This window comes from Procambarus clarkii, chromosome 71 (assembly GCF_040958095.1).
Source record: "Procambarus clarkii isolate CNS0578487 chromosome 71, FALCON_Pclarkii_2.0, whole genome shotgun sequence".
Classification (NCBI taxonomy): domain Eukaryota; kingdom Metazoa; phylum Arthropoda; class Malacostraca; order Decapoda; family Cambaridae; genus Procambarus; species Procambarus clarkii.
The window spans coordinates 17,617,450-17,688,144 of record NC_091220.1 but is presented as its reverse complement, the minus strand read 5'-3'; the positions used below and the strand labels follow the sequence as shown (position 1 = coordinate 17,688,144).

Genomic DNA, 70,695 nt, shown 5'->3' with positions numbered 1-70,695 from the left:
AGAGAGAGAGAGAGAGAGCCAGAGAGAGAGAGAGAGAGAGAGAGAGAGAGAGAGAGAGAGAGAGAGAGAGAGCCAGAGAGAGAGAGAGAGAGAGAGAGAGAGAGAGAGAGAGAGAGCCAGAGAGAGAGAGAGAGAGAGAGAGAGAGAGAGAGAGAGAGAGAGAGAGAGAGAGAGAGAGACAGAGAGAGACAGAGAGACAGAGAGAGAGCCAGAGAGAGCTAGAGAGAGAGAGCCAGAGAGAGAGAGAGAGAGAGAGAGAGAGAGAGAGAGAGAGAGAGAGAGAGAGAGAGACAGAGAGACAGAGAGAGAGAGAGAGAGCTAGAGAGAGAGAGCCAGAGAGAGAGAGAGAGAGAGCCAGAGAGAGAGAGAGAGAGAGAGAGATATGTATGCCCCACATCCAAACAAGTTTACCAAGAATCAGAAAATGAAAGTTAGGAGTGGATGGATCTACTTGTCTGTATGGAGGGTCGAGGCCCAACTGGTTGGGTCACGATGCCGCCCGTGGAGGAGGTGGAGGAAGTTGTTGTACCGCACCTCACGCTTCACATCACTGCCACACGTAAAACACATCGCCTCATTACCTGCCCATATGACCCGTAACCACTCTTTGAAAACTCATCAACGATACTTACTTTCCCAAACACACAACCTTATTTACTTATTTATATGTGAACAGTTTATGGCAATACTGGTTGTTAGAGTCATGGGTAACTACTGTTTACAGTGAAAGTGGTCGTTTGGTGCTGTAAGTGGAGTCTTAAGGAGCTTGTTCCACCATCTTGATCTTCAGTCTTCCCGCTGTTCGTATCCCCTGGATCATTATGTGACGAGGGCGTCTGCTTAATTTATTATTTTCTTCAGTGGAAGCCAAGGTTCCTGAGCTGGTTTGTTTCCCTATTGAGGTTAAGGCCTATCAACCTCTGGAGGGTGTGGAGGTTAAGGCCTATCAACCTCTGGAGGGTGTAGAGGTTAAGGCCTATCAACCTCTGGAGGGTGGTTGAGGTTAAGGCCTATCAACCTCTGGAGGGTGTAGAGGTTAAGGCCTATCAACCTCTGGAGGGTGTAGAGGTTAAGGCCTATCAACCTCTGGAGGGTTGAGGTTAAGGCCTATCAACCTCTGGAGGGTGTAGAGGTTAAGGCCTATCAACCTCTGGAGGGTTGAGGTTAAGGCCTATCAACCTCTGGAGGGTGTGGAGGTTAAGGCCTATCAACCTCTGGAGGGTTGAGGTTAAGGCCTATCAACCTCTGGAGGGTTGAGGTTAAGGCCTATCAACCTCTGGAGGGTTGAGGTTAAGGCCTATCAACCTCTGGAGGGTGTGGAGGTTAAGGCCTATCAACCTCTGGAGGGTTGAGGTTAAGGCCTATCAACCCCTGGAGGGTGTAGAGGTTAAGGCCTATCAACCTCTGGAGGGTTGAGGTTAAGGCCTATCAACCCCTGGAGGGTTGAGGTTAAGGCCTATCAACCCCTGGAGGGTGTAGAGGTTAAGGCCTATCAACCTCTGGAGGGTTGAGGTTAAGGCCTATCAACCTCTGGAGGGTTGAGGTTAAGGCCTATCAACCCCTGGAGGGTGTAGAGGTTAAGGCCTATCAACCTCTGGAGGGTTGAGGTTAAGGCCTATCAACCTCTGGAGGGTTGAGGTTAAGGCCTATCAACCTCTGGAGGGTGTGGAGGTTAAGGCCTATCAACCTCTGGAGGGTTGAGGTTAAGGCCTATCAACCTCTGGAGGGTTGAGGTTAAGGCCTATCAACCTCTGGAGGGTTGAGGTTAAGGCCTATCAACCTCTGGAGGGTTGAGGTTAAGGCCTATCAACCTCTGGAGGGTGTGGAGGTTAAGGCCTATCAACCTCTGGAGGGTTGAGGTTAAGGCCTATCAACCTCTGGAGGGTGGTTGAGGTTAAGGCCTATCAACCTCTGGAGGGTGGTTGAGGTTAAGGCCTATCAACCTCTGGAGGGTGTTGAGGTTAAGGCCTATCAACCTCTGGAGGGTGGTTGAGGTTAAGGCCTATCAACCTCTGGAGGGTGTAGAGGTTAAGGCCTATCAACCTCTGGAGGGTGTAGAGGTTAAGGCCTATCAACCTCTGGAGGGTGGTTGAGGTTAAGGCCTATCAACCTCTGGAGGGTGGTTGAGGTTAAGGCCTATCAACCTCTGGAGGGTGTAGAGGTTAAGGCCTATCAACCTCTGGAGGGTGTAGAGGTTAAGGCCTATCAACCTCTGGAGGGTGTAGAGGTTAAGGCCTATCAACCTCTGGAGGGTGTAGAGGTTAAGGCCTATCAACCTCTGGAGGGTGGTTGAGGTTAAGGCCTATCAACCTCTGGAGGGTGTAGAGGTTAAGGCCTATCAACCTCTGGAGGGTGTAGAGGTTAAGGCCTATCAACCCCTGGAGGGTGTAGAGGTTAAGGCCTATCAACCTCTGGAGGGTGTAGAGGTTAAGGCCTATCAACCCCTGGAGGATGTAGAGGTTAAGGCCTATCAACCTCTGGAGGGTGTAGAGGTTAAGGCCTATCAACCTCTGGAGGGTGTAGAGGTTAAGGCCTATCAACCCCTGGAGGGTGTTGAGGTTAAGGCCTATCAACCCCTGGAGGGTGTGTAGGTGTATATACACAGTAAACTGAGACACCTGTCAGTATTAGTACATCAGTGAATAAGTTTACACTTGTCTGATGACTTGAAGGTGGAGTGGTTCTTGTGTTGACGAGCACTCACAGGTGTTGTGGTGGTCGAGTGTATGTTCAAGTGACACTTTGATGGACACACTTGGGTGTGAAGTGTGTGGGGTGGGGTGTAGTGGCCCAGGGGGGCACGCTGGTGGTACACCAGATACTCTACACTCTACACGGCTCTCACTGTATTATGGTAATGTATTCAACAGGGTTTTGTAACATTAAGTCACGGACACTGTGTTTAGCGATTTGGAAGATGGTTACCTTCTTGAGGTTATCTTGATGATTTCGGGGCTTTAGTGTCCCCGCGGCCCGGTCCTCGACCAGGCCTCCACCCCCAGGAAGCAGCCCGTGACAGCTGACTAACTCCCAGGTACCTATTTACTGCTAGGTAACAGGGGCATTTAGGGTGAAAGAAACTTTGCCCATTTGTTTCTGCCTCGTGCGGGAATCGAACCCGCGCCACAGAATTAGGAGTCCTGCGCGCTATCCACCAGGCTACGAGGCCCCCTGGAGGGTGGTAGAGGGTGGTGGTTGTAGAAGAGGGTAGTGGTAGAGGGTGGTGGTGGTAGAGGGTAGTGGTAGAAGAGGGTAGTGGTAGAGGGTGGTGGTTGTAGAAGAGGGTAGTGGTAGAGGGTGGTGGTAGTAGAGGATAGTGGTAGAGAATGGTGGTTGTGGTGGTGGTGGCTGGTTCTCCCACGTCTTACAAGATCAGTGACCTGTTGAAGCTTACGCCTACTGTGCCGCTAAGATGCTCTCTCTCTCTCTCCCTCCTACACATTCCTGGCCGCTCTGGTCCAGGTTGACGACCCCACAACACTTAGACGACACACAAGTTAATATTGTGATAATAATTAACACTGGGATGTGTACACGATGTTCCAACATGAGAGACAACAGTTTGGTGTGAAGAGCCACAGCCCCGGGGCACACCTGCTGGTCCACTACCCTCCCTCCCTTCCTCACCCTGGTGCTGACACACCTGCTGGTCCACTACCCTCCCTCCCCTCCCTCACCCTGGTGCTGACACACCTGCTGGTCCACTACCCTCCCTCACCCTGGTGCTGACACACCTGCTGGTCCACTACCCTCCCTCACCCTGGTGCTGACACACCTGCTGGTCCACTACCCTCCCTCACCCTGGTGCTGACACACCTGCTGGTCCACTACCCTCCCTCACCCTGGTGCTGACACACCTGCTGGTCCACTACCCTCCCTCACCCTGGTGCTGACACACCTGCTGGTCCACTACCCTCCCTCACCCTGGTGCTGACACACCTGCTGGTCCACTACCCTCCCTCCCTCCCTCCCTCACCCTGGTGCTGACACACCTGCTGGTCCACTACCCTCCCTCCCCCTGCTACTGACACACCTGCTGGTCCACTACCCTCCCTTCCTCACACTGGTGCTGACACACCTGCTGGTCCACTACCCTCCCTCCCACTGCTACTGACACACCTGCTGGTCCACTACCCTCCCTCCCTCCCCCTGGTGCTGACACACCTGCTGGTCCACTACCCTCCCTTCCTCACCCTGGTGCTGACACACCTGCTGGTCCACTACCCTCCCTCCCTCACCCTGCTACTGACACACCTGCTGGCCCACTACCTTCCCTCCCCCTGCTACTGACACACCTGCTGGTCCACTACCCTCCCTCCCTCCCTCACCCTGGTGCTGACACACCTGCTGGTCCACTACCCTCCCTCCCTCCCCCTGCTACTGACACACCTGCTGGCCCACTACCTTCCCTCCCCCTGCTACTGACACACCTGCTGGTCCACTACCCTCCCTCCCTCCCTCACCCTGGTGCTGACACACCTGCTGGTCCACTACCCTCCCTCACCCTGGTGCTGACACACCTGCTGGTCCACTACCCTCCCTCACACTGGTGCTGACACACCTGCTGGTCCACTACCCTCCCTCACCCTGGTGCTGACACACCTGCTGGTCCACTACCCTCCCTCACCCTGGTGCTGACACACCTGCTGGTCCACTACCCTCCCTCACCCTGGTGCTGACACACCTGCTGGTCCACTACCCTCCCTCACCCTGGTGCTGACACACCTGCTGGTCCACTACCCTCCCTCACCCTGGTGCTGACACACCTGCTGGTCCACTACCCTCCCTCACTCTGGTGCTGACACACCTGCTGGTCCACTACCCTCCCTCACCCTGGTGCTGACACACCTGCTGGTCCACTACCCTCCCTCCCTCCCCCTGCTACTGACACACCTGCTGGCCCACTACCTTCCCTCCCCCTGCTACTGACACACCTGCTGGTCCACTACCCTCCCTCCCTCCCTCACCCTGGTGCTGACACACCTGCTGGTCCACTACCCGCCCTCCCTCCCCCTGCTACTGACACACCTGCTGGTCCACTACCCTCCCTCCCTCCCCCTGCTACTGACACACCTGCTGGCCCACTACCTTCCCTCCCCCTGCTACTGACACACCTGCTGGTCCACTACCTTCCCTCCCCCTGCTACTGACACACCTGCTGGTCCACTACCCTCCCTTCCTCACCCTGGTGCTGACACACCTGCTGGTCCACTACCCTCCCTCCCTCCCCCTGCTACTGACACACCTGCTGGTCCACTACCCTCCCTCCCTCCCCCTGCTACTGACACACCTGCTGGTCCACTACCTTCCCTCCCCCTGCTACTGACACACCTGCTGGTCCACTACCCTCCCTCCCTCCCTCACCCTGGTGCTGACACACCTGCTGGTCCACTACCCTCCCTCCCTCCCCCTGCTACTGACACACCTGCTGGCCCACTACCTTCCCTCCCCCTGCTACTGACACACCTGCTGGCCCACTACACTTCCCTCCCCCTGCTACTGACACACCTGCAGGTATCACTTTCCCCTTGTGTCAGTGTCTCCATTCCTTGTGTGGTTGCGGTGTGGGCGTGGGCGGGCAGGGGCCGCCTGGGGCTGACACCTGACGCCCACACCTGGTTCAATGACCCGGGCACCCCCCCCCCCACCCCCTCTTCCCTCTTCACTCTTCCTGGGAGTGTTTCTGGCAGGTGTGTGGCGTGGTGGGAGGGGGGGGGGGACACACCCCCTCTACAATATGGCCGCAGTCTTGGGCATCTCTTTATCTTAAGATACAGCAAGGCGGACTGCCCGCCTGGTGTCAGCAAGGCGGACAGCCCGACTGCTATCACAGTTCTCATTATACACCTATGTATACAACCCCCCCCCCTCCCCCTCGCCCCCATACCCCTCCTCCAAAGACAGGAAGACCAGCCAGAGTGCAGCCAGTTAGGACCTCTTACACCCAGAGACACTCTGCCACACCCACAAGACAATAAGTGTGAGGCGACCCTTGAGGACCACCATAGCCTGGGTACAGTGGTGAGTACTGACCAACGCCGCCACTCTCATGGTCTCTGGTGGGGCCGGATGTCTCAGACCTCCCGGCAGTGTACCCTGGAGGATTAGGGTCGGCGTACCCCACAAGAACCCTAGAGGGGTCTTCCTTGCGCAAGAGCCCTAAAGGAGCCTTCCTTGCGCAAGAGCCCTAAAGTGGTCTTCCTTGCGCAAGAGCCCTAAAGGGGTCTTCCTTGCGCAAGAGCCCTAAAGGAGTCTTCCTTGCGCAAGAGCCCTAAAGGGGTCTTCCTTGCGCAAGAGCCCTAAAGGGGTCTTCCTTGCGCAAGAGCCCTAAAGGAGTCTTCCTTGCGCAAGAGCCCTAAAGGGGTCTTCCTTGCGCGAGAGCCCTAAAGGAGTCTTCCTTGCGCAAGAGCCCTAAAGGGGTTTCCTTGCGCAAGAACCCGCGTCCCGCAGGTGTGTGGCAGCGGGTACACTCTGAGAGCCCCGGGACGGCAGCGGGTCACGAACGGTTGACGTCATTGTCTGCGGGGCGGTGGGCAGCGGTCCGCCGTCAGCATATGGCGCTCTGAGCCCCGCTGTCAGCACTCTCTCTCACTGTGAGGAGAACCTGATGGAGAGTTTGGTTCATGGTGAGGGTGTAGAGCATCCCCTGAAGGTTCCCTGTCTCTCCCTTGTCTCTGTCACAAGACCTTGTGGTGACCTTTGTGGATGACAGACGATGAGGTCACGGTATCTTGGGGTGAGACAGGTGGGCCGGGAGTGAGAGTGGGCGTGACCAGACGGGTGGGCCGGGAGTGAGAGTGGGCGTGACCTCTCCCTCCCAAGTGCAACACAACACTGACATGTGACTACCAGTACGAGGCCGCCCACGCCACCATACCGGTACCTCAGGACCCCAAGCCACACACCCTCAAGGTGGCCCTCTGCACCACCAGGGGCCCCCCTACACCACCGGTGGCCCCCTACACCACCGGGGGCAACTGTCGGTCACTGGTGTCGACGCGTGTGTGCGTGTCACCTGAGTGCCGCGGCGGCCACCCACACATGACAGCAACTGTTCCTATGTTCTGTCACCCGAGAACTTCCGTCCTGCTGGGCCACCTGCCGGGCCACCTGCTGGTCCACCTGCCGGGCCACCTGTCGGGCCACCTGCCGGGCCACCTGCTGGTCCTCCTGCTGGTCCACCTGCCGGGCCACCTGCTGGTCCACCTGGCGGGCCACCTGTATGGCGCTCTCAGGGGCAGGCGTGACCATCTGCGTCACCAACAACAGTACTAAACGCCAGTAGAAGCTTGTCCCTCAGTGTACTCTCCAGCAATATGGCGCGCGACAGCCTAGTATCCTGGCCGGGGGAGGATTGACTAGGCGAGGGTCCTTAGCTGTTGGCGCCATTCCCTGCGACAGTAACTGGGCACCTTGTTGTTGAGAGAGAGTCGTGTTCCAGGGTAAACTAGTGGGTGAGCCATGAGCCATGGGGGGGGGGGGGAGGGACAACTCTCAGCATGGTAACAGGAGTCAGCAGGCTCCTGTAACTCACCTGTGCGTCAAAAAAACAATTGAGGTATGAAAAAAGGGAGAGTAGTGAGGACTCACTCAGTTGTGAGGTGAACACTCATCTCTCTGCCTCGTCTGTTGGCCTGTTTGTGTGTGTTGTGGGGGCGGGGGTGTCGTAGTGTTTGATGAGGGGGGGGGGGCCTGGGGTTAGGGGTTAGGGGAAGGGGGCTGGGGAAGGGGGCTGGGAAACACTTTGAAAGCCAAGCACGGGGATCAACATGGGAAGTGTTTAAACATCTTCAGGTCACTAGCCCCACTTTTTTATGACTTACTCAACCTTCTCATGAACGATGGTGTCGCACACTACACACTCTCCTCCTCCTCCAGAAGGCTGAACATTACAACTGAGAAGAGGGGACATATACGCAGGAAGGATACATGAGAGGTGAATGACAATGCCTAAGACAAGAACAAGAGGAAACTGCACAAGACCCACTGACTAATTCATGTCAGTTCCAGGAACCGACGATACTAATGACATAACTGTATTAATGATCTAACTCAAATAGTTTTGTTTAATTTGGCAATTAAAAATAAACCCAAATTGTACAAATATTATTAATGTTCATATTGTACGGCTTTGTAATTTGTATTAAAGCCGATTCAATAGTGTTTCTATTGAAAATGTTTTTAGTTATTGAAGAAAAACTCTCCCAATTAAATTGTTGAAAATTATCTCACTTCGTTGTTAAACAATATATATATATATATATATATATATATATATATATATATATATATATATATATATATATATATATATATATATATATATATATATATATGCAATTGACGATCACAAAACACTGATCATTTTATGCGGAAAATCCACAGAGAAATATGAAATGAGGTGAACGTTTCGGCTTTGTTAAAGCCTTTGTCAACACCAGACTGACTAAGGAGAAGGGAGAAGGGGGGAAGATATATAGGCCGACACCTGACCACCCCATCCCAAGGGTTGGTCAGGTGTAATTAACCAAAAACAGGTATAGCTTAGCTTAGAATGGTCAAAGAGGATTAAGTGGTCAGAGAATAAGGATGAAAGATTAAAGAAAAGCCTCATGAACACACAATATATATTCATATATTGTGTGTTCATGAGGCTTTTCTTTAATCTTTCATCCTTATTCTCTGACCACTTAATCCTCTTTGACCATTCTAAGCTAAGCTATACCTGTTTTTGGTTAATTACACCTGACCAACCCTTGGGATGGGGTGGTCAGGTGTCGGCCTATATATCTTCCCCCCTTCTCCCTTCTCCTTAGTCAGTCTGGTGTTGACAAAGGCTTTAACAAAGCCGAAACGTTCACCTCATTTCATATTTCTCTGTGGATTTTCCGCATATATATATATATATATATATATATATATATATATATATATATATATATATATATATATATATATATATATATATATATATATATATATATATATATATATATATGTGTGTGTGTACACGTTCGCTAGGGCAGAGGCCACGACCCGGGCAAGCCACCTCACGCGTCTTAAACCATCTTGGGTTACTCCTTAAACATTCTGGAAGCTTCAGTGGAGGTTTTTTTGCTTCACTAATGACTTCATAGTCAACATGTCAGCAGAAGGTGGTGAAGACGTCTGAGGTAGTTGTGTGTACTGCCAACCCCGACCTTACCTAACCTTCAGTACTGGTCTCTGGTTCCCAGCTGGACCTGACGCCTCCTCCTGTGACAAGTGTGAGATGTTAGTGTTACTGCTACACTGTACCACTCCACCCTGCTGTTCCAGTGTTACCACAACACTGGTACCACTCCACACTGTGTTCCAGTGTTACTACAACACTGTACCATTCCACACTGTGTTACAGTGTTACCACAACACTGTACCACTCCACACTGCGTTCCAGTGTTACTACAACACTGTACCATTCCACACTGTGTTACAGTATTACCACAACACTGGTACCACTCCACCCCTGCGTGACAGTGTTACCACAACACTGTACCACTCCACCCTGTGTTACAGTGTTACCACAACACTGGTACCACTCTACACTGTGTTACAGTGTTACCAAGAAGGGTGGAAGGTGACCTTGGGTGGAGGGATACTCTGGCCTCCTGGCTGTAATCTCCAGGTATTAACGCGCCATAATGTACCGCTGACGATGATCTGTGCACGCCCACTGCGCACGCCCACTGCGCACGCTCACTGCGCACGCTCACTGCGCACGCCTTGACTCTCACATAAAAAACAATTACTTGCAAGTTATGATAAGCAAGAAAACTAATCCCCGCGCCCTATTATCAACAGGATCTGGGCGCGGCTCCTGTGAAATTGGTGAAGTTATGAATATGATTTCCTCAAAGATGTTAAGTTATGGGAGTTTTTTTTTGCTTAAGTTAGGTGGGGGAGTGTTGGGGGGGGGGGGAGTTATTACAGGATGCAGGTAGTGTGGTCGGCTGGTCCTGGCTCCTGCTAATTGGCTGGTTCTGGTAGACTGGTTTCTAACGACACACAATGTTGCTGACTCATAAACACACACTCACCAGTATGTCTGTGGTTGGTCACTAGGTTAGTGGTTGGTCACTTGGTTAGTGGTTGGTCACTTGGTTAGTGGTTGGTTACTAGGCTAGTGGTTGGTCACTAGGCTAGTGGTTGGTCACTTGGTTAGTGGTTGGTCACTTGGTTAGTGGTTGGTCACTTGGTTAGTGGTTGGTTACTAGGCTAGTGGTTGGTCACTTGGTTAGTGGTTGGTCACTAGGTTAGTGGTTGGTCACTTGGTTAGTGGTTGGTTACTAGGCTAGTGGTTGGTCACTTGGTTAGTGGTTGGTTACTAGGCTAGTGGTTGGTCACTAGGCTAGTGGTTGGTCACTTGGTTAGTGGTTGGTCACTTGGTTAGTGGTTGGTCACTTGGTTAGTGGTTGGTTACTAGGCTAGTGGTTGGTCACTTGGTTAGTGGTTGGTCACTAGGTTAGTGGTTGGTCACTAGGCTAGTGGTTGGTCACTAGGCTAGTGGTTGGTCACTAGGCTAGTGGTTGGTCACTTGGTTAGTGGTTGGTTACTAGGCTAGTGGTTGGTCACTTGGTTAGTGGTTGGTCACTTGGTTAGTGGTTGGTCACTTGGTTAGTGGTTGGTTACTAGGCTAGTGGTTGGTCACTTGGTTAGTGGTTGGTTACTAGGCTAGTGGTTGGTCACTTGGTTAGTGGTTGGTTACTAGGCTAGTGGTTGGTCACTAGGTTAGTGGTTGGTTACTAGGCTAGTGGTTGGTCACTTGGTTAGTGGTTGGTCACTAGGTTAGTGGTTGGTCACTAGGCTAGTGGTTGGTCACTTGGTTAGTGGTTGGTCACTTGGTTAGTGGTTGGTCACTTGGTTAGTGGTTGGTTACTAGGCTAGTGGTTGGTCACTTGGTTAGTGGTTGGTCACTAGGCTAGTGGTTGGTCACTAGGTTAGTGGTTGGTCACTAGGTTAGTGGTTGGTCACTAGGCTAGTGGTTGGTCACTTGGTTAGTGGTTGGTCACTAGGTTAGTGGTTGGTCACTAGGCTAGTGGTTGGTCACCATGCTACTGATTAATCACCATGCTAGTGGTTACCGTAATAACTCGTTATTGACACAAAATCCATCACCTAATTAACTTAAGGGCCATCTCTAGTAGCATCGAGGATCTTATCCTTTACGGCTTCGGCGGGTAGGCGGTTCCACGGGTTAATAACCCTATGGGCGAAACAGCATGTGTTCTCAGTCCTACACTGTGGCTTGTTGAGCTTGAAACCGTGGCTCCTTGTAAGTGTACACTTACAAGGAGCCACACCTGACCTTCTGATGACCTTAATCCACACCTGACCTTCTGAAGAGGTGGTGTGGATTAATATCTTGCAGGTTGTTCAGTACTTTAAAAGGCCTCTTGAGAGATGAGCCTTGTCATGTCTGGTTTGGGGGTGTTGTTAGCCACCTGTGGCTCTCACCTGTCCTTGGTGAGTGAGCTGACTCACTTCTGGAATGATTTGTGGAGCTGTGATTAACTTTTTTCAAGGCTGTGATGTCCTTTTAGAAGTTGGGGTCCCCCATGCTTGGTTACAGTACAACCCGTTCTCGCACTTTCGTATAGTCAATATTGACTAATTAAATATGTGCATATGTGACACACTAAACATACTAGTTTACCTTGAAAAGCTTAATAAAAAAACACCGACCTTACCTAACCTTCTTAGTATGTTAAGATAAGCATCTTATTGCTTCGTAATTACAATTACTACTTAACCTATCATAGGTATAGGTTTAAGGCGGGTTTAGGGCGTGCTTTAGGGGGGTTTAGGGCGTGCATAAGATTATTACTTAACCTATTAAAGGTATAGGTTAAGTAATAATTGTAATTACGAAGCAATAAGATGCTTATCTTAACATACTAAGAAGGTTAGGTGAGGTCGGTGTTTTCTATGAAGCTTTTCAAGGTAAACTAGTATGTTTAGTATGTCACATATGCACGTATTTAATAAGTCAATATTGACTGTAAGAAAGTGCGAGAACGGGTTGTACTGTAGCCACACAGTACAGTATAAGTATACATCCAGTATAGTCATTTACGGAACACCTTAGGCACTCTGGGACACGTCTTGAACCCCCAAGTGCCAAAGGGTGATGTGTGGGGTGGAGATAATGACAACCCACTCTCCCTACGTCGCGTCTTGACCCCCATTGACAGCTAATATTTTAGTGTAGAGACATTAGACCATGTTTACTAAGTTACTTATGCCTCTGTTGCCCCTTAACGGGCGGCTGTAATTTACGCTAATCCACAGGAATTTGTAATGTGTATGTAATGTGTGTGTTGTTGTATGGGTTGTATAAGTGTGTATTATGTATGTTGCAGATATTGACGAGTGCCTGGTACCGGAGCTGGCTGATAAGTGCGCAGAGGATGCGGAGTGTTGTAACTTGCCTGCGCACTACACCTGTAAGTGCAAGGATGGCTTCACCGGCGACGGCTACAACACTTGTTCAGGTGAGTCCCTCACGCACACGCGCGAGCACATGCACGCATACACTCACACACACACACACACACCACCACACACCACACACACACACACACCACACACACACACACACACACACACACACACACACACACACACACACACACACACACACACACACACACACACACACACACACACACACACAACGACAACCAACCGCTAAAAAAAACGGGGTCCAAGAGCTGGAGCTCAATCTTGCAGACACAAACAGTAAACACACACGCACGCACACACGCAAAGTTTGACGATAAAGGTATAAAGAGTGGACACTAGAAGAGGCGATAAAGGCGAGAGGTGAAGGGCGCGCCAGCACGGCAGGATGGAGTCTCGCAGCGCTGACAGGATGCGAACCACAGAACAAAAAATGTCCCAATAACTTGCCACTGAAATCCCCTCCCAACATGTGTAGTGTAGCGAGGATAGGAAGACCTTAAGGTCCTTGGTGCTGACGCTACATCAGACCTTAAGGTCCTTGGTGGTGACACCAAACCAGACCTTAAGGTCCTTGGTGGTGACACTACACCAGACCTTAAGGTCCTTGGTGCTGACGCTACATCAGACCTTAAGGTCCTTGGTGCTGACGCTACATCAGACCTTAAGGTCCTTGGTGCTGACGCTACATCAGACCTTAAGGTCCTTGGTGCTGACGCTACATCAGACCTTAAGGTCCTTGGTGCTGACGCTACATCAGACCTTAAGGTCCTTGGTGCTGAGGGTGACAGGTGTGGTGCAGGTGTTGGGGGGAGGGTTTAGGGTGTGCATGAGGATCTGTGGTCCAGACCAGTGGATGGATGGGTGACCTCTGGCCATGGTGGTGGCTGGAGGAATGTGGCAAAGTGTGCCACCAGGCAGACTGTGGCACTCGGCTGGGGGTGCGATAGGCCACCAGTGTGCCCCCTCCTCCCCCCCCAACACGTGTGTGAGAGCTCCTGGTAGAAAGTTGCCCCCTCTCCTCCACCCCCACCCCCTCACCCCCCTCTACAGCTATGCCACCAGCCTCCTACTTGTCCTCATATCCCAGCTCCTTGTCCTCATACCCCAGCTCCTTGTCCTCATACCCCAGCTCCTTGTCCTCATACCCCAGCTCCTTGTCCTCATACCCCAGCTCCTTGTCCTCATATCCCAGCTCCTTGTCCTCATACCCCAGCTCCTTGTCCTCATACCCCAGCTCCTTGTCCTCATACCCCAGCTCCTTGTCCTCATACCCCAGCTCCTTGTCCTCATACCCCAGCTCCTTGTCCTCATATCCCAGCTCCTTTTCTTCTTATCCCAGCTCCTTGTCCTCATATCCCAGCTCCTTGTCCTCATACCCCAGCTCCTTGTCCTCATACCCCAGCTCCTTGTCCTCATATCTTAATGGAGTACTGGACTCCAGGGCCGCCGTATCTGGAGAGTGGGACGCAAGGCAGGCACTCCCAGGCGGCTCCAGGCTGTATCGTACTGTATTATGGGTATATTCCTTTATTGGACCTGACCAGACCCGCCGCCATCTTCAGTTGTGTACAGGTGGCCTAGTTGACTGGCACTTGTCAGAGGCATAGTGGTGCCGCCCGCGCCACGCCTGCCACCACACACCCAACTGGTGGCAATATTGCAAGTAGGAAGAGAGACAGAGAGACAGAAAGAGAAAGAGAGAAACAGAGAGAGCGAGTGAGAGAGACAGAGAGAGAGAGAGTAGGGAATGACTATTTCTTTAGAATGTGACGATAAAGCCGATTATCTTTTAACTGATTACAAAAGCCAGGGTGTGGGTTAAGCTTGTGTGTGGACATAGAGGATTACCAAAGCCGGTAGCACGGGGTCACCAAAGGTCACGGAGGACCGCCACAGGTCCCGTACATGTGCACACGCACAACATACACACACGCACATAATAACACATTATTAACACACACAACACGCAAAAGTTAGTCCTGAGCATTTGAAGTAAACAAGAAATTGTGAGTATTAGTATCCTGCTGTGTTGTATGGTGAGGCAGAAGGTCCTCCTCTTGACTTACCACAACGTACAAAATACGGGCTACTAAAACACACCAACCCAAGCCACCCACCTAACCCTAACCAGCCTACAAAGAAAACGTGGATATATTTCTGAGCCGCTACATAGTACACCTTATTATGTACGTTGGGGAATATAGCGTACACAGTGAGGCGCATTAGTTAAGAGGACGGGGTGATTAGGGAGCCGGTCGGCCGAGCGGACAGCACGCTGGACTTGTGATCCTGTGGTCCTGGGTTCGATCCCAGGCGCCGGCGAGAAACAATGGGCAGAGTTTCTTTCACCCTATGCCCCTGTTACCTAGCAGTAAAATAGGTACCTGGGTGTTAGTCAGCTGTCACGGGCTGCTTCCTGGGGGTGGAGGCCTGGTCGAGGACCGGGCCGCGGGGACACTAAAAAGCCCCGAAATCATCTCAAAATAACCTCAAGATAAGATCTCAAGATAAGATCTCAAGATAACCTCAAGATGGTCGTCGGTGACACTAATGGTGTTGATGTGTTGCAGACATCAACGAGTGCGAGTCTCCAGGAGCGTGCGGCCACAACGCCATCTGCTCCAATCTCCACGGCAACTACACCTGCACCTGCCCTGACGGCTTCATCGGCAACCCCTACACTGGCGTGAGTATCTCCACACCACTCACTCTCTCACTTGATCAACTCTAGCAGCTCTAAATGTGGATCATTTCTTACTCTAGTTGAGCTCTCCTGTGTGTTCTCGGGAAAGATATTTTCTTTCTGTCTCGTTGAAATTTACCATTCTTGTTGTTGTTTGGTGGTGATAATACCCCCTGAGGGCTCCATCATCTCTTCCCATCACCAGCCTCTAACCTTTCCCCTTTCCAGATCTACTGAGTCTCTCAGAGCAACTGTCTCATTGTCTTTCATCATCTCCTACATTATATTTCTCAGTTGTGAGCCTCATCGTGTCTCACAGGGAGCATCGTCAACCATTCTTGTCTCTGTGACATCTCACACAGCATCCCTGGCATCTGTGGCAGCATCCCTAATATCTATGAACTTTCTCTCCATTCATAAGTGTCCAACCACTTGGGCTGGACGGTAGAGCGACGGTCTCGCTTCATGAAGGTCGACGTTCAATCCCCGACCGTCCAAGTGGTTGGACACCATTCCTTACCCTCCGTCCCATCCCAAATCCTTATCCTGACCCCTTCCCAGTGCTATATAGCCGTAATGGCTTTGCGCTTTCCCCCTGATAGTTCCTTCCATTCATAAGTGATGTCATTCTTCCCATTAATCAGTGGCAGCATCCCATCAATCTCCGAGGCCGGTTTTACATGTGTTAGTGGCAGCTCATCCCTCAGATGCAGCTTCCCTGTCATACTCCGGCACTCCTGCCTCGTCAGAGTGCCAGCTCACCTGTGCCACGCAGGCCTCTCATATCTTGCCCTTGCAGTGTGCGGACCTGGACGAGTGCCAGCGAGCGGACACCTGTGGACCAAGTGCCAAGTGCCACAACAGAGAAGGCGGACATGAGTGTGAATGTCCCCCAGGGTTCCAGGGTGACCCTTACTCCCGCGCTGGCTGTCAGGTGAGTGTGGGGAGGAGGTGAGTGGGGGGGGGGGAAGTGAGTGGGGAGGGGAAGGTGAGGGGCGGGAGGGGGGGGGGGCGTCAGGGCTGAGGGCGGGGGGGAGGGAAATGGACAGAGGTAAATATGTTTGTTGAGAGAGAGAGAGAGAGAGAGAGAGAGAGAGAGAGAGAGAGGGAGCGTTTATTCCAATTGATACATATACTAAACGGGTATTTAGGAGTAGGTTTCAGATGAGCTAAGGTAGGATAACAACTCTCGCTTGCAGTTTCACCAGGTACGTTATTTGACAGCCCTATTGAACCCTAGTCTTAGTTTAAAAGGAAGAGAGAGAAGGAGGTCAGCAACAGAGACCAAACTAGCAATATCTTACACACAATATTCTCAGAGCAGTGGTGGTCCTATATTACAACTCCACAAGCAAGGCTTGTCTCACGCGCTAACGAGTCAACCACTCATTACAGGACATCAACGAGTGCGAGACGCGGCCGTGCGCCGCCAACGCCGTCTGTGTGCACGGCATCAACAACTTCACGTGCGCCTGTCCCCCTGGCTTCCTCGGGGACCCGTACAGCACCCACGGGGCGTGCATAGGTAATGGGGCGTGGAGCTCTGATCACTGTATTGTAATACCTTCACGGGTCCTCAGCTGGACATTTCACCTTTAAGGCAACTCTTCCTTAAATATCGCCTCATGTGACCATTGACCTAATGGCTCTTAGCAACATGATTCAAATAGAATCCTTTTATATTTAGCGTAAAAGTCTTAGTTGTCAATTACCCCTCGTGGCGATGTTTATGGTCTAGTTACTTGTTGTGGTCCGCCGGTTGTGTGGTGGGTCTCGCTGGCCCGCCTGCTGCTGCTGGTGCTGCTACTGCTGCAGCAGCAGGCTGTCTGGCGCCCAGTGTTGGTGCTGCCTCCCCTACACCAACACAGCCAGAGGGCGGAGCATTCCATGGTCTCTTCCTCACCCTGTGTGGTTAGTGACTGTGTTAGTGAGGGGCGGGTGTAGCGAGACCTAAACATTCCACATGGCGGGTGTCTGGGGTCACCTGGGGTCATATATCTATACTCCCATTGTATTAATCACTAATGCTTACTAGTGTCAGGTGTGTGAGATAACCCTAGTTAATGATGTAGTGCCTAGGGATTGACTAATCTTACTAGTGTCAGGTGTGTGAGATAACCCTTGTTAATGAAGCAGTGAGGGAAGGCCAGGTGTGGCCAGGTGGAGACTAATCTTACGCTGCTTTACTAACAAGATATAAACGAGTGTGTGGACCCAGCCTCCGAGAGCGAGGGCCAGGACCAGGAGCTAGAGTCCACCACCTCACACATCCTGGAAGTGACGGCCGTGGACGCCATGATGGCCACCCTGCTGCCTGGCCTCCTGCAGGACTCCAATTGGACCTTCCCCTGCGGGTCGTCGGCGACCTGCATGAACACCCAGGGGTCGTATGAGTGCCGGTGCCCCCAGGGGTTCACAGGGGACCCCCTGGACGAGTGCACGGACATCAATGAGTGCGGTCACGCCACCACCTGCGCCTCACATGCCAAGTGCCTCAACATTCCCGGCTCCTACAAGTGCTTCTGTCCCAGCGGTTTCACCGGAGACGGGAAGATCTCCTGCAGCAGTTAGTACACCGCCCGTCTCATTCTTCACCGTCCCTGGAGGACCTGTCCCGGACAACCCTTCCTTCACCGTCCCTGGAGGACCTGTCCCGGACTACCATTCCTTCACCGTCCCTGGAGGACCTGTCCCGGACTACCATTCCTTCACCGTCCCTGGAGGACCTGTCCCGGACAACCCTTCCTTCACCGTCCCTGGAGGACCTGTCCCGGACTACCATTCCTTCACCGTCCCTGGAGGACCTGTCCCGGACAACCCTTCCTTCACCGTCCCTGGAGGACCTGTCCCGGACTACCATTCCTTCACCGTCCCTGGAGGACCTGTCCCGGACAACCCTTCCTTCACCGTCCCTGGAGGACCTGTCCCGGACTACCATTCCTTCACCGTCCCTGGAGGACCTGTCCCGGACAACCCTTCCTTCACCGTCCCTGGAGGACCTGTCCCGGACTACCTTCCCTTCACCGTCCCTGGAGGACCTGTCCCGGACAACCCTTCCTTCACCGTCCCTGGAGGACCTGTCCCGGACAACCCTTCCTTCACCGTCCCTGGAGGACCTGTCCCGGACAACCCTTCCTTCACCGTCCCTGGAAGACCTGTCCCGGACTACCATTCCTTCACCGTCCCTGGAGGACCTGTCCCGGACTACCATTCCTTCACCGTCCCTGGAGGACCTGTCCCGGACAACCCTTCCTTCACCGTCCCTGGAGGACCTGTCCCGGACTACCATTCCTTCACCGTCCCTGGAGGACCTGTCCCGGACAACCCTTCCTTCACCGTCCCTGGAGGACCTGTCCCGGACTACCATTCCTTCACCGTCCCTGGAGGACCTGTCCCGGACAACCCTTCCTTCACCGTCCCTGGAGGACCTGTCCCGGACTACCATTCCTTCACCGTCCCTGGAGGACCTGTCCCGGACAACCCTTCCTTCACCGTCCCTGGAGGACCTGTCCCGGACAACCCTTCCTTCACCGTCCCTGGAGGACCTGTCCCGGACTATTATTCCTTCACCGTCCCTGGAGGACCTGTCCCGGACAACCCTTCCTTCACCGTCCCTGGAGGACCTGTCCCGGACTACCATTCCTTCACCGTCCCTGGAGGACCTGTCCCGGACAACCCTTCCTTCACCGTCCCTGGAGGACCTGTCCCGGACTACCATTCCTTCACCGTCCCTGGAGGACCTGTCCCGGACAACCCTTCCTTCACCGTCCCTGGAGGACCTGTCCCGGACAACCCTTCCTTCACCGTCCCTGGAGGACCTGTCCCGGACTACCATTCCTTCACCGTCCCTGGAGGACCTGTCCCGGACAACCCTTCCTTCACCGTCCCTGGAGGACCTGTCCCGGACTACCATTCCTTCACCGTCCCTGGAGGACCTGTCCCGGACAACCCTTCCTTCACCGTCCCTGGAGGACCTGTCCCGGACTACCATTCCTTCACCGTCCCTGGAGGACCTGTCCCGGACAACCCTTCCTTCACCGTCCCTGGAGGACCTGTCCCGGACTACCATTCCTTCACCGTCCCTGGAGGACAAAAACGAACACTTCTTTCTTCGCTGTCATATTTAGTGTGTTTGACTTCGACTTGAGTTGAAAATTTTCCGCCAACAACAGCTCACGCTGCCCCGCCCCGCCCCGCCCCGCCCCGCCCCGCCCCGCCCCGCCCCGCCCCGCCCCGCCCCGCCCCGCCCCGCCCCGCCCCGCGCCGCCCCGCCCCGCCCCGCCCCGCCCCGCCCCGCCCCGCCCCGCCCCGCCCCGCCCCGCCCCGCCCCGCCCCGCGCCGCCCCGCCCCGCCCCGCCCCGCCCAGCCCCGCGCCCACCACTGTACAGGTGTCGTAGATGTGCTGACACACTCTAGTGTGCGCCCCTGCCTGTGTTGTGGGGTGTGAGAGTCGTGTGTGCGGCTCGCGCAACCCGTTCTCGCACTTGCTCACAGTCAATATTGGCTTATTTAATAAGTGCATATGTGACATACTAGTTGATTGTGAATATTTTAGTTTACCTTGAAAAGCTTCATAGAAAACACTGACCTTACCTAACCTTCTTAGTATGTTAAGATAAGCATCTTATTGCTTCGTAATTACAATTATTACTTAACCTATACCGTTGATAGGTTAAGTAATAATTGTAAATAAGAAGCAATAAGATGCTTATCTTAACATACTAAGAAGGTTAGGTGAGGTCGGTGTTTTCTATGAAGCTTTTCAAGGTAAACTAAAATATTCACAATCAATTAGTATGTCACATATGCACTTATTAAATAAGCCAATATTGACTAAAAGCAAGTGCGAGAACGGGTTGGGCTGCTGCCTCTCCCTCCCCCCGGCCCTCTCTCACCGCCCCCCCCCCCCCCCCACAGTTCCGCTCATCAACATTTTATCTAATTTATTTTGCAAAGTGTCTAACTTATGTCTGGCTAACGTTCCAGGTTAACATATTTCATATTCACTTCCCAGATTAATTATCAGATTGATCGATCAACTAGAAATATCTGACTTGACGCTACATATATGACATGTTAAATTCCATATTCCACATGAGACTTTTAGAGTCATTTATTCACGAGGGAACATATAAAAGGCAGCGCCCCCCAGGTTAATAATACAGGTAGACCATAACACAACAGGTGTATGGGTCAAAATTCCTACAATAATTACTCATAATGTAATGGTGAAGGTGTAGTATCCCTTGGGAATACCAGCGTTCTCACTAGCCACAACACTGAGGTCACGTTGAGCACCACAGGTCACACTCTCCTTACACTCAAGCCTGTGTTTCCCTGAGAGGAATGCTTGTGACCTGACTGTGTCTCTGTAGGCCTTTACTTCTCTCTGGGGCTGGGCGCCCTAAGCCCAGCATCTACACCTCCTAGGTAGTTACTGCGACGACTGTCAACCTCTCCTGTTTCCTCGTGGTATTTCCTGTTGAAGCTGCTTACTGGAGTGGCCTCAAGGAGCTCCTTTGGGAGTCAGGAACATTCTTGTGGGTTAGTCTGATACCTAGAGCTTTGTGCACCTTGTGTGTTCTCTTGTCTCCTGTGTGCTGGTGTGTCCCGTTAATGCTCCAGCACTTTGACGTAATGACTGTGGACTGAAGCTTTCGTAGTTTCTTTGTAATATACAGACGAATACACACACACACACACACACACACACACACACACACACACACACACACACACACACACACACACACACACACACACACACCACACACCACACACCACACACACACACACACACACACACACACACACACACACACACACACACACACACACACACACACACATACTTCTTGCCTAGCATCTGTCCATGTGATCCATCTCCCTACCTGACCTTGACAACTCTCACTACCCAATTATTGTTCTACAATGCCAGTGGTCACAGTCAGCCCAAGGTGCCTTGTGGCTCTGGGGTGGCACAGTGCCAAGTAACTAGGTTGTACCTTTTTTTTTGTAGAGAGCAAATGGCTAAGTCCGTGGTATTACTTAATTTTTTAACATAAGGTTATAACTGGCTTGATAACGGCTTCAGGTTAATATCCTATTAATGTTGTAGATCTGTTATAACTTGGGTTCTCAGCACTGTTGTGGTGTCTATGGGTAAGTTAACAGGAGTAGAGATAGGCAGTGTGGGCTATTAACACGCTCCTGTTAACGGTAACGCTGATCATAGATTAACATTCTTGCAATAGTATTAACACTTACCATTAACTACATCTAGAGTCCAAATATATTAGTGTATGTGGTCAGGTTTGAGCTTCACCCAAGTTTAGATTACTGTAACGGGATGGTTACTACTGCGTCCCGTGGTGGTGGTGGTGGACGACGTCTCCAGCGTCTGTGACGTCTCACCAGACGTCGCGTGACGAGGGCTGAGATTGTTCTCAGAGCAGCAACAGTTATAACACAGCGCTGAGATTGGTCCTGAGAGGGATTTTAAGGCTAGCAAGACACTGGGCTTTACTTGCTCGTCGCCTCATTCATGCCGAGTGTTATTTGGTCACTAATCTTGATTTGATTTGTTTTAAACTTTAATGAATCAATCTCAATAAGACATAAAGCAAGGCTAGAAGATGACTTCAGTGGAAGTGTGCCAATGTTGCGTCAGAGTGCCTCAGATTAGTGTCAGAGTGCCACCGAGGTAGCGTTTTTCTCCTGTTAATGGGCTCTAAATTAGTCTAAAGAGATGTGCAGGTAAAGTGGAGGCACAGTGCCACATACAGTGCCAGTATTGTAGGAGGGTTACATAGTGTTGCTGTACACAGTGAGTGCCAGAGTGCCATGAATCTAATGCCTCGTTTCTTTTTGCCTCCTGCCTGTGGCACAGATGTGGACGAGTGCCTGACGGAGCCATGCGGTGCCAACGCCCTCTGCCTAGACAGTGTGGGCAGCTACTCCTGTCAGTGTCTACAGGACTATACGGGAGACCCCTACACAGGCTGTGTGGGTAAGTCCATACCCAGTACTCTAGTACCCACCTCCACCCACTCATGCACTCCACCCATCCATCCACCCACACACACCCACTCATGCACTCCACCCATCCACACACACACACACACACACACACACACACACACACACACACACACACACACACACACACACACACACACACACACACACACACACACACACACTCCTACACCCATCCACCCACCCACCCACACACACTCCTACACCCACACACACACACACCTACACACACACACACACACACACACACACACACACACACACACACACACACACACACACACACACAAAGAGCCAGAGCTCAACCCCCGCAAGCACAATTAGGTGAGTACACACACACACACACTCACACACACACACTCACGCACTCCTACACCCATCCACCCACCCACCCACCCACCCACACACACACACTCCTACACCCACACACACACACACCTACACCCACACACACACACACCTACACCCACCCACACACACACACACACACCTACACCTACACACACACACACACATATAAACACGGGCCAGAGTGTTGCACTCAAAGTGTGGGTATTGACTCATGACCACTGTTGCAGATATCGACGAGTGTTCCGCCTACAACCGCCCTTGTGGCATCAATGCCGTCTGCCAGAACGCACAGCCTGGCTTCACCTGCTTGTGTCCCCAAGGGTTCAGTCCCAGCCCCACGCCCCACGTCGCCTGTGAGCAGGTGAGTTTCCCCTGTAGCATCCTGAGGTCCTTCTTCAAGTGTGTGGAGTGTAAAGGTCACCGTGGAAGTCAAGGTCAGGAAGCACTGGTCAAGATTGATTGTGTTGTATTTTCTTCCGACTGTTGTGTCTGGCATGACGTGAAGCGGCCCATTCCCCAATTCACATCTCTTTATTCATTCCTGTATTCATTCCAGGCGGACGTAAACATCTTGTGTGGGACCAACTTCGACTGTGTGAATAACGCTGAGTGCATAGAGGGTCAGTGCTTCTGCCGCGATGGCTTCCAGGCTGTGGGTGCCGAGTGCCGGGACGTGGACGAGTGCCAGCTCTCCCCCTGTGGCACCAACGCCCAGTGCCAGAATGTTCCCGGCGGCTACCAGTGTACTTGTAACTTCGGCTTCGTGGGCAACCCGCCCGAGACTGTTTGTAAAGGTTAGTGTGATCTGTGACCAGGTAGCTCACACCTGTGACCAGGTAGCTCACACCTGTGGCCAGGTAGCTCACACCTGTGGCCAGGTAGCTGACACACCTGTGACTAGGTAGGTCACACCTGTGACTAGGTAGCTCACACCTGTGGCCAGGTAACTCACACACCTGTGACCAGGTAGGTCACACGGAGCTACCTGGTAATGCTTTCTGATCAAATATATGTAACATACAGTAGAGTACAGCTTATATACAGATAGTTATAATCTACATAACTTGTACCATGAGTCATTTCTTTAGTGTGAGAGTTAGGCAGCTTGTGTTAGAGAGGTATACTTGAGGGCCCCGAGTATGATGCACGAGTACTAGCATGATGCTTATTACTAACACTTCACAAGTGCTTAGAGTGATGTTGTGACTCTCAAGTGGCGGTCCCTACTACCAGAACACCACCCGTATCCCGTCCCCAGTACCTCATGTCTCCTTATCCCTCTATCCTCACGTCAATCCCTCATCCGTTACCTCTCAATCCTACATCCATTGAGTCTTGTATCTCTGATCCTTCATCAGTGGCCTCTTGCCTCCTGAATTCTAGACCTTTCGCCCTATAACCCTTTAGACCATTGAAGTCCTTAAATCCTTAAGCCCTTGAGTATTTAATCCCCCCTTGGGCCCTGAAAGTGACTCTTAAGAGTGCCCGGAACAGACGTGGACGAGTGCCAGGCCTCGGTGTTCCCGTGTGGGGAGAGTGCCAAGTGTGTCAACACGTTGGGGTCCTTCCACTGCGCGTGCCCCTACCCCCTGCTGGGGGACGCTCGCCTCCACTGCTCCCGTACGTCCCCCCAACACACACAACAGTATTGTTACATCACCGTAACTTCACCGTGTTCACCACCTCCCTTTGGAGCACTTGTTCCACCTCTCACTCCGCACCCTTATCTTGCTCTTCGTCTCCGGACCACCTCTCGGGGTGTCCCTAACAACACCCCGGTATTTAAGCCATTCTGGCACGTTTATTAAATGTGGCAGCACGTGATGGGTGCCAGGCGACGGCACCTGGCACCGGGTGAGTGCCTGCTCACTCTCCCCACCACCGGGTGAGTGCCTGCTCACTCTCCCCACCACCACCTTCCACGTACTTCTTCATATGGGTATATACTATCATGCACTGATCGTCTCGCCTGTGACTTACCTGGCACAACTCTAGCGTTACATCAGCTCTTCTCATTAACGCAATGTTTGCTTGCGCAGGTGTAACTACTGCACGAGGACACCTGTAGTGTGTAGTACTCTGTTCGGTAGTGTGAAGCAGCAGTTGAGCAGGAGGCGAGAGGTGGGCCACGGCCTCGCCTGGTCCACTTCCTGGCATGCCTCTCTGGGCCCCTTCATCACCTTTGGTGTTTTGCACATAGTTTATCTGCACATGTTGGCACTCTTGGCTTCAGGTGTTTGTGCTATATTAAGCACTTTCTTATCAGGATGCATATATAATAGTTATTGGTTTGTTAGTAACTAGATGTTCTAATTGTCTTAACAACTGCATCTTATACCAACTATATAAGTATCTGTTACAATAGTAACTTCTTGTTTTACACTAATCCATTCCTTGAAAGCTGCAGTTCTACCTTTATTAGTAGTTTGTCATACTAACTACTAGAATAATGCTACGTTAGTGTCTGTCATAGTAAGTAGCAGCCGCCAGAATAGGTCAAGTGGTGGATCATGCGGTGTGACTGTCCCCACTCGCCCCAGGACCTTCGCCTCACCTCCACCATGTTACCTTCCACAGCGCCGTGTGAGGGTGTCGAGTGTGGCGCCAACGCCTTCTGCAAGGCTGACGGTGTGGAGGCCAGCTGCATGTGTAACCCAGGCTGGACCTACGACCCCGCCAACATCGCTGCCGGCTGTGTTGGTGAGTCTCCCTCACCCTTCCCACACCTCATGTGCCTTTTTTTAAGCATCACACGGTTTTTGTCATGTAATTTAGTAACTTTGTGTTAATATATATATTGTGTACTCACCTAGTTGTGTTTGCCGGGGTTGAGCTTTAGCTCTTTAGTCCCGCCTCTCAACCGTCAATCAACAGCTGTACAGGTTCCTGAGCCTATTGGGCTCTATCATATCTACACTTGAAACTGTGTATGGAGTCAGCCTCCACCACATCACTGCCTAATGCATTTCATTTGTCTAGATGTGGTAGCGGCATCATGTTAGCTGGTATGCACTTGTGTGTGTGTGAACTATAGCTCACCTTCCCGCCACTGGCGCTCCTGGCACAGCTGTACTGCTACAGACAATAACGTTGTCTTGTGTTGTTTCAGACGTGGACGAGTGCTCGGCGGGCCATCGACCATCAGGCCAGTGTGGAGACAATGCTCTCTGTACCAACACCCTCGGGTCCTTCACCTGCCAGTGTCCAGCAGGGTTCTCTGGCAACCCCAACACCAAGTGTCTAGGTAAGGACCCCACTCTTCCTCCTCCTCTTCGGTAAAGCCCCCACGCCTCCCCCTCCTCTTCGGTAAGGCCCCCACGGATCCCCCTCCTCTTCCTCCCCCCTTCCTCAGTCACACACTAAAGATGAGGTTCATTCGTTTTGGCAATGTTGGCAAACCGCATCAGGTAAGTCAAAATGAAGTGTTAACAGGTACCAACCTGTCCTCTTAAAAAGAACGTCGCTTTTGGCCGTTTGCCCGTATGGCCGAATATGGACGTAATTTGAAAATGAAAATAGATTTGGGATTTTTTTTTTCAACAACAGTAAGTTAAGGGTCCTCTGATAGATTTGGTGGGCAGGAAATTCTCATAAACTTTCAAAACGTTATGAAAAACGTTAATGGAAAGTTGCCTCTTCTAAGCTTGCCGAGTAGGTGGGACGACTCAAACAGAAAACGGAATAATACGTCACTTTTGTGAGTCGATTTCATTTCAAATTACGTCCAAATTTGGCCATAGTGCGCATACGAGCCAAAAGTGACGTTATTTTTAAGAGGATGAGTTGCAACAACCAACGCATGCTGAGCTTTGCTGATAACTGCTTATTGTGTCTGTAACAACCCCACTTTAACTACCACAACCTTCCCCCCCCCCCCACACACACACAATACCCATCATAACCCCCCCACACACACAGTAACCACCCACAGGACAACACTATGCTACCCGCCCTACTAACCTGCCCCAGTGCGTCACATTGGTGGTGGTATGAGCGGACGCCTGTGTCACCAAGGGCAGACCTGCCTGGTCATGCCCGGTGCCTGGCGTCCGAGTGGGCCACGTGACCTGGTGGCCACAGGGGCCTCGCATGGACCTCCTCAACGCTCACTCACACGAAATCATTGTTCATAAACACCTTTTAAAACTAAAATTGGTTTGTGAAGTTGACTGAACGTGATTATTGCTGAGTATTGGAGTGGTGGAGTTGTCATGACAGTATGGGCCAGCTTGGACACATGGCAGTATGGGCCAGCTTGGACACATGGCAGTATGGGCCAGCTTGGACACATGGCAGTATTGGCCAGTTTGGACACATGGCAGTATGGCCAGCTTGGACACATGGCAGTATGGCCAGCTTGGACACATGGCAGTATGGCCAGGCCACTCATATTTGATACATTTACCAGTTAATGCATGACCAGTGACCTGAGCTTAGAGTACCATTGAGCAGTATTCAGTAGATTTAACTAATAACTCCCACCATAAAGAGCATGAAGCATTCTATATTATTATTAATTAGCATTAACCATAGTTAGCCCCCAAATAACCATAATTATACAATATTAACCCAACTAAAATGTATTAACTTGCATGGAGCATCACTCGCCAGCTGACTAACCGTATGCCGTTTTCTGTGGTGTGTGTGTGTGTGTTGTGGGGGTGTGAGCAGATGTCAACGAGTGTCTGGGGCAGCCGTTCCCCTGTGGCAAGAATGCCAAGTGTACCAACACCAGAGGCAACTACACCTGCTCCTGCCCCAAACCTCTCAGCGGGAACCCTCTCCTCGAATGCGGTTAGTACCATTGCCACAGTGGGTACATTGCCACAGTGGGTACATTGCCACAGTGGGTATGAATCTCTCCTCAACTCATGCCTCTTAAAAATAACGTCACTTTTGGCTTAGTATGCGCACTATGGCCAAATTTGGACGTAATTTGAAATGAAATCGACTCACAAAAGTGACGTACTGTTCCGTTTTCTGTTTGAGTCGTCCGCCCCTCCTCGGACAGCTTAGAAGAGGAACTTTCACTCTCCTGCTGGACTCTACTGCTAAGCTTCCTGTTCGATTTCAGATTTCATGTATATTCTGTATTGTCACCTTTTCCCTTCTTGGCGTCCGGGAGTTACTAGAGACTTGACAAGGACCCCGTCAGGACTCGGGCCAGATTCACGAAGCAGGTACGCAAGCACTAACGAATCCTGTACATCTTTTCTCAATCTTTGGCGGCTTTATTTACAATTATTATACAGTTAATGAACTCCAAAGCACCAGGAGGCTGTTTATAACAATAACAGTTGATTGGGAGGTTTTCATACTTGTAAACTGTTTAATAAATGTAACCAAAGTGATCAAAGATTGAGGAAAGATGTACACGTTCGTAAGTACTCGCGTAACTGCTTCGTGAATCTGGCCCCAGTGCTGCTGACTCCTCTTCACCTGGGGCCAGATTCACGAAAGCACTTACGCAAGTACTTACGAACATGTACATCTTTCCTCAATCTCTGACGGCTTTGGTTACATTTATTAAACAGTTTACAAGCATGAAAACATTCCCATTCAACTGTTGTTATTGAAATAAACATCTTCCTGGCGTTTCGGAGCTCATTAACTGTTTAATAAGTGGAAACAAAGCCGCCAAAGATTGAGAAAAGATGTACAGGTTCGTAAGTGCTTTGCGTAAGTGCTTCGTGAATCTGGCCACTGGTCTCTGACTCAGTCACCGTGACTGCCTGACTGGTCATTGCGGTCTTATTAACTGTGCCTTTTCATCATTTTTGTGCATGTTGTACCACGTCCTTATGTTGGCACACACACATAAATCACACTAAAGTGATGTATATCATTGAGAACATCCATTAGGGCTGTGAGGTGGACGCGAACCTGTTGACAACCTGTTGAACCGACCACTAGACTAAGTTAGGTCTAGTGGTAGAGTATGCAGCTTTCAACGCTGTGGTGGAAGGTTCGTGTCACCTCAAAGCCCTAGTGGATAATCTCTATATATAATGTATATATAATTTATCTACCCGACTGGGACCTGTGAGTAAGTAATGTTTGGTTGGCACTGCAGATGTGGATGAGTGTAGCCGTGCAGGATCGTGTGGTGTGGGCGCCGTGTGTACCAACACTGTGGGGTCGTACACATGCTCCTGCCCACCCAACACAGTGGCCGACCCGGACCCCTTCACCCAGTGTCTGGATATAATGAAGTGTGCCCAAGACGATGACTGCCCCGGCAACGCGCTCTGCCTCGTCAGCCAGTGCATGTGTCCGGAGCCCAATATTGGCGACGATTGTAGACGTGAGTATCTTTGGTATCCCCAGCAGCCTCCTGCGAGTGGGCTGGGATGTGCTATGGTTGGGTAGTAACTACTAGACATTTGTGAGTGATATTTAAGTCTGATGGTCAATGTTAGACTGTTGTGCGAGACATAATTGACGGGGGGAAAATTCTGGAGAGTTGAAAGGAAACAAACTCTTTGTGAACTTAACATCTTTGTCTGCCCCCAGATCCGTGTGAGGACGTGCGCTGTGGACCCAACGCCGGGTGTAAACTGATCAATGGTCAACCCAAGTGTATGTGCGACCAGGGGTACTCTGGAAACCCCATTGGTGTATTTGGATGTACAGATATCGATGAGTGTGTCAATAACCCCTGTGGTGATGGCGCCATCTGCCGCAACGAGCCAGGAAAGTTTACGTGTGAGTGTCCGACAGGGTTCAAGGGTGACCCAGCCAGAGAGGGATGTGTGGAGGTCAAGTCCCCTGGATGTGGCCCCACGCAGCCTTGCCCATCTGGAGAACAGTGCGTCACTGACGAGGCTTCCAAGGAAAATGTATGCGTATGTCGCCGTGGCTACATTAGGGACAATGACAATGGACGATGCCGCGACGTCAACGAGTGTATCGAGAACCACCTTAACACTCCCATCTGTGGCCTCAATGCGAACTGTAAGAACCTACCAGGCTCCTATGACTGCCAGTGTCCCCCGGGCTTTGTCGGCAACCCATTCAGTAACTGTGAAAGTAAGTATTGTAGGTCACGGGCACATGTTGCCAATGCCTATATTTGTTATGAATTTCTATGTATATTGTTAAATATTTCCCATTTAATGCAGTAGTAAGGAATTGTAATGACATTTTGTTTTGACAGAGTGCAGCACACTGGAGTGCACATGCTTGCCTCCATACCGCATCGTGCAAGGTAGCTGTGTGTTGGCCAACTGCTCCCTGGGCAACCCGTGTCCTGCTGGGGCCGAGTGTGTCACCATCCAGGGAGGACTGAGCTACTGCGCATGCCCCGCTGGCTACACCACCCTGCCCGACGGTTCCTGCCATGATGTGGATGAGTGTGCGACGCGTCGGCCCGACGGTCGCCCTCCCTGTGGCCTGGGAGCCGAGTGCTACAATCAGAAGGGTAGTTATGAATGTCGCTGCGCTCCTGGCTCTTCCGGTGATCCCTACACTGCCGGATGTTCTGTGGCTGTGCTCCAGTGTTCCAGTGATGCAGAGTGTAGCATTAACGAGAGATGTGTCCAGCCAGGCAAGTGTGTCTGTCCTCCACCTTACTTTGTTGACAACCATGATGAAAACAAGTGCAAAAGTCCCTGCGAGGCCTTCTCTTGTGGCATCAACAGCAAGTGCACACCTTCAGATCCGCCCCAGTGTCTGTGTCTGCCAGGTTTCCTCGATGGAGGACCTGCTGGCTGTATTGACATCGACGAGTGCCGCGAGAACCCCTGTGGCCACAGCGCAATCTGCATGAATGAAATTGGTACCTACAAATGTGAATGTCCTCCAGGAACCGTCGGTGACCCATTCGTGGGCTCCTGTACTGGAACTCAGACAACGGACTGTGTGAGCGACAGTGATTGCCCAGGAGACCTTGCGTGCACAGACACTGGTGCTTGTGTGAACCCTTGTGATGCTCTTCCCTGTGGTGCCAACGCTTACTGTGAGGCTGAGGAGCATGCTGCTTGGTGCCGCTGTCATCCAGGCTATGCTGAAGGGCCCAACGGTGATTGTGTGTCCATGTGTGAAGGTTTCCTCTGCGGCCCCAACTCCCAGTGTATTGTGGCACGTGACGGCCCCACTTGTAAGTGTGAAACTGGCTACAACGGCAACCCGTTCCCTGGTGGCGGGTGTCTCACCGACCAGTGCTCGCCCGCTTCTCCGTGCCAGGACCCACAGCTGTGTGTTAATGGCAGGTGCAAGGAGCGCTGTGAGGGCGTTGTTTGCGGTGTCGGCGCCAAGTGCGACAAGAACACTAACAAGTGTGTGTGTCTGCCTTTCTTCCTGGGCGACCCAGATCTCCTCTGTGTCCCACGTAAGTACATCAGCAATCCATTATTTTGTTAATGCTCATATATAATATTAACCAAAGTTACACTGATTACATTTTTTACTATAGAAAGCACTTTGGTCCATGTATGATTGTGTGTGTATTTTGCAGCTGTGACGCCACCACTGTGTACTCCTGGCTGTGGCACCTATGCCCACTGTGAGTACGGACAGCCCAACAGGTGCATCTGTAACACCGGCTACAGTGGCAATCCATATGAGTCTTGTGAGTCCGAGGAACAGAAGGTCGACTGCTCAACTACAAAGTGTGGCAAACTTGCTGAGTGTAGGCAGGGTGTCAATCGCGTCGACTGTGTATGCCCCGTTGGCTTCCAGGGTAACCCTTATGTGGAGTGTGCCGATGTCGACGAGTGTATCGGTAACGCTTGTGGTATGAACGCTGTCTGCCTGAACACGGAGGGCAGCTTCGACTGCCGTTGTCAGGAAGGCTTTTTCGGCAACCCCTTCCAAATGTGCATGCCACGTGATCATACTCCATCCACGGAACCCTGCCAAGACACCCCAGAGGGCTGTGAAGGTGTTCCTTGCGTCGGAATCTCATGTGGTCCCAATGCTGCCTGTGATCAGGATAAGTGTGCCTGTCTCGTCGGCTTCACTGGCGATCCTGACGACCTCACTGTAGGCTGTCAACTATCTGGGTGCCGTAATGACCTGGACTGTGACGACGACGAGATATGCTTCTCCCTCAACAGGCGTCGCACATGTGTAGGTGCCTGCAACAAAGTAGAGTGTGGACCCAATGCTATCTGTGTGGCGCAAGCCCACCGGTCCTCCTGCCTCTGTAAGGAGAACTACGCTGGCAACCCCAGCGACCCGGTGTCTGGGTGCCAGTCAATTGACCGCGAGAGCCACTGTACGGAGGACGACGACTGCAGCGATGGGCAGGTGTGTCAGGTGGACCTGCAAGGCCTACGTGGGTGTGTTGACCCCTGCCTTTCACACACCTGCGGCCAGAACGAGTTGTGTTACGTGCAGAATGGACGGCCCCTGTGTCGCTGTCAAGATGGCTACCTCCGCAACCCCTCCACCAACCGCTGTCAGAGTAAGTGTTCCAGACATGTTCCTTAACCTGTGTTTGATGGCAGAAACTATAGCCACCTGTCTCTCCTAATGGTGCTTACTGCAGTAACTATACCACTTCTTCCTCTGAGTCTTCACTGTTGTATTAACATAAGTGTTCATTTTGTAGCAGTACTCCACACCTGCCAGTGTTCAGTACTCTAGAAGTACTCCACACCTGCCAGTGTTCAGTACTGTACAAGTACTCCACACCTGCCAGTGTTCAGTACTCTAGAAGTACTCCATACCTGCCAGTGTTCAGTACTCTAGAAGTACTCCACACCTGCCAGTGTTCAGTACTGTACAAGTACTCCACACCTGCCAGTGTTCAGTCCTGTACAAGTACTCCATACCTGCCAGTGTTCAGTACTCTAGAAGTACTCCATACCTGCCAGTGTTCAGTACTGTACAAGTACTCCATACCTGCCAGTGTTCAGTCCTGTACAAGTACTCCATACCTGCCAGTGTTCAGTCCTGTACAAGTACTCCACACCTGCCAGTGTTCAGTACTGTACAAGTACTCCACACCTGCCAGTGTTCAGTACTCTAGAAGTACTCCACACCTGCCAGTGTTCAGTACTCTAGAAGTACTCCACACCTGCCAGTGTTCAGTACTGTACAAGTACTCCACACCTGCCAGTGTTCAGTACTGTACAAGTACTCCACACCTGGCAGTGTTCAGTAGTCTAGAAGTACTCCACACCTGGCAGTGTTCAGTACTGTACAAGTACTCCACACCTGCCAGTGTTCAGTCCTGTACAAGTACTCCACACCTGCCAGTGTTCAGTACTGTACAAGTACTCCATACCTGCCAGTGTTCAGTACTCGTACTGTACAAGTATTCCACACCTGCCAGTGTTCAGTACTCTAGAAGTACTCCACACCTGCCAGTGTTCAGTACTGTACAAGTACTCCACACCTGCCAGTGTTCAGTCCTGTACAAGTACTCCACACCTGGCAGTGTTCAGTCCTGTACCAGTACTCCACACCTGCCATTGTTCAGTATGCTAGAAGTACTCCACACCTGCCAGTGTTCAGTACTGTAGATACACAGCATGAACTAATCAGTACTGAACCCACCTCTCGTCTTCTGAAGATATGTTCACTACAATTGAACAACAGTAAACTGTCAAGTTTTCTTAACTGTTACTAAATCTTCCGATGTGTTCTGCCACTTCTCATTGTGGTATTGGTGAGGCTGTCTTATAGGTTGGCTGTTGTTTTGATTTGCCAAGTTTTTGTTTTGACTACGTTTACTTTGTTTGGGTCATATTCAACTCGCCTCATGGTAATATTATTATTAATGTATCACCTCAATTTGCATGTAAGTTATTGTGTTGTGCATTGTGACACAAGATAGTGGTAGTGTGGTTGACTGGAGGCTGTTTATAAGTGATGTGGTGACAATTGTCACACACATATCTTGTGTCTAATGAGACTGATGGATGCCTACTACTAATGTGTGTATTCTGTCAATAGAGCCAGCTGTGCCAGACTGCGAGACCGACCTTGAGTGTGGATTGTCAGCGGCTTGTCGCCCAGACCAACTTGGGGTACTGAAGTGCGTGGAAGTTTGTCGGGCCTTCAATTGCCCCTTGCACTCCACCTGCTTCGCCAGCAGCCACCGTGGCCAGTGTCGCTGTGACCCAGGCTTTACGGGCAATCCCAACGACCGCAGTGGGTGCCGCCCACTGCCCCGCGATGAGTGCCAATCTGATGCCCAGTGCCCAGAGACCCACAAATGCCAGGCACAGGGCAATGTCCGCAAGTGTGCTGCCGTATGTGACACGACCCGCTGCGGCCCTGGAGCCGTCTGTATCGCCAACAACCATGCGGCTCAATGTCAATGTCCTCCGGGACTCTTCGCAGGGGACCCCAACGACCCCGTCAACGGGTGCGCCTCTGTCAGCTGCATCATCAACGAAGATTGCCCCACAGACAAGGCTTGTAACAGGCTTGACTACACTTGCTTTGACGTTTGCTACGATGCATGTGGTGACAATGCCATCTGCATTGCTGAGAACCATCGCTACAACTGCAAGTGTCCGCCAGGCTCCCAACCTAACCCATCAGCTGAAATAGAGTGTAAAACACTAGATATGTGTGACCCCAACCCGTGCCACTCCTCAGCCACCTGCTCCCCATCAGGTGGGAGCCACCAATGCTCCTGCCCACCGGGCATGGTTGGCGACCCCTATACCACCGGCTGCCACCCAGAGGGCATGTGTCCCAATGGTAACAAGGATTGCCCTCTGGACAGTGTTTGCATCAATGGTAGGTGCTCCTCGCCGTGTGACCGCGCCTGTGGCCCCAACACTCTTTGTAACGTCGTCAACAGGAAACCAATCTGCAACTGTCCACCGGGCTTCGAGCCCAACCCAACACCAGACAAGGGGTGTAACCGGATCACTACCCTCTGTAGCAACGACGCACAGTGTCAAGGTGGCGTATGCCTGGAGAGTCAGTGTCGCGCGGTGTGCCGTGACAACTCAGAGTGTGCCCAAGGCGAGCGATGTACCAACAACAGGTGCCTGGTGCCGTGTGTGTCCTCATCACAGTGTCCCATCAATCAGGCCTGCAACAATGGCGTGTGTCTGTTGGGCTGCCGCACCAACACTGACTGCCCTGCTGAGAAAGGCTGTGTTAACAACAAGTGTGGAGACCCTTGCACCAGGGAGAACGTCTGTGGCCCCAATGCCCGTTGCCAAGTCCAGGACCACTTGGCCAAGTGCCAGTGTCCTCAGGGCTTCAACCCAACACCCACGCCACAGCAAGGATGCATTCGTGTCCCTTCCTCCTGCGCCACCACTGCAGAGTGTGGCCCCAATAGTATCTGTGATTCAGGCAAGTGTAAGCCAGTGTGCCAGCAGAACTCTCAGTGTGCACAAGGCGAGAGTTGTACCGGAGGAATGTGCCACAAGGTCTGCTTTGGTGACAGCAACTGTCTGCAGGGTGAGGTGTGCATTGAAGGGTCATGTGTGTCAGGATGTCGTAGCAACGGTGACTGTAGGACGGACGAGGTCTGCATCTCAAAGAAATGCATGTGTGCAAAGGGTTACCTGCCCGGCCCCAACGGGTGCGTAGATGTGGATGAGTGCCGGGAGACACCGTGCCATGGAACAGCCTCTTGTGTCAATGTCCCTGGTTCCTACAAATGCATCTGTCCTTCCTACACGGTGGGTGACCCATATGTAGCACCCGGCTGCCAGAAACCCAACGAATGTGTCAGCGACAGTAATTGTGAAGGTGAGCAGACATGTGAGAAGGATGCAGAAGGAGTCTTCAAGTGTGTTGAGCCTTGTGCCTCTGCTGTGTGTGGAACCAACGCTCGCTGCAAGGTGGCTGATCGCAAGCCTCTGTGTGAATGTGACCCCGGCCATTATGGTGACCCCAACGACCTCTCTGTTGGGTGTGTTCCAGGGGACTGTCTCGTCAATGGTGACTGCTCCAGCAATAAACTCTGCGACTTGCTCAGCTACAAGTGCATCAGTAAGTGCTTCTTTCCTCCCTTACTGTTGTGTTGTAATGAAACAATATGTTATGCTTGCTTACTATCAAATATTTTCACAATGTTGTCTATATGTGCATTACAGTAATCTTGTTTTTTCCCCCCCTCACAGACCCCTGTGACAACACCAACTGTGGGTTCGGTCGGTGCCAGACTGTGGATCATGCCGCTTTCTGTTACTGTGAGCGAGGCTTCCACAGGGACTCCTCTGGCTTGTGTGTTGACGTGGATGAGTGTCGTGACACACCCTGCCACAGGTCTGCGCTTTGTCGCAATGCCCTGGGCAGCTACACATGCGTGTGTCCCGAAGGCCAGGTGGGTGACCCAGTTACCACCGGCTGTCGCACCCCAGGTCAATGTGTGGACGACTCGTCATGCCCCGATACTGCCGCCTGTGCCAACAACAACTGCTACAATCCCTGCTCGACTCCTGGGAGCTGTGGGGCTGGAGCACAGTGCAGAGCTGAGAAGCATCGTGCTGTGTGCTTCTGTCCCCCGCGTTACACAGGCAACCCTCTAACCAGCTGCACCGCCCTCGAGTGTCTGGGCCACAATGAGTGTCCCTCGGACATGTCTTGCGTAACCAACCGGTGTGTCAATCCGTGTTCCATCGCTGGCGTGTGCGGCAAGAACGCCGGCTGCACCCCACAAGCCCATCTCCATCAGTGCTTCTGCCAAGCTGGCTTCACCGGGGACCCCAACCTTGGCTGCACAACCATCACCTACTGCGCCGTCGAGACGGACTGCCCTGCAGGGGAGCAATGCAGCGGAGGAGTCTGCGTCCGTAAGTCACACGATCATCCCAATTTTGCTGCATTGTGATGTTGAACAAGTTTAAATATGGGCAATTTTTTTGTACACTTCTTTTTTTTTTTAACTGTGAATGTTTTCCCCAGCTGCGTGCACCAGTAACAGAGGTTGCTTGGCTGGACAGGTGTGTCTGGAGGGCTCTTGCGTCCCCACCTGCCGCGCCTCCACTGATTGTCCAGACCTCCAGGTGAGTTGACCCCCGACACCTGCTGTCTCACACACGCACACCCCTATCTACACCTGCTGTCCCACACACGCACACCCCTATCTACACCTGCTGTCCCACACACGCACATCCCCGTATCTACACCTGCTGTCCCACACACGTACCCCCCCCCCTATCTACACCTGCTGTCCCACACACGCACACCTGCTGTCCCACACACGCACACCCCTATCTACACCTGCTGTCCCACACACACACACCCCTATCTACACCTGCTGTCCCACACACGCACCCCCCCGTATCTACACCACCTGTCCCACACACGCACACCCCTATCTACACCTGCTGTCCCACACACGCACCCCCCCCCTATCTACACCTGCTGTCCCACACACGCACCCCTCCTATCTACACCTGCTGTCCCACAACTACACACACCCCTATCTACACCTGTTCTCCCTCTTCCCTCCCTGCTACACACCTGTATACAGATGTTCTGCTCCTCCTTCCCTCTCTCTCCCTGATACACACCTGTTCTCACTCCCTCACACCTTTGTTTTACAAAATAATTCAAACAGCAACAAACCATTAGATTCGAAATAGATTTTTTTATGAAACGCTTATACAGGTACAAACATAGTAAGCTTATGGAAGTACAGAGTAAGCTTAAGGAGTACAGAGTAAGCTTAAGGAGTACAGAGTAAGCTTAAGGAGTACAGAGTAAGCTTAAGGAGTACAGAGTAAGCTTAAGGAGTACAGAGTAAGCTTAAGGAGTACAGAGTAAGCTTAAGGAGTACAGAGTAAGCTTAAGGAGTACAGAGTAAGCTTAAGGAGTACAGAGTAAGCTTAAGGAGTACAGAGTAAGCTTAAGGAGTACAGAGTAAGCTTAAGGAGTACTGAGTAAGCTTAAGGAGTACAGAGTAAGCTTAAGGAGTACAGAGTAAGCTTAAGGAGTACAGAGTAAGCTTAAGGAGTACAGAGTAAGCTTCAGTAGGTACAAAGAGAGGCAAGAATATGAAGTACAGTACGTGTTAATTATACTTGTCTATTTATACGCAGTGTTTCACATTACATTATCTCCCTTGACTTTGTTCATAAAGTACCAGCTATCTGTCACATTTTAACTGTGGGTCACTGTCGCTAGTAGCCTCTTCTGGGGGACCAGGCTCACGATTTCTCAAGCCTTTACTCAACCACTTATGAGTCCTGTGCGTCTTTCCTTAATCGTGGTGGCTTTGTTTGCATTTATTAAACCATTTACGAGCTCTGAAACTTCTCAACCCAAGGTTAGTTTTGTTCATAAAACAACCTTTCAGCCGGCAAAGGGAGCCGGTCAGTCGAGCGGACAGCACACTGGACTTGCGATCCTGTGGTCCTGGGTTCGATCCCAGCCGCCGGCGAGAAACAATGGGCAAAGTTTCTTTCACCCTATGCCCCTGTTACCTAGCAGTAAAATAGGTACCTGGGTGTTAGTCAGCTGTCACGGGCTGCTTCCTGGGGGTGGAGGCCTGGTCGAGGACCGGGCCGCGGGGACACTAAAGCCCCGAAATCATCTCAAGATAACCTCAAGATAACCTTCAGAACTCATAGTGTTTAATAAAGGTAAACAGAGCCACCATTATTGTGGAAAGATGTAGATGTTTCGTAAGGGGTTATCTTGAGATGATTTCAGGGCTTTTTAGTGTCCCCACGGCCCGGTCCTCGACCAGGCCTCCACCCCCCCCCAGGAAGCAACCCGTGACAGCTGACTAACACCCAGGTACCTATTTTACTGCTAGGTAACAGGGTGCATAGGGTGAAAGAAACTCTGGCCATTGTTTCTCGCCGGCGCCCGGGATCGAACCCGGGACCACAGGATCACAAGTCCAGCATGCTGTCCGCTCGGCCGACCGGCTCACAAGTCGGTGGTGAGGACCTGTGATGATACCCACTAAGTTGTGTGCAGAGGTTACCTGTTGTGTTGTATAGGGGGCAGCAGTGCTTGTCTCTGCCTCGTGTGGACAGTCTCTTACATGCTCTTATAACCTATAACCTTATAACTTATAACCAAAGCCTATATCACACTATTAATTTAGTCTATATAAACTGTTCAGTTTTCATTCATTCATCATTGTGTTTCATGTACTTTAAATAGATTGTGCTAAAGGCCTTGTTTTGATTATCATCTGAACTGTAATCTGAATTACATTATTATTATTAATTACATTAGATTACATGGTACAGCCTACCGTATACATGTTTTGTTGCGGTGTTCTCTAGGGCCTGGTCGACGACCGGGCCGCGGGGACGCTAAGCCCCGGAAGCACCTCAAGGTAACCTCAAGGTAGGCCCTACATTGTACACCGTGCAAGGAGTACACTCCGGACCTCATATTTAGTCGTTAGCTTCATATTGCTTGTGTCTTGGCTTTAGACTTACAATGATCGACGTTGGTTGCAGGTGTGTCAGAACAGCATCTGCGTACCGGAGGTGAAGTGTCGAAGCAACGCCGACTGCGACTCCAGGGAACAATGCCGCACCAACACCGTAGGCCAAGCTGAGTGTAAGGAAGCCTGCGACGGCCTCACGCTCTGTGGTCGCAACGCCCAGTGTGTGTCCATCAACCACGAGCCTGTGTGCCAGTGTCCCCAGGTGAGGGTGTGTTGAAGTGTCCCCAGGTGAGGGTGTGTTGAAGTGTCCCCAGGTGAGGGTTTGTGGGGCAGTGTCCCCAGGTGAAAGCATCCGTCACCTGGCACCACCACTCTTGGCACTGTGAAAATAAACTAATATTCTTGAAATATATTTATGTACATGCAGATGGGATAACTTGCTATAGCAATAGACTATGTTAAAAGTATATACATTCATGATGAGAATTATGAGATGATAATTTGAGTTCATTGCTAACCACCATATTGTAGATAATAACACATAAATTGATATGACTGAGATGTGGAACCTACTATTTTGGATACCAGTAATATAGTCCAAGTGAATTATTGACTTGTATATAAGAACATAAGAATAAAGGTAACTACAGAAGGCCTATTGGCCCATACGAGACAGCTCCTATTTATAACCACCGTTATAGCAAGTACAAGCTGGAAACACACGAAGATCCATGACAATCGACTTGAGAATGGTCCAGGACGGACCGAAACGTCGTTGTCCCTTCAACTTCTAGTGTGTGGTCTGGTCAACATCCATGTGTAGCTAGTAGAGGTGCGAGTGTGGAGGGCCCCCTGCCTAGGGCCCAGGGTCACTACTAACCATTGTGTCATTCCAGGGCTACTTTGGTGATCCTCAAGATGAACGCGGTGGGTGCAAGAAAATAGAGTGTGATGAGGACGATGACTGCGATCAGAACGAACGTTGTGACAACTACATGTGCAAGAGTAAGTCTGGGCGTTCTTCGGTCACCCTCTCGTATTGCTCGTATATTGCTGTCATCTTCTAGTTCAGTTCTCTGTGTTGCAGGACAGCTCAACATTATTAGCTGCAAGAAAGTGATAGTAACTAATATGCTGAGGTTCATTTGCAGTATATTGTGTGTGTGTGTGTGTGTGTGTGTGTGTGTGTGTGTGCAGGAGGGAGATGTAATGCCTTGCGTCCCTGTTTACAGCGGCATGTCGTGTCAACAACCAATGCGGGGAGAATGCTCTGTGCATCTCGGAGTCCCATAAGGCTGTGTGCTTCTGCCGTGATGGTTTCCAAGGTGACCCACTCAAGAGATGTCAACCCATTGACTTCTGTGTTGAGAACCCATGTGGGGCAGGCGCCAGCTGCCACAACTTCCGTGGTAACTACAAGTGCTTGTGTCCTCCTGGCACGGTGGGCGACGCCTACACTGACGGTTGTAAACCCCCAGTTGACTGTCTCACCGACTCGGACTGTCCGCCCTCGGCCTTCTGTGGGGAAGAGAACAACGTGCCCAAATGTAAGGATGTGTGTGAGGGCTCCCACTGTGGCCCCAACTCTGAGTGTCGCGCTGCCAACCATCGCACAGTCTGCGCTTGCATCAGCGGCTACGAAGGTGACCCCATGGACACGGTAACGGGCTGTCGACCTCAGGAGATCTCCTGCCGACTCAATGCTGATTGTCCTCCTAGCACCATCTGTGATGGTGGACTTTGCAGGCGTAAGTTGACCTCTCGTGTAAAGTTGATCATTCTAGAGTGTTTGTGAGTTTGCTTACATTGAGATACATTGCTCATGTATATGTTTTTTTATAAATGGTTATGCCCATTCTAATGGTATGATGGTGGTGTGTTCAGCACCTTGTCAGAGTGACAGCGAGTGTGGGTTGACGGAGGCTTGCGAGCGGGGCCAGTGCAGCAACCTATGTGACCAAGACCAGGCTTGCGGTCTCAACTCCATCTGTAACATGGTCAACCACAGGCGCGAATGCTCCTGTCCTCCAGGCTTCACTGGAAAGGCCGACATGGAATGCTACAGGATCCCCGCGGCCTGCCAGAGAAACAGCGACTGTCCATCCGGCTTCTTGTGTAACAATGGTGTATGCAGCCCAGCCTGTTCTGGGGACGGTGCTTGTGCCCAGAATGAGAAGTGTATACGTGGTTCCTGCATGTGTAAGTATACCGGCAGTGTTACGTGGTTCCTGCATGTGTAAGTATACCGGCAGTGTTACGTGGTTCCTGCATGTGTAAGTATACCGGCAGTGTTACGTGGTTCCTGCATGTGTAAGTATACCGGCAGTGTTACGTGGTTCCTGCATGTGTAAGTATACCGGCAGTGTTACGTGGTTCCTGCATGTGTAAGTATACCGGCAGTGTTGCCAGTGTAGTGCACCTCTTGCATACACACTTACTACATGTGCAGATACATATATCACTGTTATTAATCTAATGTACTGAATTTAATTTATTTTAACTTTTTCACTATGCTGAAAATGTTCTTTTTTAGTTGAAAAGATCTCGAGTTACTTTTATTATGAATATGACTGATGTTTACACTAGAGACATGTCCTTGAGCTGTGTGTATTTTATTTTTCATGTAGTGACGTGTCGCTTGGACAACGACTGCTTTTTGGGCCACATCTGCCTCAACAACATCTGTATGATCGGCTGCCGTGCCAACGAGGACTGTACGACCAGTCAGGGCTGCCTTAATAACCGCTGTACTGACCCTTGTGGAGCAGCTGCTGTGTGTGGACCCAATGCTATCTGTTCAGTGGTCAACCATCGAGCTCAATGCTATTGCCCTACTGGCTTCATCCCTAACCCAACCCCCAATGTGGCATGCTCCAGGAAGCCTATTGCTTGCAGTATCAATTCTGACTGTGCATCTGGCTTTGTCTGCAGCTTAGGGACCTGCATGGCCATCTGCTCCTCCACCTCCAACTGTCTTGACACTGAACAATGCGACGGCTCTGTGTGTCGCCCTACTTGTCGCCGTGACGATGATTGTCGCTCAGGAGAAATCTGTAATCAGCTGATATGCACAATAGGTTGTCGTTCAGACGTAGAGTGCCCATCAACCCAGGCATGCGTCAACAACAAATGTATAGACCCATGTGGCATACCCACAGCATGTGGCGGTAATGCCCGGTGTGCTGTAGATGGTCATCGGGTCGGGTGTACCTGTCCAGACAACCTCGTTGGGGACCCATTCGTCAACTGTCGCCTCCCACCAACCCCCTGCACTGACGATACCAACTGCCCGAAGGATATGACTTGTTTCTCGGGAACCTGTCGTCCACTTTGTAAAAGTGATCAAGCCTGCTTCAACAATGAACGCTGCGTTGGTGGTGTGTGTAAGGAGATTTGTAACTCTGATACCCAGTGCGGTGTGGGCAACATCTGTGAAGGACGCTTGTGTATTGTTGGTTGCCGCTCAGATTCCACTTGTCCGACCAAAGAGTCGTGCATAAATAGGAAGTGTCGGAACCCCTGTGAAGAAGGAGCAGTTTGCGGGACATGTGCAGAGTGTCAGGTAGTGAACCACCAGGCACAGTGCAGCTGCTCCGCCAATGCCATCGGCAACCCCCTCATCGCCTGTACGACACCCACCCGCCAGTGTACCGCAGACAGTGAATGTGACACCCAGGCATCTTGCAGAGGGGGCTTCTGTTCCAAGTCTTGCAGCTCCTCTAAGCAGTGCAATTGTGGTGAAACCTGCAGTGAGGGATACTGTCACGCCGAGTGTAGCGAAGAGAGAGACTGCTCCCAGGGCTTCTTATGCCGTGCTGGTGTCTGTGTGGTCGGTTGTCGCACAAACACTGACTGCCCGCTCACCCACGGTTGCTTCAATGGCAAGTGTGACGACCCGTGCAAGGATAATGCCTGTGGCACCAACACTCGCTGCCGTGTCTCTGACCACCGCCCACTCTGCTTCTGCCTCAGTGGCTACCATGGCAACCCCAAGGAGGGGTGTGAAAAGTACGAGTGCCTGAGTGATACTGACTGTAGTCGGGAACAAACCTGCATCAACCGTGAGTGCACGAACCCTTGTTTAGAGGGAACCTGTGGCACTAATGCCCGCTGTAATGTGATGAACCGCAAGGCGGAGTGCTCGTGTCCTTCCAGCCACTACGGCAACCCGCAGGTGGAGTGTAAGATGGAGGTCAACGAATGCCTCACCAGCCCCTGTGCCGACAATTCTCAGTGTATCAATACTGTAGGTAGTTTCATCTGTAGTTGCAACACTGGTTGTCATGGCGACGCCTACCATGCCGGCTGCATTTGCCCTCAAGACCAAGTTGACCCCTGCAAGAGAATCTCTTGTGGTCAAAATGCCAGGTGCCGAGATGTGGACGCTTCGAAGGCCGAGTGCTTCTGCCCAGAACATCTTCCTAATGGTGACCCGCTCGTTAAATGTAAGAGTTCCTCCCTTTATAATTTAGACTTGAGTACCATTTTCTATGTCTTTCCAAAATAGTTCAATGTATTTTTTTTTAAATTCAAGCTGGTGTGAGCCTGCCACTAATAGCTTGGTCTGGTAGGTGCTCCAAGTTGTCAGCTTCAGTAAGAGTTGTAAGTGGTCCATTAAGTAAATTTACTCAGCAAGTAATGGCATTAAACTTTGGTATGTATTGGCACTTTAAGTGTTACCTATAATGACATCCATTGGTGTTAACGACAGGTACAGGAGACTGTCGCCAGACCGGCTGTGGCTTGGCCGCCTCCTGCCTGCCGGACGCCGTCGGCAGCTACGAATGCAGGTGCCGAGACGCCAGCTGGACAGGTGACCCTTACGTGGAGTGTGTGCCAGGTTAGTGCCGTCTCATTCTCTACTCTCAGTCCATTCCTCCTGCCGCACCGTAGACTGTTGAGGGTTGGTGGGTAGACCTCAGTTGCTCGGCCTCGTAGCGGCCACTGCCTTCCTAAACACCATGAACCTTCTTCCTAGACAACCAAAATTGTGTTTCTTCCTGTATCAGCGGTTCTGTCTTCCCAAAAGTTTCATTTAATTTCACGTTTTCACTCTTTTTCGTGTGTTTCATCAGAACTTGCAGAACTGTCACTACTCATAAAGATCTTAAGAGGCACTGTGTATGCCTCAGGCGTCGTCAGATGAGGCGTGTGTGTGTGTGTGGAGGAGGCAGCGCCCGCCACACCCTCTTATAGGTGTCGGGGGGAGTGGCCACTATGACACGAGTCAATTAGTCCAGCATTCTCAATGGGATTTTATAAACAAAAAATATAAAAATATTAAAATATAAAAATATAAAAATATAGAAATATAGGAAAGTATTTTTTGTGAACATGTAAAGGCTTCGAAGTATGGGTTTCTTCTTTAATATTTTCATAGTCATCAGTGCCAAGATGAACCTTATAAACTTGTTCATGTGATGCCCGGTACGCGTGTGATGCCCGGTACCCCATGTGATGCCCAGTACCCCATGTGATGCCCGGTACCCGTGTGATGCCCGGTACCCCATGTGATGCCCGGTACCCGTGTGATGCCCAGTACCCCATGTGATGCCCGGTACCCCATGTGATGCCCGGTACCCCATGTGATGCCCAGTACCCGTGTGATGCCCGGTACCCCATGTGATGCCCGGTACCCCATGTGATGCCCGGTACCCGTGTGATGCCCGGTATCCCATGTGATGCCCGGTACCCCATGTGATACCCGGTACCCCATGTGATGCCCGGTACCCGTGTGATGCCCGGTACCTGTGTGATGCCCGGTACCCCATGTGATGCCCGGTACCCCATGTGATGCCCGGTACCCGTGTGATGCTCGGTACCCCATGTGATGCCCGGTACCCCATGTGATGCCCGGTATCCCATGTGATGCCCGGTACCCAAAAATATACTTCGATGCTTTTTAAAATCAAATGTAGTTTGATAACTGTTAAAGTATAGCATTTTCGTATTCAATTGATAAAATGTATTCAATCTTTTTTTTCTCGATTTCCTTCCTTTATGTAGTGACATGTTGTTCACTACATGCAAACTGGTGGCGCATGTTGCCCACATGCACGCCCCAACATACTCTGTGACTGTCCACAGGCTGTTTGACTAGTTCATGGCCTTGTGACTGGTCTGTGGGCCCTGTGACTGGTCTGTGGGCCCTGTGACTGGTCTGTGGGCCCTGTGACTGGTCTATGCTGCTCTGTGACTAGTCTACGGGTCCTGTGACTGGTCTATGCGGCTCTGTGATTGGTCTGTGGGCCCTGTGACTAGTCTACGGGTCCTGTGACTGGTCTATGCTGCTCTGTGACTGGTCTATGCGGCTCTGTGACTGGTCTATGCTGCTCTGTGACTGGTTTATGCGGCTCTGTGACTATTTTACGGGGTTTAAGACTAATCTCCGGGCCCTGTAACTCGTCTAGAGGATCTGTGACTGGTCTGATGGCACTGTGACCGGTCTATGGGCTCTCTGACAGGTCTACAAGTTCGGTTAATGGTTTGTGGGCTCTGTGACTGGTTCACGTAGCTTTTGACTGGTCTACGGACTCTGTAATTTGTTACTGGTTGTGACAGGTCTATTGACTGAATGACCGGCCCAAGGACTCTGTGATTGGTCTAGGGGCTCTGTGACTGGTCAAGGGGCTCTGCGACTGGTCAAGGGGCTCTGTGACTGGTCAAGGGGCTCTGTGACTAGTCTAGGGGCTCTGTGACTGGTCAAGGGGCTCTGTGACTGGTCAAGGGGCTCTGTGACTGGTCAAGGGGCTCTGTGACTAGTCTAGGGGCTCTGTGATTGGTCTAGGGGTTCTGTGACTGTTCTAGGGGTTCTGTGACTGGTCTAGGGGCTCTGTGACTGGTCTAGGGGCTCTGTGACTGGTCTAGGGGCTCCGTGACTGGTCTAGGGGCTCCGTGACTGGTCTAGGGGCTCTGTGACTAGTCTAGGGGCTCTGTGACTGGTCTAGGGGCTCTGTGACTGGTCTAGGGGCTCTGTGACTGATCTAGGGGCTCTGTGACTGATCTAGGGGCTCTGTGACTGATCTAGGGGGCTCTGTGACTGATCTAGAGGCTCTGTGACTGGTCTAGGGGCTCTGGGACTGGTCTAGGGGCTCTGTGACTGGTCTAGGGGCTCTGTGATTGGTCTAGGGGCTCTGTGATTGGTCTAGGGGCTCTGTAATTGATCTAGGGGCTCTGTGATTGGTCTAGGGGCTCTGTGATTGATCTAGGGGCTCTGTGACTGGTCTAGGGACTCTGTGACTGGTCTAGGGGCTCTGTGACTGGTCTAGGGGCTCTGTGACTGGTCTAGGGGCTCTGTGATTGATCTAGGGGCTCTGTGACTGGTCTAGGGACTCTGTGACTGGTCTAGGGGCTCTGCGACTGGTCTAGGGGCTCTGCGACTGGTCTAGGGGCTCTGTGACTGGTCTAGGGGCTCTGCGACTGGTCTAGGGGCTCTGTGACTGGTCTAGGGGCTCTGTGACTGGTCTAGGGGCTCTGTGACTGGTCTAGGGGCACATGAACATTTTTTTTCGTGATTTGCTGAATGTGTAAAAGTTTCCCTAATTATTTATTTCCCTGTGTTTAAGTTCCTCTCGGCCTCCCGTGATGTATAGCGATATATTCTATATATTTTCTTCCATTCTCTATATGCTCTATTGTGTTCCTCTCAACTCCCATGTTCTATTATGTCGCTCCCCATGTTCTATTTGCCGTACACGCCATTTTTCCTTCAGTTTCCCATTTTTTTCTATACCTTCGTGCTCCCTGATTTCACACTGCTGGGCTCTCCAAGGCGCGAAGGCATGCGAGTCTTGCTTTGATGGTTGCACCGGAGGGCAGTCGACCACTCATATAACCAGTCCAAGACATAACTGTCCCCCCGGCCGCTACTCTGTCCTTTGGACGGTTACCCTCCGTTCACCTGCACGTCTCCGAACACCTGTTCTAACTGTCCGTTGTTCGGACTTATCTACTTCCACCAATCCGAACAACTGATTTTAACAGTCTAGTGTACGTTTGTATCCACTAACAAGTCTTTGTATATATCTGAATTGACTTATTCCGTTGTCATTAAGTAGCAAGTGACCGAACACCCAGCTCCCAGGGGCGGCGCACTCCTAGGGGCGGCGCCTGAGTCTCTGGTGGTCCCTCACGGTCTCTACTCTGTTATCTAACTGTTGTTTGTACTCGCCCACTACTACTACCAGTTAACAACCTTCAACACCCGCTTTAACAGGTGCCCAGATAACCGTATAACTGTCCAAATGCTTGTGTTAACGAGCCCTTTGATTTCACTCAATAATATCTCCCTTAGTGCACGTTTTAAATACGTGTTAATATCTTCCTAGCTTAACAACTGTTCCTAAATTAACTCTCTTATCTTAACCATCTATCTATTAATTCATTTAACCAATAGCAGCTTTTTACAATGGTATCAGTTGTCTTAACTGCCCACTCTTCTCTCGGAACTACCTCGTTCAGTTATCTATTTTAAGTGTTCACTCTTTTCGGTTATCCTAACATGTCATACCGCCACCTCATGTTCTAATGGCATGTTATCACCTCATATTTTGATGTCATAATATCATCACTTATCCTAATGTCATATCACCTAATCTGTGTCATAATATCACCTCATATCTTAATCTGTCATAATATCACCTCATATCTTAATCTGTCTTGATATCACCTCATATCTTAATCTGTCATGATATCACCTCATATCTTAACCTGTCATATCTCCTCATATCTTAATCTGTCATACCCCATTATATTCTGATCTATTGAAATATTACATTAAATTCTAATGTGTGTGTTCCAATATCACATCATCCTATACTCTGCCCTATCTGGCAAGCGTTGTCCTAATATAGTGTCCTAGCCTGCTATTCTGTGCCTTTTTTCTCACCTTATGTCCTATTCCGTGTAGAATTCTGCTTCCCAGTCTGTCCTAATCTGGTGCCCTATTCCTCAGTCTCAGTGCTAAACTATGTCTCCCAATCTATGTCTTAACATATTATAATGTGTCCTAATATGTTCTGATCTGTGCCCTAATCTGTCTCCTACCCCTGTGTCCCACTTTTGAGACACTCCGCTAACATGTAATGTATTTGGTGTGCTAATCTGTTACTCTGCCCCATTATATTACCCTATTCCTATTTCTGTATTAATCTGTCATAATCTGTGTCCTAATCTGTTACCCTGTGTTCGAGTCTGTTGTCCTAGTCTGTATCCCCCTGTGTCCCTGTCTGTGTCCTAATCTGTTACCCTGTGTTCGAGTCTGTTGTCCTAGACTGTTTCCCCCTGTGTCCCTGTCTGTGTCCTAATCTGTTACCCTGTGTCCTAATCTGTTAACCTGTGTCCTAATCTGTTACCCTGTATCCTAGTCTGTTACCCTGTGTCCTAGTCTGTTACCCTGTGTCCTAGTCTGTTACCCTGTTACCCTGTCCAGGTCCTGATCTGTTATGTAGTGTCCTAGTCTGTTGTCTTATGTGTTACCCTGTGTCTTAGTGTCATCCTGTCTCCCTGTCTATGTGGGAGTGTATCTCCTGTGTGTTACTCTGTGTTAGTGTCACTATAGGTGACCGTCCTCGCTTGTGTCTCCCCCTCCCCCCCCCCTCCCTCCCCCAGCTAACCTAACCAACTCTACACTGGACACCTGGCCGCTGTCTCCACGTGTGTGCCTGTCCCATATACACTCACTAGGCGCAGGTGTGGGTGTATGTATGTGTGTAGGTGTGTGGGTGTGTGTGAGCTTGCGCATATTTGATAGGATAATGGCCTCTAACGTGGTGTCACTCCCGGGTGTGGTGACACTAGGGTTAAGTAACGTAACCAAATAACTTAACATACAACTCACTTGCCTTTTCCTATAACTCTCGATTGTGGTTCTGGTCGTGTGCGTCTGTGTGTGTCTCATCTGCATGTGTGGGTGTACATGGTTGTGTGGTGGGTGTACATGGTTGTGTGTGTGTCTGGTGGGTGTACATGGTTGTGTGTGGTTAGTGTACATGGGTGTGTGTGTGTGTGGTGGGTGTACATGGTTGTGTGTGTGTGGTGGGTGTACATGGTTGTGTGTGTGTGGTGGGTGTACATGGTTGTGTGTGTGTGTGGTGGGTGTACATGGTTGTGTGTGTGTGTGGTGGGTGTACATGGTTGTGTGTGTGTGGTGGGTGTACATGGTTGTGTGTGTGTGTGTGGTTAGTGTACATGGGTGTGTGTGTGTGTGGTGGGTGTACATGGTTGTGTGTGTGTGGTGGGTGTACATGGTTGTGTGTGTGTGGTGGGTGTACATGGTTGTGTGTGTGTGTGGTGGGTGTACATGGTTGTGTGTGTGTGTGGTGGGTGTACATGGTTGTGTGTGTGTATGGTGGGTGTACATGGTTGTGTGGTGGGTGTACATGGTTGTGTGTGTGTGTGGTGGGTGTACATGGGTGTGTGTGTGGAGGGTGTACATGGTTGTGTGTGTGTGTGGTGGGTGTACATGGGTGTGTGTGTGTATGGTGGGTGTACATGGTTGTGTGTGTGGTGGGTGTACATGGTTGTGTGTGTGTGTGGAGGGTGTACATGGGTGTGTGTGTGGAGGGTGTACATGGTTGTGTGTGTGTGTGGTGGGTGTACATGGTTGTGTGTGTGTATGGTGGGTGTACATGGTTGTGTGGAGGGTGTACATGGTTGTGTGTGTGTGTGGTGGGTGTACATGGGTGTGTGTGTGGAGGGTGTACATGGTTGTGTGTGTGTGTGGTGGGTGTACATGGGTGTGTGTGTGTATGGTGGGTGTACATGGTTGTGTGGTGGGTGTACATGGTTGTGTGTGTGTGTGGAGGGTGTACATGGGTGTGTGTGGTGGGTGTACATGGTTGTGTGTGTGTGTGGTGGGTGTACATGGTTGTGTGTGTGTGTGGTGGGTGTACATGGGTGTGTGTGTGGAGGGTGTACATGGTTGTGTGTGTGTGTGGTGGGTGTACATGGGTGTGTGTGTGGTGGGTGTACATGGGTGTGTGTGTGTGGTGGGTGTACATGGGTGTGTGTGTGTGGTGGGTGTACATGGGTGTGTGGGTGGTGGGTGTACATGGGTGTGTGTGTGTGGTGGGTGTACATGGGTGTGTGTGTGGTGGGTGTACATGGGTGTGTGTGTGTGGTGGGTGTACATGGGTGTGTGTGTGTGGTGGGTGTACATGGGTGTGTGTGTGTGGTGGGTGTACATGGGTGTGTGTGTGGTGGGTGTACATGGGTGTGTGTGTGTGGTGGGTGTACATGGTTGTGTGTGTGGTGGGTGTACATGGGTGTGTGTGTGGTGGGTGTACATGGTTGTGTGGCTGGGGACACATGGATGGTGTGTGGCTGGGGACACATGGGTGTAGTGTGGCTGGGGACACATGGGTGTAGTGTGGCTGGGGACACATGGATGTAGTGTGGCTGGGAACACATGGACGTAGTGTGGCTGGGGACACATGGATGTAGTGTGGCTGGGGACACATGGGTGTAGTGTGGCTGGGGACACATGGATGTAGTGTGGCTGGGGACACATGGGTGTAGTGTGGCTGGGGACACATGGATGGTGTGTGGCTGGGGACACATGGACGTAGTGTGGCTGGGACACATGGACGTAGTGTGGCTGGGGACACATGGATGTAGTGTGGCTGGGGACACATGGATGTAGTGTGGCTGGGGACACATGGATGTAGTGTGGCTGGGGACACATGGGTGTAGTGTGGCTGGGGACACATGGATGTAGTGTGGCTGGGGACACATGGACGTAGTGTGGCTGGGACACATGGACGTAGTGTGGCTGGGGACACATGGATGTAGTGTGGCTGGGGACACATGGGTGTAGTGTGGCTGGGGACACATGGATGTAGTGTGGCTGGGAACACATGGACGTAGTGTGGCTGGGGACACATGGATGTAGTGTGGCTGGGGACACATGGGTGTAGTGTGGCTGGGGACACATGGATGTAGTGTGGCTGGGGACACATGGGTGTAGTGTGGCTGGGGACACATGGATGGTGTGTGGCTGGGGACACATGGACGTAGTGTGGCTGGGACACATGGACGTAGTGTGGCTGGGGACACATGGATGTAGTGTGGCTGGGGACACATGGATGTAGTGTGGCTGGGGACACATGGACGTAGTGTGGCTGGGGACACATGGATGTAGTGTGGCTGGGGACACATGGATGTAGTGTGGCTGAGGACACATGGATGTAGTGTGGCTGGGGACACATGGGTGTAGTGTGGCTGGGACACATGGATGTAGTGTGGCTGGGGACACATGGATGTAGTGTGGCTGGGGACACATGGATGTAGTGTGGCTGGGGACACATGGGTGTAGTGTGGCTGGGACACATGGCTGTAGTGTGGCTGGGACACATGGCTGTAGTGTGGCTGGGACACATGGAGGCAGGCGGCCAGCCACAGGTTGCATGCTGACAGCGGCTTCTCTCTCACACTAGATACTCAGTGTACGCTAGACACAGACTGCCCGCCGGCTCACGCATGTATCACTGGAAAGTGTAAGGACCCATGCACGCTAAGAGGCGCGTGCGGGGAGCGCGCTCTCTGCCGCACCGTGGCGCATGCGGCCGTGTGCTCCTGCCCGCAGTGTTATGTGGGTCGGCCGCAGGTGGCATGCCGTCCGGACCCTGCCTGCGGCACGCCCGCGCCGCCCTTGGAGCCGCCCCTGGTGAGCGGGTGTAGGCAGGACGGTGACTGCGGCGAGCGTCTGGCGTGCGACGCTGCCCTGCGCACCTGCTATGACCCCTGCGCCCGCGGACCCTCTCAGTGCCAAGCTAATAAAGTGTGTGAAGTCAGGAAGCACAAAGTTACGTGTCTGTGCAAGCACGGCTTTGTTGTGAACTCAGTGGGGGAGTTTGTGTGTGCTACAGGACCCATTGACTGCCACGAGGACGACGACTGCGCCAGCAACCTGGCCTGTGTCACCAACCGCTGCACCAACCCGTGTGCCGTGGGCCGCCCGTGCCCGCCCAACAAGCAGTGCGATGTTCTCAACCACCGCCCCGTCTGCATCTGCGTCAAGGACTGCACGCCCTCCATCACCATCTGCCTCAGGGACGAGGGGTGCGCGCCCACGCAGGCGTGCGTCTCCTATCAGTGCGTGGACCCCTGCGCCTCGCACGGCTGCCCAGGGGACACGCCATGCTACGTCGAGGATCACAAGCCTCTCTGTAAATTCTGCCCACCTGGCTTTACTGTTGATCCCGACTTTGGCTGCGTGAAAGGTAAACCCCGACGCCGGCGGCCCTCGCTGCTGCTACTTGTCTATTAACCCGACTGAGTGGTGGCGGACACTAGTGGCTCTTAGTCCTGTGGTAGACAGCCACTTCGACTAACCTCCGAAGTGGTACCTTCGGCCGGACGGTTCTTGCCTCTCCTGGACCAGCGCTTACCTGCTCACTGACGACACACTCGCCCTCTCATTGGTCATCTCTTGGCCAATCAGGTGATATTGGTGACGTCAGTGAGCAAGTGATGGGTCCAGCTTAGTGGGAACTGTTGCTGCCGAAGGTCTCCGGAGTAGACTAATGATACATTCACGTTCTACAAACTTGTTTGCTAATATTCAGTTTTAATTAATCAAGCAAATGTTCATTTGCAAGTCAACTCATTTACTCACATCTCAAATTGGATTCATTGCTTCCTGTTGCATAATGATCACTGAGGAAAGATACAAAGTACCCACAAAGACTAAGTTAAGTACTCCCAGAGTTGAGACCAGGACAGACTTGGTGACCTTAGCTCTTCACTGTTTACTGTTGTCACAGCCTGAAAACATGCAACATAAGTGACCCCTTCATGTTAACTTTTATATTCACATTCCATATTTTGCATGTGTCCACAGACATCGATACTTCTACCCCCTCCACCCCCTCCACCACCACCACCACCAGCAGGTCCACGCCCAAGCCGTGTCGCAGTGATGCTGACTGCGACACGTCCAAACATACGTGTCTCCAGGGGCACTGCTCAAACCCCTGCCTGGACGCCTGTGGGACACGCCACTGTTCTCTCTCGACAGGCGCTCATGGCCACATCATAATAGATTGTGCTGACACAACCAAACCCTCTACCACACCCTCCCAGCACCTGAACACAAGTGTTAAACCGAAAGTTCCAACAGAGACGATGGGTTTCTTCACCCCACAACCCCATAGCAGTAGTCACTCGACCCCAGCCACAACCCCACTCTTCACAACCATCACTAAGACATCTCACAGCCTCCTCACAACCCCAGCGCCTCACTCATCATCCAGAAGGCCATCCATCAGTCCCCCGACTAGTAAACAGCCAGTTATTGTCATCAAAAGACCCTTAACAACACCAGAAACCCCAGTTACATTGGCAATAGCCACAACACCATCCCCTTCTTCAGAAACACCTGTAATCCCTCTGGATCGTCCAGTGACCCCCACTAGACGACCCAGACCAAGACCTTCCACGACGCCAAGACGACCCGTCTTCACAACATTTCTGCCAACGTCGCCAGCTACTGACACTCACGCTACTACCCCACTACCAACCACTCGCCCTCACATCACACCAAGGCCGCAGTCCACCACACACTTACCACGGCCTCCCCCCATCACCATAGACTCACCTGGAATCTCAACTTCACCTCCAGAGGCCTCAACAGTAACCCAACCTCCTGCAAAGAGGCCTCCAATCCGCTACACTCCCAGACCGACAACACTGCCCTCACCAACATTACCAGTCACTCCACCACAACCAGTCACTCCAACACGACCAGTCACTCCTACACGACCCATCACCCGAACATCACCCGATACGAGTAAATTTATTTTCCCAGTTACCACCCCCACACCGTCAGTACCCAAAACCCTCTCTCGAGTACCCAAGACGTGCACGAGCAGTGTTGAGTGCCCCAGGAACTTGGTTTGTCAGAGTAAACGGTGTATTGACCCGTGCAAGGAGTCGAGCCCGTGTGGTAGTGGGTTTGTGTGTCAAGTAATCAATAATAGACTAGCATGCCAGTGTCCCACGGGGTCTGTCCTAGGCTCCCGGTGTCCCCAAGGTAATATAATGTGCCCCAAATCCTCCCATTGTATGTGTTAAGCTTCCAGACTTGCTTGGTTGGCCGGCTGGCCTTCTCCATCCTAATTCTTAGCAAGCACATAAGGAGCCTGAGAGCCCCTATGTCCTGTGTGGTGACACGCAGGGGACTGTACATGACAGGTCTTAAGTGCTTGTTGAGAATTGAGCGCCTTTGCCCCCCACTTCCTGGAGCTTTCGGAACTCTGTTAGCTGTATGGGTTTAAGATGGTTTCTGGGCCAGACGCTGGCGGACCCGAGATGCCTGGAGCTTGTGTAAGCCCGAGCCCCCTGAAGAGGACTTCACCAGCCCCTCACACGCTCTGGCTTGCCCTCAGCACCCAAGCATGTTGGGGTCCGCCAGGGTCAGCACCCTCCTGCGTGAGGCTGCCTTGTCTATCCCTTCCCCCCCCCCTACCCCCTCTCTCCCTCCCTCAGGTCCTCCACCAGTAACGGCGTAACTACCCTACGGAACCCCACTCTAAACACAAAACTACCATTGCTGTTTCGTCTTATGTGTGTATGCGTGTGTGTGTGTATTATATGGTGCCAACTTGTGTCGTCCTGTCCGCCTTCCGTGTCTGTCAGTCTGTCAAAATGTTTAAGTCTGTGCTTCAATACGACGGTGCCTTCAAACCATTTTCTTTAACCCGTTTTTTTTTCCTTGGGCTCTGACGAATCTGGCGACGCTGCTCCACCTAACCATTCACTTAAGGAATATGTAAATGCTGCTGCTGCTTCCGTAACCCCCCTGGCTCACAGGCCCGGTTCCTGCTTCCATTAACACCCGCCAAGAATGCACGATACTTCAGCAAACGCGCGCAAAAAAAAAACAACAAGAAAAATGCTTTTGAAGAAACGAATTGTATTTGTTTTGTCTATGTTTGTTAGTTTGTCTAACCTCTTATCTGTACTTATGTAGCCTACTGACGCGTGTTTGTGTTTGCTTTGCTTGCATGATTGCTTGTTTGTTTTGACGTAACTAACCTACTAGAGGCGCGGATCCACACACAGGGTAAACCAGAAAGAAAAGTGATGCACAGTTTACCTTAGTGATACCTGCGGGAACCACAGTAACTTCAGTGGTTTACCTCCATGATTTAGTCTATTGGCGGTTGACGTGGTTTACCCCTGTGGTTGACTACTGGTTTACCCCAGTGGTTGACTACTGGTTTACCCCAGTGGTTGACTACTGGGTTACCCCAGTGGTTGACTACTGGTTTACCCCAGTGGTTGACTACTGGTTTACCCCAGTGGTTAACTTTTGGTTTAACTCGGTGAATAACTTCTGCTTTACCTCAGTGGTTGTACCTGACAGCCCTAAGTGATGTGGTGCTTGGTACAGGGGGCTGCCCCCCCCCCCCCATGCATGCTGTGTTTGTGTATGCCTGAGTTTGTCCTTGTTAATAATATGTTGTTTGTGTTTACAGGGAGAAATTGTGTTTGTCATGTCCCCATAACACCCCCCATACAACACCCCTCCCCCCCTCTCACCCCCCACACACCTGGCAAGACGTAACTGGTGTCTCGGAGGAGTATTTTAAGGGTAATAGAATCTTATAGGAAATTACCAAGGTTAACAAGGAATTTCATTACAAAGGATTACATTGGTTAACAATGGATAACATTGGTTAACAATGGATAACATTGGTTAACAAGGGATGACATTGGTTTGCAGTGGATAACATTGGTTTACAAGGGTTAACATTGGTTTACAAGGGTTAACATTGGTTTATAAGTTATAACATTGATTTGCAAGGGATTACATTGGTTTACAAATGATTACATTGGAATACAAAGGATTACATTGGTTTACAAGGTATTCCATGGGATTATTTACAAAACTGGCTTTGGATCAGTGGTAACGAGGTGATTTAGCTTAACTATAGCCTCGTTAAGAGCAGTACAGAGGAACATAGCCTTTGATATAGAGGGATTATGTCTCCGCAGACTTGGATTACACTGGGTAAATAATATGGTATTTGGATTACAGGGATTAAGGGATTAGTTACACATGGTACAGATAGAGATGGGTAAAAATTTTTATATAATTTAGGTGCTTGTAGCTCGGGTAAAGTCCACCTTGCACACTTGTATTGATTGTTGAATGCTGATTGTTCACCGTTGGTGCAGGTGAAGCCTTGCCTCTTCACCTACCATAGCTGCATATTGGTCACCAGTGTTGTAGGTGAGGACGAACCTGTGTCACCTACGCCTACAGCAGCAGCAACATTCATACACATGTGTACATGTGACGGCACACCTGTCCATCCTCCCCCCCCCCCGTCCCTCCCCGTCCCACACACCACTGCCAGCACAGCGGCACGACACTGAGCTCTGAGCTCTGAGCCCTGAGCTCCTTCCCCCCTACTCCCTCCTCAACACACAACAACTGTCAAACACCGAAGAAGAACTCAATAAGTATAAGGAACATGAAACACAAACTTCCCCCTGATGTTAGTGAGGTGTGGAATATATTCTGAAATATAATGTCGGGTGTCGGATGAGATCGGAGGAGAGAGACTCTCCGAGTATCATCTGACACTCAGCATCAAGCTTGGAGGCTTTGGGCCAAGTGTTAGTGGCGGAGGCATCGTCAGCTGGAGGTCAGATGATGATGATTTGAGTGATAAGAGTATTACAGTCCATTTACAACCAGATCAGCTAATGCAGCGGAGCGTTAGTTCATCTGGTTGTTGATTAGTTGATTAGCATTTACAACCAGATCCATTTGCAAGCCGCTACTAATGCCCTTGAGCACGGCCTCTGGCGCCACTGGCACCTTCCCACTGCCTCCAGCCATTCACAAAGTACAATTATAACACATTTCTTTCTTTATTCAACTCTCCGTTCGACTTGGAACCTGTCGAACCCTGACGCATCTTATCGCAACCCCATGGTGATGTTACCTCTGGTGATGTGTGGTGATCCGTGATGTGTGGTGACCTCTGGTGATGTGTGGTGACCTCTGGTGATGTGGACGAGCAGCCATCGGGTGCCGGGACAGCTCTCAGTGCCCGGCAAATCAGGCGTGTATCAACGAGAAGTGTCTCAACCCGTGCGTGGCCCGCAACCCGTGCACCGCCAAGGAGGACTGTAAGGTGGAGAACCAGAGGGCCACCTGTCTCACTGGTAAGTGCCTGGTGGTGGTGCCAACACTACTCCTCACTCTGCACATGTAGCACTAGTGCCTCACGCCTCTAGTGTTGGGGGGGGGGGGCACACGCGTTATCACACTTTGTCAATGTAAATATCTTATGAAGATGGTGTGAAAGGAATTCTAGAATTATCATCATTCTTTTTTTAGTCTCTTTCTTCACTGTGCACAACTGTTTTTACTTTAATGGATCTTTTCTGAGCCATTTTTCAGTTTTCTCTTGTCCTTAATTTCCCTCCGTAATGATAGGACAAGGTTGTAGCCAAGCTTGTCCTCTCATCCTGATCACCATGTGACAAGCTCGTCCAGTTTGTGTATCATCTTGGCGATGTGGTATTCCTCCCTTCCTCACCCTCTTGGTAGATCTTATGACGTTCACTCAACGTCTTCTAGCTCCGTGCCATCTTGTGGGTACACGGCCCTCCCTTCCCTAAAACCTCCCCCCCACCCTTCCCCCGTCAGATGAAGCCTCCCCCCCCCCAGGTCTCCTTCAGGAGGGTGTTTACACCCCTGAGGGCGCCACACCACCAGCCAAGAGCCCTCACACTATTACCAACCCCCACACCACCACCCAAGAGCCCTCACACTCTTACCAACACCCACAACTTCTTACAAGTCAAAATCTGGTGCCTGGCTAACTGTGGGCCTCTTCCTTCTCCTTCTCCTCCTCCTGGTGCTGGTGCGGGGTCTCCCTGGCCTGCCGCGCCTCCTACAGTCGGGTGTCGCAGCAACACCGACTGTCCGAGCGAGTACGCCTGCTACAACAAGGAATGTTTCTCACCCTGCAAAGTGAGGAACCCCTGTGAGACATCCGAGAGATGCGAAGTTCGCGATCACATCCCCTTCTGTATCTCAGGTATTGTGTGGCGAAGTCCGGAGCTGCTGCTCTTGTTGCCTCCCGACCCTTGCCCCTTCCCCCCCCCTGCTACTGTAACCCTCCATTACTGTAACTCTCCATTACTGTAACCCTCCTTTACTGTAACCTCCCACTGCTGTAACCTCCCACTACTACGACCCCAAGTAAGATGAGACTTCCATTGCCATGGTGGGTGAGCGTTCCCTGACTCACGCTCTCTCACCTTATCGCAATTATTATACAGTAGATAACTCACTAAACAAGACCAAGTCTAATATCTGGCTTTTATCTGGACCACCTGTCCCTTCCCCTCCACCACCGACGGTGTCCTCGTCCCTTTCACCGACGGTGTCCTCGTCCCTTTCACCGACGGTGTCCTCGTCCCTTTCACCGACGGTGTCCTCGTCCCTTTCACCGACGGTGTCCTCGTCCCTTTCACCGACGGTGTCCTCGTCCCTTTCACCGACGGTGTCCTCGTCCCTTTCACCGACGGTGTCCTCGTCCCTTTCACCGACGGTGTCCTCGTCCCTTTCACCGACGGTGTCCTCGTCCCTTTCACCGACGGTGTCCTCGTCCCTTTCACCGACGGTGTCCTCGTCCTCGTCCCTTGACACTGCCCCCAGCTGACGTGACGCTTCTCACACAATGCTAAACATAATATCTATCTCTTGTATGCTGTGAAGAGTTCTCTAGGCTGTCTCCGGCGCTCTAATCATCATATATATTGTATTATGCTCCGTAAACCACTATTCCGAGCGTACTGCCACCTTTTCTAACTAACGCTCAATACTACGCACACGTCCTCATGCGGCGTATACTTGCTGAGCATGACAATGTTCTTGAGCTTTGTTCTATTACCCCCATCATAAGCTTCACATGACAAGCCTGAACCTTTCAGTTATCAATAACCTTTCATGCTGTGTGATAATCCAGTATTGTTTAGCAAGCTTTCTTACTAGTGAATTAACTATAGGAATGGTAGCAGTATGGTAGTAATAATCCAACCGTTGCATCTGCAATGGGCTTTAATATCTGAACTATTGACTCTGGTGGGGACCCTGAGACGGGGCGCTACTGACGGAGGACGAACAGCACGATGCCAACCCTCGACCGCCTCCTACAGGAAGTTTTGAGTCGTGTATGTGATTGTTTTCAACTCTATATGTGACTCTGTAGTTTGTTAAAGGCACTGTGTCATGGAATTTAGGCCTGTGGTCTGTGGTCGAGGGCTGGCTACCTCGTTCTGTATCAGAACAGAACGGTGTTCTGTATCAGAACGTCAGTACCCGCAGACGCCATTTACAGACAGTACCCACACACGCTACACACAGACAGTACCCACACACGCTACTCACAGACAGTACCCACACACGCTACTCACAGACAGTACCCACACACGCTACACACAGACAGTACCCACACACACGCTACTCACAGACAGTATCCACACACGCTACACACAGACAGTATCCACACACGCTACTCACAGACAGTACCCACACACGCTACACACAGACAGTACCCACACACACGCTACACACAGACAGTACCCACACACGCTACTCACAGACAGTACCCACACACGCTACTCACAGACAGTACCCACACACGCTACTCACAGACAGTACCCACACACGCTACACACAGACAGTACCCACACACGCTACTCAGACACCACTTATAAACAGTACCCACACACGCCACTATTTAATAATATCCAGACACCACTCATAGACAGTATCTAAAGACACCATCCACTGACAGTACCCACAGACAGTACTACAGACAGGATGTAGACAGTGCCCCTTGCCCTGAAGTTAGAGGGGGCGAGGTAGCCTCAAGGGTGAGGAGAGAGTCTGAGGGAGTTTGTGCCTCGCAGACTCCGGCTGTGTCAGAGACGGAGACTGCCCGCCCGACCAGGCTTGCTTCACCGGCCACTGCATGAATCCCTGCCTGAAGACCGACGCCTGTGGCCTCGACGCTGACTGTCGGGCTCTCGATCACGCCCCCAGTTGCTCCTGCCCTCCAGGATACACCGGAGATCCCACGGCCAGGTGCTCCCTCCTGCCTCCCTCAGGTAACGCCTTAGGAGTATGTCTCCCCTCCTTTTCGTCCCCTGCACAAGAATATCCCTTCCTCGCAAGGGGCAAATACCCACCCCCCTGTACTTCCAAAGCCTGCTCATGCCCCAAACTCCATAGCAGCGAGGACTTGGGGGGAAATGTGTATGCACATTGTGGGATTGTGTTGCAAGGACGAGTAGGGCTTCCACAAGGTATATGGTGACCTGTTGTTGACCTTGTTGACAACGTGACTAGTGGGAAGACAAGCGCCCTGGTGTGACCCCAGACTTGTGATGACAACGTCTCTCTAACCTGTTAACTTGAGTGCCTGCAGGAGACACGTCCTCTTCCTGCTGCTGCTGCTGCTGCTGCTACTCTCACTCTTGCTTTGCACTCGCCGCATGTCTGACGGCTCTAACGTCTAGTATTTAAGGCTTTACTAGTGTAAGTATTCCAGATGTGTCCATGTGTTACCTGGTCAGGTGTAGGCGGGTGTGGACACGAACAACTACACCAGCAGTGGAGGTGTATCTTCAACCCACGGGTGTACCAGGCCTAGGCACAAGGCCTTACTCGCCTGAGTATGGCCGCTGCACCTCCAGCCGGCCTCCCCCCTCACTATAATACAACTCAACATTACACACTTATAACAATAACTGCTACACTGGAATCGAACCCACAGGACTCGCAATGTTTATATAATCCAGCGCTTCCAAGTCAGCGACAGATCAACACTGAAAAGAAAGAGAGAGTCAGTATTACACACTGTACCATAGCTGTGGATGTGTAGGGGATTCTAAACATAGCAGGCATCCATCAGTCTCAGGAGACTATGGAGTTGCGCTCTGGTTGTCGGTCTGGAGTGGGCTCTCCAGGGCGCACTACACAATGTAAAGGGAAATTATCGGTGCGCGCTCTTGACTGAAGTCCCACTTTAAGTATCCTGAAATAACTCCATATACATAATACTCTCTGCAGCTGCCCGTTAAGTACCAAAAGGTACCGAGTACAATTTGAAACAAAAGCAGCTTTACCTGTAGTCCATTGCATTGATCTTGGAGATATAAATCTTATACAATCTAGATTTGTTCAGTTTTTGCGACTCGTAAAAATTAGACATAAACACACACACTTAAGATATTGGCTTTATTAGTCACTTAAAAGTTGCTAGAGTTGAGCACCGAGACAAAAAATAAACAACATTGATATTGTGGTGTTAATCAGGGGTGGAACATCAGTTAGAGATCATTACAAGTGAACACACACAAGTAAGGCACTCAACACGCAGTATAGGTCCCGGGCCAGGCAGGTCACTCGGGGGGTCACCACCACCTCCCTCACCATCCTCGTATGCCAAGAACATAAACAGTTTTAGTGGAGGTTTGAAAGGCCAGATTTAGTGGGCGTAGTACTGAGCTATGGAACTAAGTGTAGTGCTGAGCAATGGAACTAAGTATAGTACTGAGCCATATAACTAAGTATAGTACTGAGCCATAGAACTAAGCATAGTACTGAGCCCTAGAACTAAGCATAGTACTGAGCCCTAGAACTAAGCATAGTACTGAGCCCTAGAACTAAGCATAGTACTGAGCCCTAGAACTAAGCATAGTACTGAGCCATAGAACTAAGTATAGTACTGAGCCATAGAACTAAGCATAGTACTGAGCCCTAGAACTAAGTATAGTACTGAGCCCTAGAACTAAGCATAGTACTGAGCCATAGAACTAAGCCTAGAGTAGCCTAGCGCCAGGCCTGGCTGGCCCAACTGAAGGTGGTAGAGGTTCAAGTCGTAAATAAATTAGAGACATTATGTAGTGTTTAGAGCGTTGTGTTTATATTTACAACCGAAGGATGTTATGTCCCTACGTGTTTGAGTCATATTATGTGTTATAGCATTTGAGATTACAAAAGTGTTCCTGTCTTCCCCGTTCCTCAATAAGTTTTTGTTTTACAAGTATAAAAACTCATTAAGGTTTTAAATATAAGTTTTCGCTAAGATAATAATTGTCTCCTGGTCTCCTGGTACATCTTTGGTAAATAATTTAAATTTGGCTGAAGCAGAGTTTGGATATTGAGCTTATTATAGGTCTTGTGTCTAATATTGCAAAGCCTAGCATTCCATGATTAACATTTGAAACTAAATGAATGTTTTTGATACACTATTTCAAGTGTTTTAACGTAGGTGTGATTGACAGCAGTAGAGAGACAGGCAAGATGAGTGCTTAGGAAACTTGCATAGATACAAATCTTGTATCAGTAACTAGATGAAGCGAGAGAGAGAGAGAGAGAGAGAGAGAGAGATAGAGAGATAGAGAGATAGAGAGATAGATAGATAGATAGATAGATAGATAGATAGATAGATAGATTATGAGTATTTCCTCTGACCTCTGTGATTATTTCCTTGGTCTTAGCGTGTACCTGCCACAGTAGCGAGGACTGCGCCTCCGGCTTCTCCTGTGACGGGTGTACCTGCAAGCCACGTGAGTCCTCCGTGTGTGTGTGTGTCAGCATGATACAGGAGTCTGCCCTCTGGCTGCTTCCTCGCCCCATTTTCCTCCACTTCGCTTAAGCCTCGTGGCACTGTCACTTTTTTGTTAAAATTCTGTCCACCTGTTTGATCACCTGTCTTCTGTTTGTGTGCTCATATGTCTGTGTGTCTACCTGTGTGTGTGTGATCACCTGTCCACCTGTGTGTGTGTGTGTGTGATCACCTGTGTGTGTGTGTGTGTGATCACCTGTCCACCTGTGTGTGTGTGTGTGATCACCTGTCCACCTGTGTGTGTGTGTGTGATCACCTGTCCACCTGTGTGTGTGTGTGTGATCACCTGTCCACCTGTGTGTGTGTGTGTGATCACCTGTCCACCTGTGTGTGTGTGTGTGATCACCTGTCCACCTGTGTGTGTGTGTGAGAGATCACCTGTCCACCTGTGTGTGTGTGTGTGATCACCTGTCCACCTGTGTGTGTGTGTGTGTGAGAGAGAGATCACCTGTCCACGTGTGTGTGTGTGTGTGATCACCTGTCCACCTGTGTGTGTGTGTGTGTGAGAGATCACCTGTCCACGTGTGTGTGTGTGAGAGAGATCACCTGTCCACGTGTATGTGTGTGTGTGATCACCTGTCCACCTGTGTGTGTGTGTGTGAGAGAGATCACCTGTCCACGTGTGAGTGTGTGTGTGATCACCTGTCCACCTGTGTGTGTGTGTGTGTGTGAGAGATCACCTGTCCACGTGTGTGTGTGTGTGTGATCACCTGTCCACGTGTGTGTGTGATCACCTGTCCACATGTGTGTGTGAGAGAAATCACCTGTCCACGTGTGTGTGTGATCACCTGTCCACCTGTGTGTGTGAGAGAGATCACCTGTCCACCTGTGTGTCTCCTCACAGTAATGTTACAACACACTGCATGAGGTCACACAACAGTTACTAAATATAGCAACATGTTGTTATCAAGAGACTAATCTCCCGCCATTTCTACAATTGTCCCTTCAGGAACGTAATAATAATTGAATTATTTTTCAATCATCTTATGGTTTCTACTTGCATGTTCTGCTTTATTTTTCCAGTTTTCAAATTGATTCTTAATTCATTGTTTTGCCATTTTTATTCTGGTATTTACATTTTTAAGGTATATAGATTGTTTTTAAGATGTAATTGTAACCGCGAATGTTTGAGTTGCATAGATTGTACCATCTTCTTGAGTCGTGCTTCTTAACTGAATGACAATTAACATTTTCAATTATACTTTTAACCAGGTGTAGTTAGCATTTTCAGCTGATTTGGGGGATTTTACCCTTTTCATATATATATATATATATATATATATATATATATATATATATATATATATATATATATATATATATATATATATATATATATAACCCTTAACAGTGTTCTCATGTAAGAAATTTTCTCTTCCGCCTGTGCTTGTTTCTGGCCGCTGGCTCTCCTCCTCCTCCTCCAACCTTGTAAGTTCCTAAGTTATTCTTCTTAAGTTTTTACTTGTAAGAAATTATAAGTGTTTGAATTACGGTGTATGACTTATGGAGAGAGTAACAAAGAGTGAGTAATGAGTAAGAGTAGGTAGTAAGTGTGAGAGGGGTACGGATGCACGAGATATAAGGAGATCAGTGAGTGACTGGAGTGTTCTCACCGGCAGTGCTGTCAGAAGTGGTGAGCTGTGAGCCGCCGTGCTCCGAGGGTGACGTGTGCGACCAGGACTCCCTCACCTGCCTCCCAGGTACGTCTCTCCCTCACCCTTCCCCTCCACCTCCTCCCTCACGCTTCACCTCTACTCACCCCTGGGGTATGTGCTCTCCAAGGACCGGGTATGCTGCCAGGGACCCGGTATGCTGCCAGGGACCCGGCATGTTGCCAGGGACCCGGCATGTTGCCAGGGACCCGGCATGTTGCCAGGGTAGCTGCCCTGTCCTCGGATGCTGAAAGTGCTCCATGAGCAGGTCGTTGGTATGTGAACTGCGCTCCCTGACAGTCTGGTCCCTCCCACAGTCTGTGGTACGAGACTGGACCCTTGTCTGTGGTCCCTCCCACAGTCTGTGGTACGAGACTGGACCCTTGTCTGTGGTCCCTCTCACAGTCTGTGGTACGAGACTGGACCCTTGTCTGTGGTCTCTCCCACAGTCTGTGGTACGAGACTGGACCCTTGTCTGTGGTCCCTCTCACAGTCTGTGGTACGAGACTGGACCCTTGTCTGTGGTCTCTCCCACAGTCTGTGGTAAGAGACTGGACCCTGTCTGTGGTGCCAGGTGAGGTGCCACCAGATATGCTCAAGGAGACATGTTTGGCATCTGTGCCAGCAGCATTACCCCATCATTCCTGCCTCCCTCCACCCTCCGTTACCTCCCCCCCCCCTGCTGATGGTGCTCGCTAATTGCCGTATTGTGGCATGTGGGTCGGCCTGCTGGTTAACTCGCTTATCCCCGTACTAACTTCCTGATGTAGGTCCCACGTCCCTCCCTCCCCCCTTCCTGGGGCGGGACAGTGTTCCACCCTCCCCCCTGGGGCCGGACAGTGTCCCCACCCTCCTCCCTGGTGCCGGACAGTGTCCCCACCCTCCCCCCTGGGGCGGGACAGTGTCCCCACCCTCCCCCCTGGGGCCGGACAGTGTCCCACCCTCCTCCCTGGGGCGGGACAGTGTCCCCACCCTCCTCCCTGGGGCGGGACAGTGTCCCCACCCTCCCCCCTGGGGCCGGACAGTGTCCCACCCTCCTCCCTGGGGCCGGACAGTGTCCCCACCCTCCCCCCTGGTGCCGGACAGTGTCCCCACCCTCCCCCCTGGGGCCGGACAGTGTCCCACCCTCCCCCCTAGGGCCGGACAGTGTCCCACCCTCCCCCCTGGTGCCGGACAGTGTCCCCACCCTCCCCCCTGGGGCCGGACAGTGTCCCCACCCTCCCCCCTGGGGCCGGACAGTGTCCCACCCTCCCCCCTGGGGCCGGACAGTGTCCCCACCCTCCCCCCTGGGGCCGGACAGTGTCCCACCCTCCCCCCTGGGGCCAGACACTGGCACCCTACCGCTTGCTGAATTAACCTAACAAGTAGATTAGAGGAAGGCCCCGTGCAAGAGGAGCGAGGCTTGAGGTGGCTGCTACAGGCAAGAGGAATGTGGTGCATGAGGCCGGATGCTTGACTGTAGTGCAGCATGAGCACCACACTAACCACAACCACCACCACATGGGTAAGTATGAAACTCGCCACGTCACCTCACACTCCCACATCCTACCACCCACAACCACCATCGCTAACACCGCCAATGGACCCGAGTGTGAATTATTTACTCATAGAGTTGATAGTGACCCCTCACCATCCCTTCCAGGGGCTCCATCACCTCTATTAGAACTGAATAATTCTACAATAATCAATTAAGATTCTGTTATACAGTGGACGATACATGAGTCAAGCTTCAGTGTGACTATTGGCCGTGTTAGTAACGTAGCTTGTGACTGGTTGATGGGGCTTTGTGATGTTACCAGAATGTAAACTATTGAGCTTCTTGGGTTTACGCTGTTGGATGCATGAGTTTACCAGTGTCTTGGTGAATGCTGTCCCTCCAGCTTCCAGAATGCCAGCCACACACCCGCCACGCATCTCGACCGTCTCCAGCTTTCTCCAGAAAGAAAATACCTTTTGTGATCTTTTTTTCTTGAGAACTGTGAGTGGTGTTGATGGAGCGTCTTAGGCGGGGAATGTTTGTGGTCATTAAGGAGCTGCTAAACGCACGGTGCTTCTCTGCGTCACGCACAAGGTCACCATGCTGCCACTGACGCACCTCCTGCCATAGGAGGCTGCGTCACGCACATGGTCACCATGCTGTCACTGACGCACCTCCTGCCATAGAAGGCTGCGTCACGCACAAGGTCACCATGCTGCCACTGACGCACCTCCTGCCATAGAAGGCTGCGTCACGCACAATGGTCACCATGCTGTCCACTGACGCACCTCCTGCCATAGAAGGCTGCGTCACGCACAAGGTCACCATGCTGCCACTGACGCACCTCCTGCCATAGAAGGCTGCGTCACGCACAAGGTCACCATGCTGCCACTGACGCACCTCCTGCCATAGAAGGCTGCGTCACGCACAATGGTCACCATGCTGCCACTGACACGTCCCTGACAACTGCTACGTCAGACAGCTCTCCCTGATATCCTGAGTGCGTCAGTGCGTCAGCAGACGGTGAAGTGTGGTGACGTAGAGAGGTGATAACAAAGCAGATAACGATATGTGCGGGAATGCTATTCCCTGGAGCTTATATATAAACCTGTAACCTGTGCTTGTCTGTCCTGTACTCACCCCAAGTGCTTCTGTACCTCTTGCTTTCACCTTTACATCGAGTCCTCGCTCGCTAACCGAATGGCTGCTATCCTCCTGCTCTTTCCCACTATTTTGGACCATATTGGCTTGATAACGGACTGTGGGTTATCTGCTTCCATGTTATATATTCACACATTAACTATAAACAATGTCATATAAAGTGTAAGTAGTTATTGTTGTAAGTAAACTGTGTAAGTAGATATTAAGTAAGTCTTGAGTCGCTTTCTCTCCGTTTGTCTCCGTACTCAGCATGATATTACTGCCGATATGCGCGTATTTTGTATTTGTTTGTGGCGATGTAAATGCTTCAGTCACCCCGAGAATTTGGCTCGGAGTGCAGCGATAAACCGACGTTTGAGCATGTGTGTGCGTGTGAGTGTGTGTGTGTGTGAGTGTGTGTGAGGTCTGCGTGTGTCTCTGGCTTAGTCGTTTGGCTGCATGGCGGCGGCCCGCGTCCTCTCCCCTACTAACCCACATCCCATTTTCTGTCGTCTTGGATAACCTCCTCCTCCCCATTTTCTGTGTCTTGTTTGCTCGTACTCCCGTTTTCTGTATCTTGTAAACGCCATCCTGTTTCCACTATAAATATCTAACCTCGTGCCGTTTTCTCTATAATTGCAAACTTTACATTCCAATATAAATTGGAAAGTGTATTGCCTTAAAATCCATCCCGCACAGCCCATAAACTATAGATATAAGCATGCACAAGTTATCACATGTGATTCAATTTTGCGTCCTATTGACATGTTTATAATAGAATACAGTCATGCAACTGGTTGAGGACTGCCACATAGACGGTTGTGGTGGACCTGTCAGTCGACTCAGTCACCACAGCTACCAGACAACCAGACGCCACAGTCACCATAGCTACCACATAACCAGACGCCACATGTAGCTACCATGTAAACTGCATTAGATTTTTTTCACAGACGTTAACGAGCAATTCTAGACATTGCAAGCATAGGAGGAGTAACTAGCCATGCAGTATACACAACAGACTTAACAGAGATCAGGTATAGAACGTGTAACTGTCTCATATATCTCAGAAGTTAGATACAGTCTACAGACTGGTCAGGTCAGAAGGCCTCGCAACGACAGGAGCTTCCGGTCACAGTCACGAGTATATTGATGAGCTCGCCCCCATAGACGGGAGACAGGAGAGTGATTCGCTGATCAAGACGGGCACCACACACGACCACTCGCTTACAGTCACACTAAACTGATCATGTCAGAGTGTATTGACGAGTTCCCTACCAGTTCCTCTGCCCCCCCTCCCTCCCTCCCTCCAGTCTTGGCAGCCCTACCCCCACCCACCCCCCTCCTATGCAGGAAGCCCTGCCCTCAGCCCTGGGCCTCACGCACCCCCTTTCAGTGCCCTCAGCCCTCCCCCCCTCCCTCCTGTCCAGGCTGCCCTGCCCCCACCCCCCTCCTGTGCCCTTAGTCCTGCCTCCCCCTCCCTCCTGTGCCCTCAGCCCTGCCCCCACCCCCCTCCTGTGCCCTTAGCCCTGCCCCCCCCTCCCTCCTGTGCCCTCAGCCCTGCCCCCACCCCCCTCCTGTGCCCTCAGCCCTGCCCCCACCCCCCTCCTGTGCCCTTAGTCCTGCCTCCCCCTCCCTCCTGTGCCCTCAGCCCTGCCCCCACCCCCTCCTGTGCCCACCCCCTGCCCCGGACACTGCTGGACCACAAAAGACACATTACCAGCCGCATCACTAATAAATGCAACAGGTGTCCACTATGCTCCTCACCACCACAAAGTTGTCCTCATGCTTCATGACCTCCCTCATGGCCCCACATGACCTCCCTCATGGCCCCACATGACCTCCCTCATGGGCCCTCATGGCCCCACATGACCTCCCTCATGGCCCCTCATGGCTGGACTCTAAATCAATTCCATTTTGAAACCGGTTGCAACCCGTTCTCGCACTTATAGTCAATATCTTGCTTATGAATAAGTACCTATGTGACATACTAATTTATTGTGAATATTTGAGTTTACCTTGAAAAGTTGAATAGAAAACCACAACCTAACCTAACCTTCTTAGTATGTTAAGACATTACAATTAGTACTGAACCTATACCTATACTGATATTAAAGTTTTATAAAAATAATAAAACAAAACTAAAATATTTAAATAAATTGTAAAGTAACTCAGGATATTGTCAAATTTTGTATAAAATCTCTATTGTTTAATAAAAATGAGAGGAAAAGTTAGTGCCTTGGAAAAAAATATGGCTTGGAATGTCACATATGTACTTATTTATAAGCGAAATAGTGACTATAAGCAATAAGTCATATATGTGCTGTTTTGTGCGAGAGCGGGTTGCATTTTGAGGGGCTTTGTCCCCACGACTTAAACTGCTTGTTATGAGGACATTTTGTGTGTGGTGGAGGAGAGGTGTTTCATCAGAGGAGGTAGCTCCCTCCTGCAGCTGCTGTGGTGGCAGCATGCTCCTGCAGCTGCTGTGATGGCAGCATGCTCCTGCAGCTGCTGTGGTGGCAGCTGCTGTGGTGGCAGCATGCTCCTGCAGCTGCTGTGGTGGCAGCATGCTCCTGCAGCTGCTGTGATGGCAGCTGCTGTGGTGGCAGCATGCTCCTGCAGCTGCTGTGGTGGCAGCATGCTCCTGCAGCTGCTGTGGTGGCAGCATGCTCCTGCTGCTGCTGTGGTAGCAGCATGCTCCTGCAGCTGCTGTGGTGGCAGCATGCTCCTGCTGCTGCTGTGGTAGCAGCATGCTCCTGCAGCTGCTGTGGTGGCAGCATGCTCCTGCTGCTGCTGTGGTGGCAGCATGCTCCTGCAGCTGCTGTGGTGGCAGCATTCTCACACAGCTGCTGTGGTGGCAGCATGCTCCTGCAGCTGCTGTGGTGGCAGCATGCTCCTGCAGCTGCTGTGGTGGCAGCATGCTCCTGCAGCTGCTGTGGTGGCAGCATGCTCCTGCAGCTGCTGTGGTGGCAGCATGCTCCTGCAGCTGCTGTGGTGGCAGCATGCTCCTGCAGCTGCTGTGGTGGCAGCATGCTCCTGCAGCTGTTGTGGTGGCAGCATGCTCCTGCAGCTGCTGTGGTGGCAGCATTCTCACGCAGCTGCTGTGGTGGCAGCATGCTCCTGCAGCTGTTGTGGTGGCAGCATGCTCCTGCAGCTGCTGTGGTGGCAGCATTCTCACGCAGCTGCTGTGGTGGCAGCATTCTCACGCAGCTGCTCTTACATTTTTTCTTGCAGCATTAACCACAACCACCAACACCACCACATCCGGTACAGGCACCACCACACTAACCCAACTAGATGGTGAGACTCACATCACCACCGCGCCACCTACCGCACCACCCGCCACGCCACCCGCCACGCCACCCTCCACGCCCCCGCCCACGCCCCCACCCACGCCCCCGCCCTATGGCGAGACGGAGCCCTCCTACCCCCCATCTACTGTTGAAGACACAGAAGACACCGCCACTGTGAAGACCACTCCCCAGGCACACCAGGTAGACACCACCACCTCGCGGCCTGAAGACACCGCCACTGTGAAGACCACTCCCCAGGCACACCAGGTAGACACCACCACCTCGCGGCCTGAAGACACCGCCACTGTGAAGACCACTCCCCAGGCACACCAGGTAGACACCACCACCTCGCGGCCTGAAGACACCGCCACTGTGAAGACCACTCCCCAGGCACACCAGGTAGACACCACCACCTCGCGGCCTGAAGACACCGCCACTGTGAAGACCACTCCCCAGGCACACCAGGTAGACACCACCACCTCGCGGCCTGAAGACACCGCCACTGTGAAGACCACTCCCCAGGCACACCAGGTAGACACCACCACCTCGCGGCCTGAAGACACCGCCACTGTGAAGACCACTCCCCAGGCACACCAGGTAGACACCACCACCTCGCGGCCTGAA

At 51.3% G+C, this 70,695-nt stretch overlaps 5 protein-coding genes across 5 annotated transcripts in view; 4 read left to right on the top strand and 1 right to left on the bottom strand.

Moving 5' to 3' along the window:
• The first annotated feature begins 492 nt into the window (after window positions 1–492).
• LOC138356278 (adhesion G protein-coupled receptor E1-like) lies at window positions 493–16,783 on the top strand. Its single transcript, XM_069312252.1, has 6 exons — window positions 493–559; window positions 12,399–12,530; window positions 13,028–13,282; window positions 15,072–15,187; window positions 15,984–16,118; window positions 16,580–16,783. Exons 1-6 carry the CDS (start codon window positions 493–495, stop codon window positions 16,781–16,783), a joined length of 909 nt encoding a protein of 302 aa, XP_069168353.1.
• An 850-nt stretch (window positions 16,784–17,633) lies between these two features.
• On the top strand, window positions 17,634–19,331 carry LOC138356277 (uncharacterized). Its single transcript, XM_069312251.1, has one exon. It carries the CDS (start codon window positions 17,634–17,636, stop codon window positions 19,329–19,331), a length of 1,698 nt encoding a protein of 565 aa, XP_069168352.1.
• A 2,696-nt stretch (window positions 19,332–22,027) lies between these two features.
• LOC123745473 (fibrillin-1) lies at window positions 22,028–55,357 on the top strand. The gene is made up of 20 exons (XM_069312250.1): window positions 22,028–22,193; window positions 22,801–22,934; window positions 23,130–23,367; window positions 25,151–25,273; window positions 25,683–25,817; window positions 28,647–28,877; window positions 29,087–29,602; window positions 29,730–30,902; window positions 31,029–31,979; window positions 33,476–35,485; window positions 35,617–36,288; window positions 36,401–36,501; window positions 38,920–39,111; window positions 39,746–39,854; window positions 40,082–40,597; window positions 41,477–43,294; window positions 43,561–43,689; window positions 51,284–52,069; window positions 52,690–53,741; window positions 55,328–55,357. Exons 1-20 carry the CDS (start codon window positions 22,028–22,030, stop codon window positions 55,355–55,357), a joined length of 11,082 nt encoding a protein of 3,693 aa, XP_069168351.1.
• Window positions 55,358–55,733: 376 nt separating this feature from the next.
• On the bottom strand, window positions 55,734–60,376 carry LOC138356276 (A-kinase anchor protein 5-like). Its single transcript, XM_069312249.1, has 3 exons — window positions 60,286–60,376; window positions 58,234–58,544; window positions 55,734–55,859 (listed from the first exon to the last, which is right to left on the bottom strand). The coding sequence occupies exons 1-3, from the start codon at window positions 60,374–60,376 to the stop codon at window positions 55,734–55,736; spliced, it is 528 nt and encodes a 175-aa protein (XP_069168350.1).
• Window positions 60,377–69,780: 9,404 nt separating this feature from the next.
• Window positions 69,781–70,695, top strand: part of LOC123745476 (uncharacterized) — a 77,716-nt gene continuing 76,801 nt past the window's right edge. The window contains exon 1 of the mRNA XM_069312248.1: window positions 69,781–70,695. This exon is cut by the window's right edge and continues 5,932 nt beyond it. Coding sequence (XP_069168349.1) covers window positions 69,781–70,695 — 915 coding nt within the window.

Excerpts from the sequence above, each read along its gene's own strand:
- LOC138356278 (XM_069312252.1), top strand. The coding sequence starts at position 493 with ATGCCGCCCGTGGAGGAGGTGGAGGAAGTTGTTGTACCGCACCTCACG. Across the intron at positions 12,531-13,027 it reads CGGCTACAACACTTGTTCAG|ACCTTAAGGTCCTTGGTGGT; the intron begins GTGAGTCCCTCA and ends ACGCTACATCAG. Across the intron at positions 13,283-15,071 it reads TAAGGTCCTTGGTGCTGAGG|ACATCAACGAGTGCGAGTCT; the intron begins GTGACAGGTGTG and ends GATGTGTTGCAG.
- LOC138356277 (XM_069312251.1), top strand. The coding sequence starts at position 17,634 with ATGAGTGCGGTCACGCCACCACCTGCGCCTCACATGCCAAGTGCCTCA.
- LOC123745473 (XM_069312250.1), top strand. The coding sequence starts at position 22,028 with ATGAATCTAATGCCTCGTTTCTTTTTGCCTCCTGCCTGTGGCACAGAT. Across the intron at positions 29,603-29,729 it reads CCCATTCAGTAACTGTGAAA|AGTGCAGCACACTGGAGTGC; the intron begins GTAAGTATTGTA and ends TTGTTTTGACAG. Across the intron at positions 40,598-41,476 it reads TGATGGTGGACTTTGCAGGC|TGACGTGTCGCTTGGACAAC; the intron begins GTAAGTTGACCT and ends TTTTTCATGTAG.
- LOC138356276 (XM_069312249.1), bottom strand. The coding sequence starts at position 60,376 with ATGCGGCGAGTGCAAAGCAAGAGTGAGAGTAGCAGCAGCAGCAGCAGC. Across the intron at positions 58,545-60,285 it reads GCAGGCACTCAAGTTAACAG|CGTCACGTCAGCTGGGGGCA; the intron begins GTTAGAGAGACG and ends TTGTGTGAGAAG. Across the intron at positions 55,860-58,233 it reads GTGAAAGGGACGAGGACACC|TGTAATCCAAGTCTGCGGAG; the intron begins GTCGGTGGTGGA and ends TTATTTACCCAG.